This window comes from Lontra canadensis, unplaced genomic scaffold (genome assembly GCF_010015895.1).
Source record: "Lontra canadensis isolate GAN:19392208 unplaced genomic scaffold, GSC_riverotter_1.0 scaffold110, whole genome shotgun sequence".
In the NCBI taxonomy this organism is placed as follows: domain Eukaryota; kingdom Metazoa; phylum Chordata; class Mammalia; order Carnivora; family Mustelidae; genus Lontra; species Lontra canadensis.
This window is the reverse complement of record NW_022631104.1, coordinates 1,203,415-1,256,890: the sequence shown is the minus strand read 5'-3', so window position 1 is coordinate 1,256,890 and position 53,476 is coordinate 1,203,415. Positions and strand designations below refer to the sequence as shown.

Genomic DNA, 53,476 nt, shown 5'->3' with positions numbered 1-53,476 from the left:
TAAGACTCTTGGAGGGTCCTCGTGATGATCCCAGTCAACGTGGGACAGGCGGGACTTAAAACCACACGTGCTAGGATGTCAACGCCATGAAAATGTATTCCTGTAGAGAGATGCCACAACTGGGAAGGTAAAGAGGGTCCTTTTCGCCCTGTCTGGATGGCGAGATCATGGGGTGATGGCTTTCTCCTTTTTCCAGGCTCCGTGTACCATTGTTATGTTATTTTTTTGAGCAGCCAAAACAATTAATAGGTGAGAACCAGAGGCCACTCTCAGGGTCCACAGTGGCCTGTGGCCCATGTTCTCATCAGTGCCCACGCCCACAGAGGGCCTCCCCCAGCTGTCTGGATGGCCCCACGTTGCCTAGCAACCACAAGCTCAGCAGCAGTTGCTAGGAAACCAGGGACAGAGCGAGGACTCATGACTCAAGGACCCTTGAGTCATGCTCCCATCCGGCTTTCCTCCCCCTCCCCTGCTCTCTCTCCCAGTTCCCCACCATGCTGGGGCCCACCCACCCCTGACAATCAGACAGCCCACCACAGCGCTAGGATCATGGGCTTGGGGGGACTCCCTTACTCCACCTGTTCCAAGATTAGGGCCTGGGTTACAGGAAGGGCATGGCTTCAAGCTCAAGTGTGTACTGCTCTCATCATCCGGGCCGGTACTGCCTGCCTTCTAGAAGGGCCCTGAGGCAATGATTCAGAAAAGCCACTGAGCTCAGCCCAGGCCTTACCACCCCAGCAGCACCTTTGCCAATGGGAGCCTTAAATCCCAGATCCACGAATGAATTCTTTGACCGGTTCACACGGGCCTCTCTAAGCAGCTTACTTTAAGGAGAGACAAAAGTCATCTTGGATGGATTCACCGGAACACAGCGATGCTGGAGACCCCCAGTTTTCCACCATTGCTGAGGACGACTCTTAGCACCCCAACCTTCTCACTCCCGGCACCTTCAGCTTGCTCTCCCCTCACGTCTCTCCTAAGGAGGAGGCTACCTTCCTCCTCCACTTGATCCCCCATGGGTGCCCCATTCGAAAGCAAGCCAGAAAGGCCGGACCAGGGTGGGTGGACGGCAGACATGAAACGCGGGCAGCCTCCTAGACGGCTCCGCCCCTGGGACCAGGGATGGCTTCTTGTAAGTGGGAGTGTTGATGTGAGCGGGTGAACCTGCTTGTGCTCAGCGGGGGCCTGGTTCCCTGGTTCCCAGACACCCCCCTGGCATGGGTCCCGGCCTCGTCAGCTTACCTTTTGCAGACCTGCCCCCAAATCCAAGGAATCAGCAATGTTTCCAACGTCTATGATCTGTAGTGACAAATGATCACACATGTCTTCTGAGAACCAAGGATGCTGGGCAGAGAGCCAGATAAGAAGCTGACCCTCTCTTCTAGGTTGGGATGATGCAAGCCTGATTGTGAGTCAGACACCTCTAGGGCAAAGGGTATTAAACTGCTCGAAGGGTGGGATGCATTGTATTTTCCAAAGATGGCTAATCAAAGTCTACCCTACCCGTGTGGGTCTGGTTGTCTTCAAATGTCGCTAATGGAGAGGTGGGGTCCGGTTGCCTCCCCTGGAACTGGGGCGTGTGTGTGTGTGTGTGTGTGTGTGTGTGTGTGTGTGTTTGCTCCAATCATTAGAACACAGTAATGTGTGACTTCTAAGGCTATATCATCAAAGGCTACAGTTCCTACTTATCTCCAGCTAAGATCTGAGCTCCTCTTGATTTTTAGTGTCTTGAGCAAAATACATTGTCACCTTTTAAGCCATAATAGCTGGGAGAGTACGCAGCTAGAATCAAGGGAGAGCATGGTGGCTGGAGAAGCGAGGTAGGAGACGCAGCTGGGCTACCGAGCCCCGGGCACTTTGGCCGTGTGATCCTCCCAACAGAGGACAAAGCCCTCCAGCGCGGTCGAGCTACTTCTCTCTCTCATAGACCAACAGAAGTTCTGTCTACTGATGCCCAGCATGACTGCCGAGAACGCATGTTAGTCACCGCTCTGTGGACTCTGTGGGCTCCGCTGAGCCAGCTCAAAGCTATTGTTGTGCCTGGGGTTCAAAACCGTCACCCCCACAAAAAGAGGACAGAGCTCACCTGCGTGGCCCACGACATTCAAAGTGAGATGAGCCAGCCCGAGGCAGGGAGTGTCTCATCACTGGCAGCGTTCAGGGGTGGAACGGCCCCCGTACCGCATTCCACGGCCTCGGTTCCTGAAGTACACTCTACTTACAATCAACGGTACGCACTTTGGGTGTAAATTTGTCTATACCCACAAACCCACAGCAATTATGAGCATATGTCCTGATGTGGGTAACAGGCAGAGAAACAAATCGTTAAATTTCCCTACTTTCTCTGGCTCGTTGGCAGGTCCTTGAATCAGGCAGAGTGACCCTGCCCTAGGGACTCAGCTGCTTTGATGTTGACGCTTGGCTAAGGGCAAAAGGCCATCCTAGCCCGACCCCCAGGATCCTGTAAGTCCACTTCAACATACAAAAATTCCTTTGGAGACTTCCGAGATGCATGCTGGCAGTCATCCCCCAAGCTGTCCCCCACTGATACATGTCTGCTGGGTCTCAGGACTCGGGTTTGATTGGTCAGTAATAAATGACCTTCTCCCAACAACAGCAGGTCCCCTCAGGGTCCTAAAGCTCTGTTTCCAAAATACCTGGGAGGCTGGCTCTACCATAACCACTTCCCAACTTGAAAGCATACAGTGGGCCACTCCTCATGTCCCCAGAGCAGCTTTCTGCCCACGGGCCCTGTCCCTGTGCTCTGATAAAACCACCTTTTCGCACCAAACATGTCTCAAAAATCCTTTCTTGGCTGTCGTGGCTTCGAACCCTAACATCTTTCCTACACCAAGGGGATGTGGGCCCAAGTGGATGGCAGGGAGAAGGGACTCCGGGAGAGGAGGGTGACCGCGGGGGGAGGGGTACAATCAACTTGTGCTTCTGAATCTTGGGGAGAACTATCTCTCCTGAGTTGAGAACGGTGTAATGTCTTAAATCTAGAATTGGCGTAAACGTCTTAATACAGACGGGTTCTGTTCTAAGGTTGCTGGCTCACTGGGACAGGGGCATGGCCTACCGACTTGGGTATTGTTATGAAGGCGGCCCTGGTTTCCCGTGGATGGTACCGGTGGCCAGGAAGGGAGCTAAGGGATGTATCTGGGGAGGATCCCTTTACCATCTGCCTATTAATACAGCCTGACTTCAGGCCCACTGTGTGCCAGGCTCTGTGCTAGGATCTGGGGATAAAGTGACGAGCAGATCAGTCACAGCTCCTGCCCTCTGAGAGCTTCCCATGTGAGGGGGAGGCCAGTGATGAAGCCGGAGGGACAACCCCGTGTGTCGAGTGCCCTGAGTGCTGTGGGAGCACGGGGCAGGGGGCCTAGGACAGGGGAAAGGTCAGGGAGTCTCTGCGTATAGCGGATGTTGAAGCTAGGATCCGTTTCATTTCCCCCGTGGGGGTGTCCTTCTTCACCCCTCCCAGTTCTAGCGGCCCCTCTGGATTCCAGAAATGACAAAGCGCACTTTGGCCTAACAGAAGAACCCAGCTCAGCAAGAACAAGTGAAAAATAAATCTTTTTTATTGCCCTTATTTCCAAGTCATCAAAACCCCCCAAGGTGTCCACTCCCACCATCTGTCTCTAGCCGGAGGGGCTGGCCCTCTGTCTCCCTGCTCCTTCTGGAATCTGGGAAGGGCTCTAGGCCTGGGCTGCGGTGGTCACCACACCGGGCTCCAGGGTTATGCTTCTAGCAGATTGCCCAGAGGCATCATGGGAGCCCTGTGACCCTGGAGCAAGAGGGCAATCCATCGGACGGGCACTCGCGTCCAGAGGAAGAGGCTGAGGCCCAGTGAGTCCTCTGCGAAGCCAACGTCATGGCAGGGCTGGGTCGGAGCTACTGGGCCAGTGGGGAGGCGCCGCACTCTCTGTCACCACCCCATGTCTCCCAGAGCTCCATGATGAGGTAAGGGTGGGTCTCCTTCAGAGCTTGGTAGACCTGATCCTTGCAGGCCAGGTCCCAGGACCTGCTGAACCTGAACAGCTCCCGCATCTGGTTGGCGGCCGTGGCCTTGGCGCGCACCCGATCATACTGCTCCTCACTCAGCACCGGCCCCAGCAGCTTGTCAAGCACGGGGTCCACCGTTGTCACTCGAGCCACCAGCTGCTCCCGATGTCGGTCCAGAAAGTGCAGCGAGGCCGGGGCGCCGGGGGGCGCGGGCGAGGCTGGCCACGGACACAGAAGAGTTCCCACGGAGGCTCCTACCTCTGACCCCCTCCACACCACACACCCTCTTCACTCACTCCCTCTGCACCCCTGGCTCCTTCTCCCCCTGCAAAGGCATTTGACCACCAGAAGGGCACCTGAGGGTCCAGCATTATTCGGCTGGAGCTGGGGGTGGGGTGGGGCCATGATGGTGCCCCCTCTGAGGCCATCCAGCGGGGAGAGACCCCCTTCTCCTTCTGTGGAGGAGCTTCCAGGGCCCCTCCCGGGCAGGAATAAGAGGACGAGGAGGGTCCCAGGGCCCACGCCACCCTCCAAGGCCTGGTCCCTGTCGGGGATGCAGCGGTTGAATCCCCTCCTCTCCCTCCCCTCCCCTCCGGGACAGACACTACACCCCGGACTGCCCTGGTGCTGGGTCTCCAGCAGCTGTTACTGACCTGTGGGGGCTGGGGGGACCAGAGAAGACGCGAGCTGGAGGTCCCCTGCAGGGAGACAGAGACGGTCTGTGAGGGTCCTTGAAACCCCCGCCCACGCTCTGACATTCTTTGATTCTGACCAGCAGCTACGGACAAGTTCTGGTCATACTCTGGAGTGAGGGCTGCAGGGGTCCTTACGATCGCCCAACTGAGTCCCTTCCTTGTGCATGTGGGGAAACTGAGGCCATGCTCATAGTGGGAGAGACACACACACACCAGAATCCCAGAAAACATGGTTTAGTCCAATCTCGGGCTGAATGGATCCCAGGTCCCTCGCTACATCACATGAACTATTTCAAATGTCCCTGCCTTGAGCGGGAATCCACCTCCTTGTCCTTGTTTGGCCTGGGGTGCACAGACTGAATTTGTCCGTCCTGGATTTCAGTGTCAGAATCAGGAATTAAGCACGACCCAGAAACTCTTAGCACTTGGAAGTAACGGGTGAGTTTCAGCAGGAAGGACACACAGACACCCACCCATGGAGGTCCTGGGGCCCATCCAGACTCATCACCAGCAGGAGGACCGACAGAGGGAGGTGACCGGGACGGCAAAGAATTTAAAGACCGAGAGGGAAGAGGACACTGGGAGAATCTGTAGCTATTAACATGCTGAAGAGCGGGCGGTGGGGAGATCCGGCTCACGGAAGACCCAGATTAGCCTGTCGGACGCGCCCCGGTTGGCCTGATCCTTTGCACCCTGTAACTCTTCTGCTCTTGTTCAGGAGAAACTTTGCCAAAGGCTCTGTGACCCAAATCCACTAGTTCGAGGGCAGCGTGGCACCCCGTGGCCTGTGGTTGAGAGCCTGCGGTGGGACGGCGGGGTAACCCGAGTTTGAATTCTGCTCGTACACGCAGGCCGAATGCCAGCACTGACTGCTTCCCGCCTCTGAGCTCCCCGCCCTTGACTTTACCTGGTTTCACCAAGGCTTCCCACACCACAGCGCCACTTTCCTCTTTCAGCTGCAGCCTGAGACCTGACCCCAAGTCTCCAATGTAGAACTCAGAGTAGAGCTGGGGTTGTCCGGGGCTGCGGTAGCAGAGCTCCAGCTCCTGCGGGGAGAGGCAGCGGGCCAGTGAGCGCGTCCTGGGGCGGCGGGCTCCGCCGCTATCTGCGCTGATAACTCACCGCCACCTTCAGCTACTGCTCTTTTCCTACTTTCCCCGCAAATCCCGAGTCCGGGGGTGGGGGGCAGGGCGGGGAGCACCTCGGGCACCACGTGGATGAGTCACGACACGCCTGTGCATACGCGGTCACACAGCTTAAACCAGGCCTCTCCCTCCGCCGCCCCTATCGTGACCCCGAACCCGCACCTCGCCGGCTGCTGGCCTGTCTTAACAGGTCCTAAACGTGACCCACTATCAGACCCCTCTGTTGGCTCCGCTGGCTGCCCCCCCCCACAGTACAGGGCGGATCGGGGCGTCTTCCCTAATCCCTCCTCTCCCCACCATGCGCTGAGTCCTGCTGGCTCCGCGGCCAATGCAAGCCAGGAGCTGCAGAATCTGGGCAGCCGTGAAGACCGGACTCCACGGATGCACATCTGGGGACCCGACGTCGTCTGTCTCCTGCCCAGACGAGGGGAGCAAGAGGCGGCCGAGGGGAGCAAGAGGCAGCCAGCCCCCTGCAGCGGGGCTCGGGGTTCTCACGCACTGACCTGAGGCTGCCGTCCCCGCTGCCCAGTCCTGGGGGGGACAAGCACAATCTCACTTAATGGCCCCTTCGGACAGGTCACCGTGCGACCACGAAACGCCAAACATGCCCCCTCGCAGAACGCGCCACTTGCTTTCCCAGTTACAGCTTCGTGCCTGCCGCTCGTGGCCCGCCCGGAGATGCGGGGTTCACCAAGGCTCACGGCTTGGCCCTCGCCTCTGGAGCGCGTGTCCACTGTCTTCTGTGCTCGCCGAGACAGTCCCCAGGGCGCAAACCTTCGGACTTGCTCTTGGTAAGCCTCGCCCATCCTGATCAAGCTCCTTCCTGCAACGGGCGTCCTTCTCGGGGCTCTTGGAAGCTCTGCCCCTCGTCGGCCTGCCCGAGCTGCCCGCCCCGGCCCCACCCCACCCCAGCCCCGCCCTGGCGGTTCCGAACGACTGCTGGCCCGCTCACCTTGGGGATTGCTTCTAGCGTCTCCGAGCTGGACACAGCGTATCGGGAGCCCAGGTAGAGCGAGGCCAGTGGAGGCGGCTTGCGGATCTGCACGAACTGGAACGCCTTCTCTTCGTCATCGATGGCCTGCGGGGCGCACAGAGCGGTGGTCAGGGGAGCGGCTGCCGCGGGGCTCAGGGGTCGGTCCACGGAATTCCATCCGCGGAATGCATCTGAGCCTACGGAGGCGGTGCTGCTGCGCGTCTGTGTGGGCGGTGGGGGCCGCTCTGTCCCCCATGGCCTGCTGCCCCCCAGCCCCGCACGGGGCCTCTGCCAGGCCAGGTGGGACTTGGGGCACCGCTGGAAAGGAAGTGGGGGGAGGGGATGGAGGCGGTTTGGGCGGCGATGCCCGGCAAGAGGGTCCCTAAGCTGACTCATGGAAGGTAGCCCAGGGCCCACCTTGTTCCCGCTCAGCCGTTGGTGGGGGGGATCTCTGGCTGCACCCCATGTCTGCCCACAGCCCGCCCTGGCCCCGCCTTCCTGGCTCCCAGGGCCACCTTCCGAACACAGCAGTCGCTGGGGATCAGGTAGAGGTGGAAGACAGTCTCGTCCAGGCGCGTGTGGTGGTAGAGCAGCACCACGGAGGTGACAGGAAGGAAACGCAGGGCAGCGTGGATGGTCCGCAGAAACACTCCTATGGGCGAGAAGCTGGGGTCCTCCAGGACCACGTGGTACAGCTCCACCCTGGTAGGCTTCTCCAGGAGCATCCCCGGCTCTTTAAAGTGGGCCACCTGGAACAGGGAGGTGTCCACGAAGCCCCCTGCCAAAGCACAGCATCAAGACACAAGATTTAGTGCCCTTGTGGGGTCGGGCTGGGCTGGGGCAGTGGGTTTCAGGGATGGGGGCTGAGTGGCCTGTCCGGGGGAGGGGGGGGGAGCTCCACCTTGACCTGGGGCCTTTGGAGGCTGTGGGCCATCCTGTCTCCAGGGCAGGAGCACGGCAGGAACTGTCTGAGCCGGGCCCACACCAACCCCAGCCCCTGGTCCCGGCGCCGGAGGAGGTGGGGGCGGGGGTTGCTGGCCTCCAGTAGCCTCGCTGGCGTGGACCTTGACGGTGAAGGCTGGCAGGGGAGGCCAGCAGGGGCACAAGCAGCAGGAGGGAACGGCGGGGAAACAGAGCCGCTAGTGTGGCATGCGCATTTGTCACACGTGCCCTCTCTGTTTTGGGAAGGACCTCCTCTTCCACTGTCCTGAGGGTCTCGGCGGGATGGAGCAGGGCCTCCCTCGCCAGAAGCCACTGCTCCCTGCAGCTGAGACACCCTCGTTGGCCCCAGACTGGTCCCCTGGGGTGCTCCTGAGGGGCCTGGATCTGGAGGCAGCGGAGCGCACGGGATGAGGCCCGGACTCTTCTGGCAGCCGGCTGCGGTGGAGAGCCTGGGGGCTGCCGCGCTGGCGGGAGGGTCTCGTGCTGTGGGCGGAGGTCCCTCCCTATCTTTCTTGCTGGCACTCGGGTGTCTTGGCTTCTCAGCACTCTCTGCTCATTGTCTTTTCCTTCTTTTTTTAAAAGACTCACTGCCCAGTCTGTCGTTAAACCTATCAGCGACCCTGGAACCATCCTTTCCCGCCGACGGGCGGTGTCTTTGTGCCAGTGGGTTGCAGAGAGAAGGGGAGCGGCGGGGGAGTCCCGGGAGTGAGGAGCTGCCTCTGGCTCAGCATGAGGGGGCACAGATGGCAAATAGGACAAAACAGAGAGCGTCCCGAGTACCATCGGCCTCCTTGTCCAGCCTTGGCCACTGCCGCCCCCACAGTCCAGGACCCCGTAGTTGTTCTGTGGCCGGTCTGGCGGCTCTGCCCTCCCCATGGAGCGTGTCATCGGCACCTTCCAGGCTCAGGTGCACGGCTGAGGAGGAGGAGTAAAGTGACTGTCCTGGTCGAGGAGGGACATGGGAAGGCGGGGTGTGGAGCGCTGTCCCGCAGGGCGGTCAGGGACAGGGGCTGCTGGGGTCTGAGTCCCGGCGAAGCACCACTGGCTATGAGGGGCTGACCAGTTACATGGCCTCCCTGTGCACCAGCAACAGCATGGGGCCCACGAGAGAAGAGGCCACGGTCTCTCATTGCTGGGCAGAGCCTGCTGTCCCCTCTGTCCCTGACAGGGCACCTGGAAGCCTCCGGGCCAGGGTCCCCCTCTGTGGAAGGGGCAGGAGGGTTGTCATGGGTGCCTGCACCCCCCTCCCAGTTTCCCCATGTGGACGGGTCTTGGCACCCGAGGGCCTTCTTGCACCTGCCCTGACCCTGCTTCACTCTGGAATCTTCCCCAGTGACCCTGTCTGTCCATCCAGGTGCCCCTGGGAACCCTGAGTCCCCCCCCGCCTTGCTCCTGGCCCCCATGCTGTCTTCCCGCAGCGTCAGTGGTTCACACCGAGCCTGTGTGGTCTTGACAAATGGCCTCCCGGGTCCCCAGAACTGGCCACGTTTTGTTGGATTTACCCACACATGTCTTCCCATGTCCGTGGTGGGTCCCTGCTGCGCCCCATCCCTTCCCACTGTGCCCAAGGTGCGTCGTCCTTTAGGATTTCCTCCCACCAGGATTTGTTTGCGGAAACCTCTCGGTTTTCGTTTGCGTTAAATATTTCTACCATTGTGCTCTTCTCTTGGAAAATGACTTTTCTGGGTTTGCAATTTCTCTATGGACATTTGTTGTGAGGGAACCGTGGAGACACGTCCAGAGCCGCGTTCAGAAAGCAGTGGTCAGCCTCGGAGCCCCACCCTGCTGGGCGTGTGTCTGTCCTTCCAGCCGCCACCATGACCTTCCCTTAGGCTTCCCTTTTCCATAGTCTCACAACGATGGGTCCAGATTTCTCTCTCTCTCTCTCTCTCCCTCTCTTCTGCTTTCGATTCTTTGGATTTTTTCATTCTGAGAATGAAGTACCGTCTTTCGGCAATGGTTGACATTTCTCAGACATCTCTCTTCTTCGAGTGCTGCTCCTTCTCCGTCCTGTCCGTCCTGTCCTTCTGGGTTCTCACTAGACATGTGTTAGACCTTCTGACGGTCCCTTCCACACAATTGAATCCTCACTCTTCTCACATTTTTAAGTATTTTCTGGAAGTTAGTCTGTTTTGGAATTGGCAAGGAGGCTGTGCGTCTCACGTGTATTCTTCTTTTTTTTTTTTTTTAAAGATTTTATTTATTTATTTGCAAGAGAGGCAGTGAGAGAGAGCATGAGCGAGGAGAAGGTCAGAGGGAGAAGCAGACTCCCCGTGGAGCTGGGAGCCTGATGCGGGACTTGATCCCGGGACTCCGAGATCATGACCTGAGCTGAAAGCAGTCGTCCAACCAACTGAGCCACCCAGGCGTCCCTCTCATGTGTATTTTAAGGACTCCTTCAAGACGTGTGTAACGTCGTGATTTTATGTGCAGTGTCTGGTGATTTCCGTGTTAGACGTGTTTGTGGGGCTGATTCGGGGACCTGCCATTTCCACTGGCTCTCACCCGCAGCACCTCATTCACTGCCTGGAATGTTCCTGGCAGGGCGCTCGTGGTCGTTGGGACTTTACTCGGGGGGAGGCCCTCGGAGGGGAGAGAGGTCGGGGAAGGTACGTTGTTACCCTTCAGGACTCCGTAGCCTCCCGGGAAGCCCCTGTTCCGGGCTTCGGCTCCCAGAGGGCGTCTGGCGACACGGAGTCTCCCCTGCCTGAGGGGATAGTCACGCTCCCCCTTGGGCGCTCGTCCCTGGGAACCCCAACAGCCCCATTCGCTCCTTTGCCCTCACTTTGTACATAGCCTGGTCTCTTCAAAAACTGCCACCGAGCATGCGGCCCGTTTCCTGCTGGGACCATGAGGGACCCGACCTGGGTACGGAGCTCTGAGTATCGAGGAGAATGCTTCCTACGTAGGGAAACTTTTGAGTCGTTTGGGCAAGAAGAATTATGAGGCTGGGAGACCAAATGCTTCAAAAACAGAGGCGCCTGGATCACGGCGTGCCCCCTCCGTCCCTCTGAGGAAGCCATGCGCTCCTCCCCCAGGACGTTGCCCCCCAGATCCCCCCATGCCCCACCCCACTCACCTCGGAGGTCCACGAAGTGGGGGAGGTACATAGTCGCCACGGCCCCTGGCTTGACCTTGATGTTAAACAGAGGCCCGGCCACCATCCAGCTCTGATCCCAGGCCATCTCGTGCAGGAACTTGTCTGAGGCACAGAATTCAATGTCGATGGTCGCAGGCTCTCTCACCACGAAACGGAGACCTGTGCTGGGCCAGCGGTAGGAGCCAGCCATGGGCAAGTGAACTCTGGGGGGAACAGGGAGAGGGGGACACAGAATGACCCTATTCCATTTCACCAGACCCCGTGCGGGGCGCTGAGGGTCCAGGGGAGTGGCATGGACCCAGACGTCGCAGTCCCAAGGCCTGGGCTGGGAGTCCCAGCGCCTTTGCCCTCTGACGACCCTGGGCCCATCTCTGAGCTTCCATGAACCATGTCCTCTGTGGACGGGGATGACAGATGCGCCTATCCCAGAGGCGTGAGTGCTCAGGGACCCGGGGCACGCGGAGATGAGCGCACGCCTGGCGGCAGTGACGTTTCCATCCTGATGATGGTGATGAAACAGGAGAGCATTCTTGTTTGTAAAGGCTCTCTGCCAATGATTCGTGCCGGTCTACACCGTGACACGTGACACGAACGACCCACACCTGGGAATGAAAACAACTCTGCCGGGGCCTCCGGCCACATTCCCAAAGCTCCCCATGCGGCGAGCAGTGGGGCAGCGGGCAGGCGGGGTCCGCAGGGGGAGGGCCGGGGAGCCATCTCTTCCCTGAGAGGCGGTGTGTGGCGCTGTGTCGTAGAGGAGCTCCAGATCGTGATGGCAGACGCCGCGGCTGCCCGTGGTGGGCATTAGTCCACTGGGACATGCGGGCCCCCTGAACATGGCCTGGGTCGGTGAGGACCGTTAGGACTCGCTGTAAACATGACACCTGCTGATGGTTGTCATGGTAACAGAAGAAAAGGTCTTTCTTCACCTTTTCTTTGAAATGCATCACGAAATATTTAGTGGTAGAGTCGCCTGATAGCGTGGATTTATGAAACACTCCACCAGGGGCGCCTGGGGGCTCTGTCTGCAAAGCGCCCGCCTTTGGCTTGGGTCATGGCCTCAGGGTCCCGGGCTCCCTGCTCAGCGGAGGGCCTGCTTCTCCCTCGGCTCCCACCCACCCTCCACTCGCGCTTGCTCTCAAAGAAACAAATAAATAAATTAAATCCTTGAAAGGCTCTAACAACAGAAGATGGGAAAATGGAATAAATTTGGCGAGACGGCTGTCGGACCTGGGTGACGGTAACGCAAGTACCTTGGACCCCATTTCGGCTCACGGTTGAGAATTTTCACAATGGAACCTCCTTTTCCATGATAAAAGCACAGACTGAGGATCTCAGCCTTGTCCATGCCTGAGGGCTTGGAAGGGGAGGGGACCCCAGTGCCATGGGTGTGTCGGGGGGAAAGGTGTGAGGACGGTGACCTGGGAGGCCAGACCCAGACAGCAGGCCTCCCCCACACTCACCGGTGCAGGCTTCTGTCTTTGTCAACCACCTCGATGGCCACAGGCCCCAGGGGGCCCCAGAAGTCATCCTCAGTCCCCAGAGGCCCTGTGAGCAGGTCCTCTGGAGGGGCAGGAGAAGGCAGACTGGCGAGTCCCTCCTGGGCGACTTGAGGGGAGAGTCCCTCTGGAAACAGGCAGGACAGTGGTCAGCTCTAGGTTCTCCTGTCTGGCCGCCCCGGCCCCTCAAGGAGAGACCATGGTGGGGCCCCTCCCAAGGCTGCATTGCCTGGCCCATGGCGGGGAGGGTCTGAAGCCTCTGTCCCTGCTCTTGTGGCTGCCTGCCTGCCTGCTTGCTGCCTGCAGAGGGCCAGCCCTGCTGCCTCAGCCCAGCCCAGCCCAGCCCAGCTCCTGCCCCAGCCCAGCCCCAGCCCCTGCCCTAGCCTAGACCCAGCCCAGCCCAGCCCCACCCACCCATCCAGCAGTGTTCCTCTTCCCCGAATGCTACAGGGGGCAACTGTGAGCCGAACGTGGATCAAAAGATGGATGGTGGGGACGGAGAGGTGACTTTCAGGCCCCAGGCCCCCAGGCTGGGACAGAGGGAGGCAAAAGTCCTGCCAGACTCTAGGACTGGACAGCTTTCCATAGGGTAGGCTCTCCTGGGAGCAGCCCGCCCTGTCCCACGCCAGCGGCAGGGGCTGGAGCCACCCCTCCATGATGCTTCCAGCCTGGACCCCTCTACTACCTGACTCTCGTCTGTCCTGCTGGAGTGAGGACGTGCCGCTCGTTTCTCCCTCGTGTGGGCCCTCGTTAGGCATCGTCTCGTTTGGGCCCTCGTTAGGCATTGTCTCACTCGGCTTCCTAGACAAAGAGGCCTTCATTCTCCCAGGATCTCAGAGGAAGCTGGGCTGTCGCCATGATGTCCTCACTTACATTCTGCTTGTCCCAGTTTGAACATGTGGCCTGAGTCCAGGCTTCTCCGGTAGCCCCTTCCTTGGGAATGACCCCATCTGCTCAGCCCTGCATGGCAGAGCTGGAACTGGGGTGTCCTCCTGACCCCCCATGGCCCCTCTGAGGGCTGACAGGTCACTTGTCATTCACCCCAAAACAGAATTTGCATTTCTAACACATCCCCAGGCGCTGGTCAGACCTGATGGCACCCGGAACAGGGCGCGGCTCCCCGCACCCGGCTGTGCTCTGTTTCTTGAAGGAGCAGAGCTCCGAGCCTTTCCTCTGCCTGGAATCTGCTCCCTTCTGGGCCCAGCAAACTGCTCCCGTCGTTTAGGGCTCAGCCCCGCTCTTCAGGACAGGGTCAAACCAGCCCCGGAATGCACTTCCAGTCCTCCTAGGGACGCCGACTTGGGCTGTGGGGTAACGGGCACGAAGCCCCCGTTCCCTGCGGCGTGCAGAAGCCGTGGCGGGTCTGCAGGGAGTGGACGCCCAGCCTCGCGCCCTTTCCCTCCATACTGTGGGTGAGCACAGCAGCCGCCAGCGCGGGCACCGGCCACAGTCAGGGCCGGCGTACCCCAAACGGGGGGAGCAGGGGGGCTGCAGCGCATTCCCCGTGGGGAAGACGGACTCTGCCCCAGGCTCGCCCCCCAGTCCCCCAGCCCTCCAGACCCCCAGCCCGCATTGGTCTGGTCCCAAGCTTCTCGCTCTTTGTCTTTGCTTCCCCCTCCTTGTTCCTGGCCCCACCCATGTCCCCCATCGTCACCTCCCTGGTCCTCCCCAGGACGGCTTTGAGCCCCACAGCGACTGGTTCTATTTGCATAAACAAATAGGGCTCTGTCTGCCTCTGCCCCATCTCTCGCGCAACCCCAAGCACTCAGCTCAGGCCTGGGCCAGCCCGGTGGGGCTCTGGGTCTCCCCCAACCCCGCTGCCCGTACTGTCTGCTGCGGATGAGCAGCTGCGGCTTCTCGTCCTCCAGGGCTCGGAGCATCTGGGTCACCTCCTCACTCAGCCGGGTCTGGTCCAGCCTACGAGCACACAGGAAGCCTGGTTCTCCCGGGCTGTTGGTCACCCCGTCGGGGTCTCTGGGTGCTTGCCTCTGACACGGGTGGGTTGTCTCCGCGTATGTGAGCCACAGACAAGGCGGCAGGCGAGACGCCCTGCGCTCTGTCCGGGGAGGCGCGTGCCCTAGTCATTGCTGCCGTCGGAGCCATTATCCCCTGGGGGGTAGGAGCCAGCCCCTGGGTCGTCAGGTATCCGTGTCAGCTTTGGGAGGTCCCCGTGTACCCCATCCAGCCCCCAGTGTCTGGCTCCCCAATGTCTAGTCTCCCACTCCCTCTGTCTGAGAGCCCAGGCTCTGTAGACCCCCTCCAAGGGCCGACTGGAGCTGCCAGGGGCCAGGACACGAGGGTCTCTGAGTGAGCCCCCCACACCGTGCTGAGTGCCCCAAGGCCCAGCCGGGGGCTGCAGGGAGGGGTGTCGCCAGAAAGAACCATGGCCTTGTTTTCAGGCTCTGGAGGAAGGAGGCAGAGAGAGCCCATTGGGGACAGGACTCAGGGTGTGAAGGAGGGTCACCAGCTCTGCTCTGTGCCTGTCCTGCCCAGAGGTCCGTTCCCCCTGCCTGGGCCTGGCCGGCTCCTGCTTCTCCTGGGGTCTTGGCCTCTGGGCCCCCCAGTCCACTCCAACCTCCCCGACCCTACAGACTCAGAAGACCTTCGCTCTCCCTTCACAGCCCCCGTGGAGCTCAAACATCCCCATTTGTGCCTTAGCACATGACTAGCGTCCCCTCGTTCCTGCTGGAGTGTGGCGTCAGGAGGGCTGGGCCCGTGAGAGCCCTGTGGGTCCCCTCACGGTCGCCCACCACCTTCCTGATGATCACGCCGCCCTGTCCAATTCTCCGCCCAGACCGTCCGCCCTCTGACCCGCCTCGGACTCCTTGCAGCTCACAAGGCAGACCCATTACACAGACAAGGACCCCAGAGTCTCCGAGGAAGACCTCCCTGCGCCCCGTGGCCCGAGTCAGTGTCGGAGCCGGCGAGGAGCCCCTGCTGACCTACATTTACGGGTCCTTCTCCTTCCCCCGTCCACTGGCGCGGCCTCTACCACCTCGCCACCCTACACGCCTCCCCCTCCCCAGCCCCGCCGCGAGGCCCCCACAGGCCTTACCACAGGAGCCTGAGCTGGCAGGTCGGATGCCTTAGGCCTTCGCAGAGCAGCCGCACGCCGGCGTCCTCCAGCTTGTTCTGCTGCAGGTCCAGCTCCGTCAGGCTGGGGCTGGTGCTGAGCGCCGAGGCCAGGGCCCAGCAGCAGCTGGACGTGAGGCCGCAGCCGACCAGCCTGCGGGGGAGACGCGCCCCGGCCGCCGTCAGCACCCGAGCCTGTCCTGGGGAGACCGTGGGCTCGTTTCCCTTTCTGGTGCCCGTGGCCCTTAGGAGGGTCCGGGGCCTCCCCTTCTCCCGTGAGACTCCCCTGAGCCGCCCGCCTGCCGGGCACGCTCACCCCACTGACGGATCCGCCCCGGGGCCCCTTGCACGGGGGCACCAACCGTGTCGACACGGGAGCCCCGGGGGAGCAAGGGCCTTCCTGCTCTGTACCCCCCAGCGCCCGTCTGCCCCACGGACCTGGGGCAACTCCTGCCCCCTCCCCCGTCCACCCACACAGACGGCCAGTGAGGACAGTCACCGCAGCCCGCGTAGCCGGCAGACCTGCTGTTTCAGCCCGTTGCAGAGGCGCTCGGCCCCCTGGTCCAGGAGCGGGCTGAAGCTCAGCCCCAGCTCGGTCAGGGTCCGACGGGAGCCCAGCACCCAGGCAAGGCCTATGCAGCCCTCAGCGTGAGGCCGCAGCGGGCCAACTTGTGGGAGACACGTGACACCCGCCAATGTGCTTCGCCTCCCGGTGCTCGGCTCCTGCGCAGCCCTGCTCCCTCCCTTCCGTCCCCGAGGCGACCCGAGGCTCATCCCTCCTGCCCTCTGGCCTCTGCTCTTCCCGGCACCCTGTCTTTCAGATCACCAGCTTCTTCTTGCCCAAGTGATGGGCTCCATTCAACATGCCCCACAGCGCAGAATGCGCCAGGACCCTTGACCCTGGCCCATGCACTCTTTTGGGACCGTGCCAGTCTCCGGTCATCCCCCGGGACTTTGCTGGAGCGTCCTAGATGGTCTTGGCTCCAGAGTCAATAAAGTCCTGAGCTCTCCCAGTGTTTCCAGTGAGGGGAACGAGTCACGTCGGCCTGACCTAGCCTTGGTGCTCTTGGGGGAACACGCCTTCTTTCTGTGACATGACCCCAGGGAGCTGGCAAGAGCCAGATTCAGGCTTTCCTGACAGAGGGGTCCTGCTGGTGCCGGCTGTGTCCTCACCGGGTTCCCATCTCAGCTCTCCTGTTTCCTGCTGTGGAAACTGGGGCAAGACTGTTGACCTCTCTGGGCCTCAATTCTTATCGTCTGGGAACCAGAAATGGTTGTCTCTGCTATGCTATGTTCATGGATTCTTTCCTGAAGACCCCAGAGGACACAGAAATTATGAAATTCTACACCCACGTGAGGGGTCCATGGAAGTTGGATGTCTTCCCCCCCAGGGCGTGAGGTTGGGTTTCTGAGTCCCTTGCAGAAGCCTTTCTGCCAGACCCAGGCAACTCTCCTTGGAACGGTTTTGGGAGGGGACCCAGGAAGTCACAACGCAAGGCTACATTTGCCTTCTTACTCTGTTGGTCCCCTTTCTCTCCAGCCCCCCAGCCTCTGGCTTTTCTTCACTTCCCTTGGAATCTAGCTTAGATTCCATGATCCGTCATCGCCAACATCCTAAAGGTGACCTTCCGTCACATCCTTCTGGCTAACCCCAAACTCTGCCATCTTTCTGCTCCCGAACAAACCCCCACCCCCGCCTGAGTCACAGAGCAGGTGTGGCCGTTGGGAACCACGACTAGGAGCCTTGGTGATGGCTGGCAGGTGGAAACCCCCCACTGTACAAAGACCATTTCAGAATGATATCTTTCCCCAACCTCCACAGCCAACCCTCACACTCTCAGCAGACAACTCGACTCCTACCTCACAGAGGAGAACGGAGGCATGAGATGGAAACCCCACAGCACCCCACAGTCCTACTGTGTGCCTCTGTGCTTACCTCCCTGGGTCCCGTCCCTGCCTGCCTTCCTGATACAGTGGAGGAGGCCGTTCCTCCTCTCCAAGGTCAGTCATTCTCTCTTCTTCCCCTCTCAGCTACTTTCTCCTTCTTGTTTCTTTCACCATCAAATTTCAAATTTAGGTCTTTTCCTTCTTCTTAAATGCAAGCAACTGGTCAAACACACACACACACACACACACACACACACACACACCCCTTTAGTTGGCTCCCGTTTCCCTCTGCTTTAACTTGTTTCTCTTTTTTCCCACCCAAGTTTTAGTATTGTGGCCTCATTTTCTACCTGTCTCCCTCTGCTTCCTCCATTCCAGTCTGGATGTTGGCCCTGACATGAGGCTATTCCTGCTAAGACCACCCGACTGCCCTAATGCTAATCCAGTGGTGGACAGTTTTTAGCCCTTGCTTTACTTGGCTTCCCAGCAGCAGTGGCCCCTGCTGGCTACACCGTCCTTGGAACCCTCAGCTCCCTTGGGCTCCATGGAGCACACTCTCCTGGCGTTCTTCCCACCTCCCTGGCCGCTCTTTCTCATTCTGCTTTGTTGGCTTTTCTCTTCCTGAGCAGTAAACATTGCGGGGATTTCCCAACACCTGACATGCAGTCTTGTCCTTGCAAATGAATTTTAGGATCAGTTTGACCACATCTTCAAGAAACACAGCTTTGATTTTGATAGGGATTGAACTGAATCTGTGCAGTAGTTTGGGGAGTGTCGCCATCATAACGATATTAATTTTCTGATCCATGAACATGGGATGCCTTTCCATTATTTAAGTTATCATTTAATTTGTTTTAATCATGTTTTGTAGTTTTCGGTATATAAGCCTTGCTTTTCTTTTGCTAAATTTGCTCCTAAGTATTTCATTCTTTTTGATGCTATTGTAAGTGGACTTGTTTCCTTAATTTTGTTTTTGGGTTGCTCATTGCTAGTGTGCAGAAGTCAGACCGATTTTTACATGTTGACCTTATATCCTAAAATCTTGGTGAACGCGTTCATTAGTTCTGACGGCTATTTCTGTGGATTCTTTATGATTTTCCATATGTAAGATTATGCTGTCTCCAAAGAGAGATTGTTTCACCTCCCTTCCTACCCTGGAAGCATTTGTTCATTTTCTTGCCTAACTGTCCTGGAGAGAGCCTCTGGCAGGATGTTGAACAGAAGAGCCCTCAGCTTCCATCTCAAATCTCCTGCCCATCCCTGTTTCCGAGCAGGACCCAGCTCAGACTCACCGCAGGGTTTCCAGATGGCAGCAAGGGAACCTCAGGGCCTCGCAGAGACTCCATATTGCCATTTTGCTCAGGCAGTTTCCACTTAGGTCCAGCTCCTTCAGGTTTCCAGTGGTCTGGAGAGTGAAAAAGAGAACCTCCCAGCAGACATCTGTGACCAGGACCCCGCTGAGCCTGAGGGAGGGGGAGAGGGACAGGAGCGGCATGAGCTGTGTGGGCAGGGTCTGGGGTGCACAGCCCTGCAAAGCCCTGTTGCGGCTCTGCCCCTCAGAGTGCCAAGCGCAGGACCTACCAAGCAGCTTCCCTGATGGCTCCTCTGTCCCCCACGCCCCTCCTGTGTGCTTCCTAGCTCTGCAATCCTTGCCACATCATCCTCAAGTGTTCATTTTGTGAGTCTGTGTCTGTCCTAGTCTGGAGTTCCTCCAGGGCAGGGGTTTCTCATCTTTTTTTTTTTTTTTTTTTTTTTTTTTTTATCTGCAGTGCCCAGCAGAAGTCCTGATGCAGAGGACGAGCTGGTGGGGCTTTCCTCCCTTCAATGCAGACACACCTGAGTTCTTTTGGTGCTGACGTTCTGGAATCCCGGAGCCCAGAAAGGAAAGGAGGGAGGGGAGGAGGAGCAGGAGCCGGGAGAGGTGGTTTGAGGACGACACTGGGGGGGAATTTTATAGGTGACTGTGTGTACTGCTGTCTGGGTTGGGACCCCCTCCCCTTTCAGGATGGAAAGGGTCCCCGGGAGCAAGCGCCAAAGGAGAGTGTCTCAGGATGGACGATGGCCTTCATCGGAGGGTGTTAGAGCTGACTCTGCCCCACGTAATTTCCCTCATTTAATGTTTCCGTCCTCACACACGCTTCAGCAATCTCACCTATGTCCGAGGCTTCAGCAGCTCAAACTCTGTGCCGGCGGGTTCCAGGCAGGCATCTCCGCCTTCACACCCGGTAGCCCCTTGACTAATGTGTCTCAATGTGCCCCCCACTCAGTTAGTCTTCCCCCCGGGTCTGCAGAGCCACACAGAGGCGAGGACCAGGGGCCCTGATCCCAGGTCCCCCAGCCTCACTCAGCGTCCTCGGCTGCAAAAGGAAGGCCCTCCTGCAGAGGCTTTTGTGAGAGTAGCTTCACAGCTTTAACAGGCCAGGAGGCTCGATGCTACAGACATACCTCCCCCCAAACCGTCATCTGAAATCTTAATTATTTAAATTCCTTTTATGCTTATTTCATTTTGTGGAATTTGAACCATAGATTCGGAACTTTCTCTTTCAGCCAACATTTGGCATCTGTCATCAGAGGGGCTCTCGTAAGGAACAGACACTTATCATTCCAAGCGTGCACTGCTTCATTACCAGCCGAATGCCTGGAAGCTGCCCATTCTGACCACACTGGGTCGCTGGGTCGGTCCTCTGCTCCCTTCCCCCAACCCCCACCAGTCTTCCATTTCTCCCCAGCTGCCCTGTTTGTTCAGAGCGGCCCCTGCTGCTCCCCCTGTCTTGCCTTCCTGGGGCTCAGTCCCCTTCAAATCTGCCGCACACAGCAGCCAGAGCCTCCGACTTCCCAGGGGACTCTCTCCATCAGCCACTGCCGCCGTTCCTTCCAGACCTCCCATCTACAACCACGCACAGGGAGAAGCCACCTACGCCCGGGAATACGCAGACGGTCCAGCCCGTCGTGGCGCCTTCCCCGTGCAACATCGCGTGGTCATTCAGGCATTCACAGAGGCTGTGCTGGGCTCCTGTGCTGCGCGGGGCAGGTGGCCTCGGTACGAAGACCACAACCTGGGCGCCAACCGACTCATTCGGAGGAGGCTGTGACTCTTGATCTTGGGGTGGTGAGTTTGAGTCCCCATGTCAGGGGTAGAGATTATTTAAAAAATAAAGATAGAGACTCTCGAGTAGAACGGACAGCACATGGCTCAGCTCTGCCGGAGAAAGGTGTGTAGAGGAAAGACTGCGGGGCAGACCCTGGTTCTTACATCATCTCTGAGTGACAGAAGTCTGGCTCCTGCTGATTTCATCGGCCTGTCTACCAACGCACCCCAGCCTTCTGCAGTCAGCGCGAACTTTATCGTGAAAAGAAGAAAACGTAAAAAGATCAGAGAATAAAAGCCCCGAGTCCAACATTTCTTCCTCTGAAACCCTTTCTTTATCTGCTCTACTCGTGGGCTCCCTCCCTTCCTCAGGCTCCTGCCGAGCCGTCCCCGTGGGCATCGCTCTCTAGTCTAATTATGGGACAGGCATCCATCTTTTCCCTCAGACTTTGAGTTCCTTGAGGGCAGAACTGTGTTTTATTAGTCTGTGATCTCATAGCATAGAGCCTAGCAAAAAAAATCAGTTCTTAAGTGATTACGGAATGAATCATCCCTGTGCTAAGTGATCCGTAGGGCGACCGTGCTGGGGGGACCCTGTTAGGGACGTTCACGGTGCTGCCAGATTGGAGGGTGATTAGAACAAACTCTCCCTCAGCTCAAACATGGTGGGTTTCAGGCTGAGCAGTAGCGCCTCATGGGCACAAACAAGGAAGCCAGTTTTTCGGGGAAAAACAGAGACTCTCCTGCAGGCACACACATTCTTAGGTGACAGGCGGGACGTTTCAGAACCAGTGGCATTGTCAACAGTCATCGGGGGGGGGGGGTTGCCTGATGCAGCTGAGGGAGTATTTCTCCAAAAGAGAGTGAGAAAGAGAGAGAGAGACAAGTCAGGCTAGCATGGGGTTAGAAATGTGCCCAAGAGAAGGTGGCAGGCGTCACAGACACAGAACGGGGAAACCACAGAGGGCCCCCCAGAGGCAGGCAGGACGCTGCACAGGATCCTAAGGGGACAGGGAACCGGGGTCAGATTTGGCAGTTTGAAGTCACTGGTGACCTCATTCCTCTAGCCCCTGGTGCCAGGCTTAGGGATATGGGACCCGCGGAGGGGCTGGCGGGAGGGGCTGGCAGGAGGGGTGTGGGGTACTCACAGAGCCACATGGAGGGGGCTCCCCGTGTGTCCGTGCTGTCCACGCTCTTTCAGTCGAAGCTCCTTCACGGCGCAGAATTTAATGCAGAACATGAACACCAGGAGCTCCAGGCCGGTGTGGACGCGCACACTCGCCCCGTGGAAGGGGGCCATCATGCGTGTCAGGAAGTCCTTGTCCTGAATCTCGTACAAACAGTGCAGCATCGGCAGGGAGCCCTGCCGCAGAATGGGGAGCTGGTTCCTGACTGCCTCCTCGGCCCAGCACAACAGTCTCCGTTTCCTCTCCACAGGCACCTTGCCCTGGAAGACGGCCTCCATCTCCCACTGCACCTGCTCGCTCAGAAGTCCCAGGATGAAACATGTGGTTGGTGCCCCAAATGGGGCAAGGCCCCCATACGCCTTTAGCAGGTCTTCCAGCCCTCGGATACTGTCGGAGGGATGGCACTCCTTGTCCTCACTCCCCAGCACGCAGGACACGGCTGCAAAGAACTCTTGGAGGTACTGGTGAGCAAAGTCGTAGTCTGGGGAGGAGGGATGCTTCCGAAGAATGCCCATCTCTAAGAGGGCAGAGACAGTGGCCTCCTCTAGCTCATGCTTCCTGAGATCCTCCCAAACGAGCAAGCTCTCTCCCTGCCTGACGCCCTTGGCAGCCAGAGAGCAGAGGCCCCTCAGCTGAGTCCCAAGAGGCTGGGCCGGCAGAGCCTGGGCAAGGTAGTGCAGACAGAGGGCAGTGGTGGTCTGGGAGGGCAGTGAGAGTGACTCTCCCTGTTCCAACTTCTTCTTCATGCAAGTGCAGACCAGCCAGGACACAAAGGGCACGAGACACATCGTCAACAGTGGTTGGTTTAACTCAACCGCGCAAAAGGCTCTGTATGCTTTGCTTTCACTCTTGAAATATTTGTAGAAATATTCCTTCCGGCCGGACTTGGAGAACCCCAGGACCTTCACCCACCGTGGCTGCTCAACAGAGAGAATGAACAGTTGCAGAGCTGTGGTCCGCGCTGTGATCAGCAGAGATGCCCCGGGGAGGATGGTTTTCCTCAGCAACCCGCCCAGCAGTGTCTTTACCAGCTGCGGCTGGTCCCAGTACAGATATACCTCCGACGTCTCCTTCCCCAAGACCCAGTTTAGCTCATCCAAACCATCGAGGATGAGCAGCAGCTGTCCGGGCTGAGACAGGATCTGCTCGCTGGGAGCCGTGGGGGCGGCCCAGTCCTTTTCGATGAGCTCCTTGAGACTCATCGTCTTGGACCGGGCCAGCTGTCTGCAGCTGAAGTAGAAGACGTGTTGGAAACGGTTCCTGTAGAGCCTGCCTTCCTCCCAGGCCCTCCTCACCTGCCTGGCCACCACCGACTTCCCGACCCCAGCAACTCCGTGCAGTACAACTGTTCGACTTTCTTCCTGAGCACCCAGGCCTGGGCCAAATAAGTCTTTGACCTCAATCAACCGACCTCGCTTCTCCACCCTGCTGTGATGCCAGCTCCCCTTGCTCTGGGACTCCTGGAGTCTGTGGTGAGATTGATGGAGAAGCAGCAGCTCTACGAATTCTTCGTGCAAATCCTCGTTTCTCCATGACATTGTGGGGCAGGGCCTCTTTCTCTCCTGGTGCTGGCGTCTTTTTCTGATTCCTACGCCAGGGAGGGAAAGACAGGACATGAAGGCAGAGCACACATCTGGTTCTCTGTTCATTCATTCGCTCATTCACTCGACAGCCATTTTAGGCAGCCCCTCCAAGCCACGTGCCATGCTGGCTGCCAACGCCGGCACGTTCTTGCCACTGCTGTGGAAGGAGCGTGGGCTGCGGGCAGAAAATCCCAGCTTGCCTTGACTTGAGCAAGTCATGCTCCCTGGTGACTTCATGCTGCAGATAGTCACCAAGGGCTTGGTCTGTGCCAGGTGCCACTCTGGAGGCTGAGGGTAAAGAGGGAAGGAAGCATACAATGCAACTGCTCTCATTAAGTCCGTGGCCTGAGACATTTGCCCCACTGGGCCTCAGTTTTCTCGCCTGTAAACTGGGGTTCATGACATCTCCTCGTAGGAGGTCACAGAGAAGTGAAGGAGATAACGTTGACCTCAGCACCCACCATGGAAGCACAGGCCAAGGATGTCCTTCTGCCTGCACCTGTGGTTGTCCGTCTAAGGGTCACGTCCAGGAGGAAGCCTCGACCAACGGCAGATGGTGGTCCCCTGCCCCCAGGAGAGACAATTCCGGATGCGTTCTACACTGTCTCCCACAGATTCCAGAAACATCAGATCTCAGTTTCTCACTGGGCAGGTTACATTGTCTTACGTTGTGTGTGTCGGCCTGAGGTGTCAAGGGAGGCATTAGTTCTTCTTGGCACCATGTTCTCCAGAACATCCTCATTCTCTTGGATCTGTTAATGCTCCCACAAACCTAAATCCTGTATTTTTGGTTATACTCTAAAAATCCTCCCCCTGCCGCCAGTACCTCCAACAATATGCTTTTGAACGGGGGTTAGCAGACACTAGTCCAATCCAGCGGGCCACATGTTGTAAAACCTATAACCTGAGAATGGTCGGTGCATTTCTTAAACAGTTGAAAAAAATAAAAAGAAGAATATTTCACAGTATGTGAAAGTTATACAAAATTCAGAATGTAGTGTCCGTAAATATAGCTTCACTGTCTCCCTGCCAGGCCTCCTGGTTTGGGTATTGCTGATGTCTGCTTTCAGGCTACAGTGTAGAGTACAGTATTTGCCATATGGGCCCTGTGGCCCACAAAGCCTGAAATATTCACTGTCTTCTCCTGTACACAGGAAATCTGCCTACTTTTACTCTTTATATATCAAACTGTGTACCATGCAGATTTTGCACTTGCTATGAAACTGTTGTTGGGATATTATTTTATTCAAGTTTCCCCACTGAGGAAGTCCCTTAGAATTTAGAATTGGGGGGAATTGACATTAGCAAGGTGGGGAGTAGGAGATACTGGTATTTGCCCTCCCCCCCCCAAAAAGTAGATAGCTTTTCATGAATGCAAATAGCTTCAGGAGAACTCAGGACTTTAAGGAAGAACCTACAGCAACACAGTGCCAAAAAAAAAAAAAAACCCCACAGAAAAAGGATTGCTGGGGAGATCAGCCTCCCATAGACATCTGGGGAAGCCTAGGGACAGTGAAGAAGGGTGAAGGCTGCAAGCATCAGCCATGCAACAGGGGCCACTATGGTCTGCACTAGGGAGGAACTAGCAGTCTTTGCTGCTGAAGACCTCAGTGGCCCTACTGTGGGACTCCCAGCAGGTTTCACAGAAGAGGGCCCCATCATGGCTGTTGGTGTGGACTCCAGTGGCCTGCTACAGAGTGGACACCAACAGCTTCTGCCACTGAGGAAACCAATAGCCATCCCCACCATGGACTCCTCAGTGTGGAGATGATACTGTGCCCCCTTCCTGAAAGTGTTGTTGCATTGCCCTGGGGTCAAGGTTGCCAGCCTCCCCAACTGTGTACATGCCCTGGACCCCAGAGCTCTGGATGCTCTGTGCATATCCACACTTTAGACCCCAATTCTGTGGTTACTCTGGACACCTCTGCATCAGATACCAGTACACCACCATGAGGGTGCCTGCAAGCTGGAACCAGTGCCAAAAGGGATCCCCTTGGCCATGATATCCCCAAGGGCAGAATACGAGAGCAGAAGGTCCCCAGCAGCCTTGGCTGCTGACCCTCACCCAGCCTGTGCCCTCACACCCACCCACAGATGAAGAACTTTCCAGACCAAAATCAGTCTATAAAATCTGGAAGATGTGAATGTTCCATCCAATGCACAGATATGAACACAAAGCTGCAAGAAACATGAGATGATAAGGAAACAGGACACCCCAGAGGAACACCACACGTTTCCAGCAATCAACCCTCCCCCGCAAAATGGAAATCTGTGAAGTGCTAAAGAATTCAAACTAGTTCTTTCAAGGAAGCTCAGAAGGCTACATGAAAACACAGGTAGACAACTCAATGAAACTGGGAAAACAATACACAAACAAAGCAAGAAGTTCAACAGGGAGACAGAAATCATAAAAAAGAAACAAGTAGAAATTTGGGAGCTGAAGAATAGTGACTAAAATGAACAAACATGCAATGGAGAGCATCAACAACACAGGGGCTCAAACAGAAGAAAGAACCTATAAACTCCGAGGCAGGTCATTTGTGACCATCCAGTCAGAGGAGAAAAAAGAAAAATGCATGAAAAAGAGTGAAGAAAGCCAATGTGAATTATGGACACCATCAAGCAAAGTATTATTTGCATTATGGGAGGCCCAGAAGGAGAAGAGAAAGAGGAAGGGACGGAAAGCTTCTTAAAGAAATAATGGCTAAAGATTTCCCACAAATGGGGAAAAGATATGGACATCCAGGTACATAAAGCTCATAGCTCTCCATACGGATTAAACCCAAAGAGGATTTCACTTATATAAACTACAATAAAACTGTAAACAAACAAAGAAACAAACAACCTAAAGACAGAAAATTTTGAAAGGAGCAAGGAAAAAGAAAAAAAATTCTCATCATATGCCAGGGAACTCCCAAAAGGCTGTTAGCAGATTTCCCAGAAGTGACACTTTGCAGGCCAGGACCGAGTGGGTAGATATATTTATTCGAAGTGCTGAATAAACACCTTTTGCCAACCAAAAGTACTTGACCTAGCAAAACAGTTCTTCAGAAATGATAGTGAAATACTTTCCTAGATAAACAAAAGCTCATCACCATGAGGCCTGATTTGTAAGAAATGCTAAAGGGGCTTCTTCAAGCTGAAATGAAGGGATGCTAATTAGTAACATGAAAATACATGGAAGTGTAACTCACTGGGAAAGATAAGTGTGGAGTGAAATTCAGAATGCTCTTAATACTGTGATGGTGGTGGGGCACCTGGGTGGCTCAGTGGGTTAAAACCTCTGCCTTCGGCTCAGGTCATGATCTCAGGGTCCTGGGATCGAGCCCCGCATTGGGCTCTCTGCTCTGCAGGGAGCCTGCTTCCCCCCACCCCCCACGCCTGCCTCTGTCTGTCTACTTGTGATCTCTGTCAAATAAATAAACAAAATCTTAAAAAAAACAACTGTGATGGTCATGTGTAAAATGCTGAATGCTAGTACAAAGGCTAGAAAAGTATTAAAAATAATGAGTTACAATAATTTGTTAATGGGTACACAATATAAAAAGATGCAAATTGTGACATCAAAAACATAAAATGTGTGTGTGTGTGTATGGAAGTAAAAGGGTAGCATTTTTGTACGTGATCAAAATTATGTTGTTATCACCTTAAAGTAGAGTGTTATAGCTATCAGATGTTCTATGTAAGCCTCACGGTAGCCACAAAGCAAAAACCTATAGTAGACACACAAAGGATAAAGAGAAAGGAATCAAAGCATGCCTCTATAAGAAATCATCAAATCACAAAGGAAAACAGCAAGAGAATAAGAAAAGAATAAAGGAAGAGCAAAGCAGGCAGAAAACAATAAACAAGATGGCAATACTAAGTCCTTAGCTATAGAAATTACTTTAAATGTAAATGGATTAAATTCTCCCATCAAAAGACAGAATGTCTGAAAGGATTAAAAAAAAAAAAGAAAAAAAAAAAACCCAACACCAAGACCCAATGACATGCTGTCTAAGAGTCTCATTTCAGCTTTCAGGACACACTTAAGCTAAAGTGAAGGGATGGAAAATGATATTCCAAGCAAATGGAAATCAAAAGAGAGAAGTAGCTACACTTCCTCTAGACAAATTAGACTTTAAGTCAAAACACTTAATAAGAGAAAAAGAAGGTAATTAAATAGTAACGAAGGGGTGAATTCATCAGGATGTAATAACACCCAAATTTGCCAAGCAAATATTAACAGATCAGTAGGCAGAAATAGACAGCCGCACAATAATAGTAGGGGACTTCCAATACCCCACTTCCAACAATGGAGAGGTGATCCAGACAGAACATCAGTAAGGAAATGCTGGACTTGAACCACATGTTAGACCAAAAAGAACATTTGTGTTAGACATGCAGACCCTTCCATCCAATAGTATCAGGATTCATGTTCTCAAAAGCACAGAGAATGTTCTCTAGGACAGATCATATAATAAGCCTCAACAGGTCTCAGAAACTGAAACCATGTGAAGTATTTTTTCTAACCACAATGATATGAAACTAGAACTTGCTAACATGAGGAACTGGGAAAATTTATAAATAAGTGGAAATTAAGCAACCCTCTCAAACAATCAATGGTTTAAAAGAACAAATTAAAATTAAAAAAACAAAAAAAATCTTGAGATAAATGAAAGTCGAAACACAGCATACTAAAACATATCCCTGGGGGCAGAATAAGAGATCAGAAAATCTGCAGCAGAAGTTATTCTAAGAGGGAAGTTTATAGTGACACACGCCTACTTAAAAAAGAATGAAAGGTTTCAAACAAACAGCCCAACTTTACACTATAAGGAACTAGAGAAAGGAAAGCAAACTAAGTCCAAAATTAGCAGAAGGAAGAGAATAACAAAGACCAGAGCAGAAATAAACGAGAGGCTAGAAAAGCAAAAGTCAAACCAAACTAAAAGCTGATTTTTTAAAAAAAGATAAACAAAATTGACAAACATTTAGCTTGACTAAGGAAAAAAAAAGAGAGAGAGAGAAGACTCAAATAAATAAAATCAATTACTAATGAAATTGAGAAGACAACGAGTCATAAGGCTGCTTTGAGTAATCAGATGACAACAAACTGGGCAACCTAGAAGAAATGGATAAATCCCTAGAGACATGCAACTTATGACCAGACTTTTAACTAGAAAAGGGATTGAATCAGTAATTAAGAATTTCCCAACAAAGAGCACCCAGAACCAAATGTCTCCCTTGATAAATTATTTAAATATTTTAAAAAATATTTAAATATTTAAAGAATTAAAGCCAATTCTTCTCATACTCTTCCAAAGGAAGAGTAGGTAGCCACTTCTCACGTCACCTTATGAGGCCAGTTTTGCCCTGAGAACAAGGTCAGGCAAGAACTCTACAAAAAGGGAAAATTATAGTCCAATATCCCTGATGAACATACACACAAAAATCCTCAACAAAATGCCAGCATATCAAATTCAACAGCACAAGGATCATATACCATGACCGAGCGGGATTTATATCTGGGATGCAAAGATGGATCAACACAGGCAAATAAATAAATGTGATATACCACATTAATAAAACCAAGTATAAAATTATATGATCATCTCAGTAGATACAGAAAAAGCAGTTATCAAAATTCAACTTTTTGTTTCATGATAAAAGCTTTCAACAAATTGGGTATAGAAGGAACATACTCAGCATGACAGAGGCCATATATAAGAAGCTCATCACACTCAAGGAGAAAAGGCTAAACCTTTTCCTCTGAGATCAACAACAAGACAAGGATGCCCAATCTCACCACTTCTTTCTTTCTTTCTCCTTTCCTCCCTTCCTCTCTTTCTTTCTTTCTTTCTTGACTTATTTATTTTGGGGAGGGAGAGGCAGAGAGAGAATCTCAAGCAGACTCCTTGCTGAGCACAAAGCCTGACATGGGGCTCAATCTCACAACCCTGAGATCTTGACCTGAGCTGAAATTAAAAGTCAGATGCTTGACCGACAGAGCCACCCAGGTGCCCCCTCACCACTTCTCTTTAACATGTTACTGGAAGTCCCAGTCAGAGCAATTAGGCAAGCAGAAAAATAAAAGGGATCCAAATCATTAAGAAGTAAAATGTTTCTGTATACAGGTGGCATGATCTTACAGATAGAAACCCTAAAAGGCTCCACCAAAATGTTCTAGAATTGATAAAAGAATTCAGTAAACTTGCAGGATACAAAGTCAACATAGAAACATCAATTGCATTTTGATACACTAACAATGAACTATCTGAAGCAGACATTTGTCTTGCATCAAAAACAAAATACTCAGGGATAAATTTAACCATGGAGGTGAAAAGCCTGTGCATAGAAAACTATAACATATTGATACATTGAGCAAGACACAAATGAATGGAAAGATATTCTATGTTCCTGGGTTATAGGAATTAATATTGTAAAAATGTTCTTACGACCCAAAGCAATCTACAGATTCAGTTCAAACCCTATCAAAATTCCAGTGGCATTTTTTATGCACATGAAAAAGTGCAATCCTAAAATTCTTATGAAATCACAAAAACCTCACAGCCAAAGCAATTCTGAGAAAAAGGATCAAAGCTGGAGGCATCACACTTCCTGATTTCAAACATTATTACAAAGCTGTCGTAATCAAAACAGTATGGTACTGGCATAAAAACAGACACAATCAATACAACAGAACTGAAAGCCCAGAAATAAACCCGTGCATATATGGTCAGTGATACTTGACAAGGGAGCTGAGATACTCAATGAGGAGAAGATTGTGTCTTCAATGAATGATGTTGGGAAACGTCTGTGTGCAAGAGAATGAAACCAAACTCCCACCTTACAGCACCCACAGATATTAACACTGAATGGATTAAAAACTTAAACGTAAGATGTGAAGGCATAAAACTCTTAGAAGAAAATTTGAGGGGAAAGGTCCTTGACGTTGATCTCGACAATCATTTTTTTGATATGACACCAAAAGAAACAAAAGCAAAAATATGAAACAAAAGCAAACAAAGGAAGAAACAAAAGCAAAATATGACACCAAAAGAAATAAAAGCAAAAATACGAAAGTGGGACTACATCAAACTAGAATGCTTCTGTGCAGCAAACAAAATGATTGATAAAATGAAAAGGCAACCTGTGGAAAGGGGGGACACATATGTAAAGCGCACATCAGGTAAGGGGTTAATATAAAACATATATAAAGAACTCATACAACTCAACAGCAAAACAAAAACAAACACCAACAATGAGCAAAGGACCTGAATAGACATTTTTTTTTTCTAAAGAGGATGTGCAAATGAACACCACTAATCATTAGGGAAATGCACATCCAGTAGCACCTGACATCTGTCTGGAAACTATCGTCAGCCAGACAGGCTATAACAGGTTGGCGAGCATGTGGACAAGAGGGACTACTGCACACTGTCAGTGGGAATGTAAGTTGGTGCTGCCACTGTGGAAAACAGTATAGAGCTTCCTCAAAAAATTAAAAATAGGATTGACATATGATCCAGGAATGCCACATCTGGGTATTTATCCAAAGGAAACAAAGATCGGTATCTTGAAGAGACACCTGCCTCCCCATGTCTGCTGCAGCATTATTCATAGCAGCCAAGACATGGAAACAGCCTAGGTGTCCTCTGGCTGATGAGTGGATAAAGAAAATGTGGCACATATATAGAGTGGAATATAATTCAGCCATAAAAAAGGGAAATTCTGCCATCTGTGACAACACGGATGAACTTGGAGGGTATCATGCTAAGTGACATAAGCCAGAGAGAGAAAGACAGATATAGAGTACCACTCAGATGTGCAATGTAAAACAAAAAAACAAAAAACAAAAAACCAAAATTCAAGCACATAGAAGCAGAGAGCAGAATGTTGGTGGCTAGGGGCTGGGGTTGTGGGAAATGGGGAGACATTTGTTGATGGGTACAAGTTGTAGTTATTAGATGACTAAGTTCTGAGGGTCTAATGTACAGCATGGCGACTGTAGTTAAGACTAGTGTGGTTCATACTGGAAATTCATGGAGCGACTAGATCTCAAGGATTCTATACACACACATTCTATACACACACACACACGCACACACAGAGGTATGGGAGGTGATGCATATGTTCATTAACTTGATCACTCATGGTGATCACATCACAATGCATAGATTTATCATACTGTCACTTTGTACACTTTAAATCTGATTCTATTTGCCAGATATACTCTAATAAAGCTGGAGAAAATGAAGAATTTAGAATCAGGGAAAAAATGTGTTTCTTTTGATTTGATCTTTTCTACTGAGTAAGCAGCATTGTGTAACCCTATTACATTTCCCTTTTCGCCTTGGTTGCTAGGATGCTCAAAATCAATAATTAATTATTTGCAAGTAATTCATCCTCATGGCTTTCATGCTTGCTTCATTTTAAGGTTATTGCATTGGTATGTTTCTATTAAATGTTCTCTAATCCTTCCTTCTTTCTTTCTTTCTCCCCTCCCTCCCTCCTTCCTTCCTTCCTACCTTCCTTCTTTCTCTCCTTCCCTCCCTCCCTCCTTTCTTCCTCCCCTTCTGAATAGAAGGCAGCGTAACTTATCAAGTCAGTCAATACATTCTCAGCCTGGGCCACACACATTTCAGGACCCTGAATTCCACAAGTTCACTCCTACCTGGGCGCAGAAAGTATCCTTTCCCCTTAACATCTCTCAGATTTCAAGAGCGCATCTTTGAGCATTAGGGTCAGTTCTAAAGGTATGTCTTGGCAACGGCTAAGACCCTGGGTGGCATGAGGAGCCTGTGAGCCTAACTGTCCCTGTTGCCCACACGGCAGAGAGAGCGTGATGTGGGGCTTAAAGGTATGGATTCTGGCATCAGGGAGACCACAGAGGCTGAAATCCACCCCTGCCCCCAGGAACCTGCAGTCTTCCCTCTCTGAGTCCTGTGTTTCTCATCTCCACGATGGGCGACAAGGGTCTCGACCCCATGGAGGGAGGGGCTGTGACATTTGAGCAGCTGTGCCCCACACTGGGCACAGAGCCTGATGTGTTTCCTGCACTGGGTAAAGCACCTGCATTGTAATTTCCAAGGGCCGCCTAGAAACGGTGGCTTAGCCCGATGGAGGGACGCCAGCCAGTGGGGTTTTCTGGAGAGGGGTTTCAGATGCACTTGAGATCATCTGTGCTCAGCCTGCCTGTCTGGCCCCACCCATGCCTCAGCCCCACCTGTCCTCTCCAGGAGCTCTGCAGGGGCCTCACCTCTGCTGTGCTTTCCAGACGTTTCAATCAGGGGCCACTCAGCTCTGGGAGCCTCCTGCTTTCTGGGCTTGTGGCTGGACCATGATGGGGGCACCCAGTCCTCCAGGACTGCCGTGGACGTGGGAGCACTTGGTGACTCCTGGAGTGGTGACTTTTGGTCTGGGGAGCTTGAAAGCAGTGGGTAAAAGGGCAAGGAAAGGTCTCCTGCGGGGAAAGACAAGAAGGAAATTGCTAAATACTGATAATCCCCTTTTTGTTAATTTTATTTTTTTTAAATTTTTTTATTTTTTAAAAGATTTTATTTATTTATTTGACAGAGAGAGATCACAAGCAGGCAGAGAGGCAGGCAGAGAGAGAGGAGGAAGCAGGCTCCCCGCTCAGCAGAGAGCCCGATGCGGGGCTCGATCCCAGGACCCTGAGATCATGACCTGAGCTAAAGGCAGAGGCTTAACCCACTGAGCCACCCAGGTGCCCCCTGAGCATCCCTTTATGTCAAGACCCTCTGTTCTGAGCTCTCGATACAGTCCTTTGGGATGGGTGTTGCTAATCTCAGATTTAAAACCATAAAGAGGGGCGCCTGGGTGGCTCAGTAGGTTAAAGCCTCTGCCTTCGGCTCAGGTCATGATCTCAGGGTCCTGGGATCGAGCCCCACATCGGGCTCTCTGCTCAGCGGGGAGCCTCCTTCCTCCTCTCTCTCTGCCTGCCTCTCTGCCTGCTTGTGATCTCTGTCTGTCAAATAAATAAATAAAATCTTAAAAAAAAATAAAACCACAAAGATTAAAAAGAACCCACCTTACCCTTTCAAGGTCGTCTACTGTCTCTCCCATTCCTCCAACCATAGTCAACCACGAACCTACTTTCTACCTCTCTAGATTTGCCCATCCCAGACATCCCATATAAATTGAATTCCGTGCTATATGGTCATTTTTACTGGCTTCTTTGACTTATCAAACATTATTACTATCAAGCATTATTATTTGAGCATTATCTGTGGTGTGGTTAATACTAGCACTTCCTTTTTTCATGGGAACGTAACTTCTGTGTACGTGGAAACTGTATTTTACTGGTCCATTAGAGGATACACATTTGGGTTGTTGATGGTTTTTGCCTTTGTTGAGTAATGGTAAAATGAAAATTCACGGACATGTTTTTGTGTGAAGGTGTTTTTGTTTCTCTTGGGAGTGGGTAGGGTGTTTTTTTGTTTTTTTTTTTTTAGAGGATGTGGGTAAGGTGTTCTTTTAGAGGGTGATGAAAATCTTCTAACATTGATGGCGGCAACCACTGAGTTGGACGCTCTAAATGGGTGAGTTCTGTCTCAATAAAACTATTGCCAAAAAGAATCATAAAGATAGAGACACGGCTTTATCCTCTTAGTAAATGGCCTGGAACTTCCTTCCGGCATTAGGCAGAGAGAAGCTGAGAAGCCACTTGGTGGGGTCAGGAGCCTCATTTCTAGTACAAGTAGTTAGCAAGCAGCATCAAAACACAGGGCTAGCAAGTTGGGACAGGAGGCCGGTCATCAGGAGAGAAACAGTGGAACCAGGTGCTGCATGGGACGGGTCAGGGAGACGGATGCTGGTGGGGGCACCAGAAGGCCTTTGTGGGGGGACATGGGACTGGTCTAACCCCCCCAACACCATTTGCCAGTAGAGCTGCACTGAAGGCTTAGAGGGGAAAGCGGAAACACGGTGGGGATGAAGTGACTTGCTTTGGTCACACATAAAGCAGGAAAAAAAAAAAAAGAAAGCAGGTGTCAAGGGAAAGGAGGGCATTGGAGATCGAGCTCGGGAGAGGAGCGGGATGCTGGGCACCAGCGGGAGGGAGAGCAGAGGCACTGCAAGATCAACAATGGGGCCTTCCACAGAGCGGCAGCTGGTTCCAGGTTCCAGCCCTGGGTCTGTCTGCAAGCGCTGCGTGAGTGTGGACCAGCGCTTCCACACTGGGTAGAGGGGCCTCTCCGAGCCCTGATGTGGTTACGATCTGAAGCCTGGGCAGGAGTTCCCGGATGGAGCTGTCGGGTGAGCGTGACTCTGAGTCTGGCTCAGGTCGTGATCTCAGGGTTGTCTGCTTGAGCCTGGTGCTGGGCTCCTTGCTCAGTGCAGAGCCTGCTCGAGATTCTTCCCTTCTGCTCCTGCCCCCCGGTCCCCTTCCTAAAATAAATAAATCTTAAAAAGAAAAAAAAAGATCTTTGGCTTGGGTGACTCAGGATGGTGGAAGTCGAAATACGAGACGTCAGGAGAGGGGACTACGGGGGCTGAGGAATGAGCCTGGCCTCCTCTGGGGCTCATCTGCAGAGCAGGGTCCACCGTGGAACCTTCTAGACCACGGTGGCCCTGAGGATCTTCGGTTCCAAGACAACCTGCTAAGCTCTGCCTGGGGAAGGGCCGTGTTGCCCATGAAGCTCCGGCCCGGTAATACGCCGGCCACCCCGCCTGGCTCTCCTGTCCCCATCTCTCACTTGGAACGGGCTGTCACCTCAGCGCTGGAACCTTCCAGAAGATCACTTCCAGGCCGCCTGCCTCCGCCACCCCAGCCTGGCCCCCCACCCTGCTGCTTTCCCCTTTGCCCCACCCAGAGCCCCGTGCAGCCTTAGGCTCATCTGGGTGGAACCAGCAGGAGATCCCGGGCCAGGCTTACGGTTCTGAAGGCTGCGTCTGAATTTGCCCCGCAGCTGTCTCCAACTCCTAGTCGGTGGGTCCTGGACAAATGACAGCACCTTGGTGGAGGTGGGCCCGCTGGGTGACTGCATGCTGGGTGCGCTCGGGGAGCAGGGCAACCAGGAATACTCAGCTGCGGGCAGCAGACAGAGGTGGGGGCTTGTCGCCGGGCGGGCCAGGACTTGGGGACCGAGGCTCTGGGCATGGAGCTGCTCTGCTGTCTCCACCGGGAGAAGCCCGGAGAGGCCAGGGACCCGTGAGCCGTGGAGACCAGATTTCTGGGGCACTCACGAGGTGTCAGGCTCTGTGCTAAATGTTTCCCGCGGACGACTCCATGATCGCTCTCACAGTCCGAACAGGTAGAGGCGGGATGGGGCTTGCGGGGTTAACACCTGTGCAGCTCTGGGGTCTACACCACCAGCGCAGCGGAGCGTGTGCACCTAGGAGCGCACCTGGGAGCCGGCGCCAAGCCCCTGTGTGGGCCTCCCTCCCCCGCCTCTGGACGTCAGCCTCTCCCCCCAGGCGCCCTGGGGAACCCATGTGGGCCTAGAAATGCACTTGGCCAGGAGAAGGGTCAGAGTCGCTGCCCAGAGGAAGGCCTGGAGGGGGCTCCAGGGTGGGGGTCCCCCGGGGGGTCAGGGGCCAGGCCCGCGGACAGAGGGGGATTTTGCACTCACCTGGCATCAAGGCCACCTCTCCCCGGGCCTGGGTGCAGAGCTGGCTCAGGCCCATCTGCTCCCAGGTGTGGAGGGCCAGGTCCCAGGCCTGCTGCTCCCCGTACTGAGCCACCAGCTGCGAGGCCACCTCCAGGCCCCCTGGCTGCTTCCCACAAGCCGGGGTGAGGTGGAGTGGGGGCCTGCCAAGGGGCTTCTCAGGCAGCCGAAGCTGGAACTCCTTCAGCATCTCCTTTTCCAACACATCCAGGTACCGGGCCAGCCGCCACTCGACTCCGCTGGCCATCTCTGCCCTGCGGACGCCCTTCGGGTTGTCCACGGGGGCGGGGCTGGGGGTGCAGGGGGGCGTCAGGCAGAGGGAGGACAGTGGCATCCCTTCCTCTTTGTCCCTCCCCTGTCCCCCACTGCGACCATTCCTCTGCACCTGGCAGACTCCTACGCAGCACTCAGAACCCCGTTGTGTGAACCCCAGAGCCTCTGCGGAGAGCGAGGGGGTGGGGGTGGGGGTGGGGGGGAGAGCGAGGAAAGGCCCCGGGAAGAAGGAGCTCTGTGCTCTGTCAGGGCGCTGGAGTGGGGTGCGGCCGGCCAGCAGAGTGGACGGATGTGCCAGAGACGCTCACCCTCTCTGCTCCTGGCGGTCCTCAAATGACTGAGCTCAGAGCCAAGCGCTCCCAGGCCCCCTGCAGGCCCCTCTCGGCCCTGGGGCACTGTCCACGGAGAAGAGCCAGAGTGAGAACGGAAGCCACGAACCCCCGCAGAGGAAACCAGGCTGGGTGTGCCTGGGGCAGGGGAGGGGCCACCTCCTCGGGCGGTTCTGGGCCCAGACAAGCCGCCCTGGGGTGGGGCGGGGCCAAGAATCACATGGCACCGGTGCCTTTCTGGCCGGCAGCCAGGGTGTGGACTCTCAGGATGGGTGGGGGCCCGTGAGTCACCAGGGGAACTCCTTCCCAAGCCACTCCGGCCCGGCCAGGGAGCCTGTCCCCAGTCTCGCCGGGGTGGCCAGCCTGCCTGAGCCCCACGGCCCATCCTGCTAGCCACGAGGGCACCCAGGTGGGCGTTTCAGCCAGGGCGGGCTGCTTGCTGGCGCTCAGCCAGGAGACACTGCCGCCAGAAAGCAAAACGGTCCCTGCCCCATGGCCACAGAACCGGGCCTCGGGGAAGACAGGCACAGGCTTTCTTCCTCTTTTGTCAGTTGGCAGAAATTAGGGTCTCTCCATGGCGGGGAGGCGTGAGCAGCGGATCCCTGTTGCCTGGCAGTTTCTGGAGACCCCGTGGTTTGACACAGCAACCGCCCTTCTGCACACCGCCACCTCCGGCACTTGCTTCCTCCCAGCCTCGGTTTGCTCCTGTTGGGGGATCAGAGCCCTCCACGAGGGACCCCGGGGCCCTGGATGGTGGGAGGTAAGCTGGGGTTAGCTCAGGCTCTGAGGGTTTAAGGCTCAGCTCCACAAGACTGACCGCCCTCTGGCTGTCACCTGCCCCTCTGCCCAATTCGACGACAAATTCAGCGGTACCCCCCCGCCCCGACCCCTTTTCAGGTTTATTTGTGATTATTTGCTAGGAGCTGTGTGCCGGGAACTGGGGACAGAACCCAGATATTTACCTTTTAATACAACACATCTCTTTCCCTCAGACCCCATGTCCAGAACCTGACTCCTCACTGTGCCCATGGGTCCCGCCCTGGAGCAGCTGCCCTCATCTTGTACCCGGACCATTGCAGTAGCCTCCTAACTGCCCTCCAAGCTTTGATGTTGTCCCTTGGCTATCTGTCTCCTGTCTGTCTGGCAGGCAGAATTACCCTCTTAAAACATCAACCAGGCCAGGTCACATCTCTGCTCAAAACCTTGCAATACTCCCCATTTCTCTTGGAGTAAAAGCCAAAGTCCCACCAGTGGCCCGTATGATCTGACACCTGACACCTCTCTGACTTTCTCTCCTACTTCTGTCCCTGCTGGTCTCCTTTCTATTCCTTGAACACATGAAGAATGCTCTGACCTCAGGGCCTTTGCACAGGTGCCCCCATCCTCTTGGGATGATTGCCCCGGATAGCAGAAGGCTTGATTCCTCACCCCCTGTAGAGCTGCCCTGTTCACTCCCTGAGACCCCTGACCTGCTTTCTGTTTCTCCACCGTCTGGCCTCAGAGGTGTACTTGTTGGCTTCGTGTTACCCTCACCTGCCAATAGGACATTAGCTCCCTGAACACGGGGCACTGAGACCACTTTGCTCACCAGGAGCACCTGTGCCTCCAACGGTACTGGCCGCGGAGCAGCTCTGTCCATGCCTAACTTCAGGCTTCCTCATCCCTCTGAAGAGCACTCACCCTGGCCACTGGATGGCACTGGCGGCCTTTCTGTGCCTGGAAACCAGGTCCTTCCCCTGGGGCTGGAAGACCCGAAGGTGAGCTCCCTCTGGGTCTGAATGGTTCTGGTGCCTTTTGGGAGCACATTAACCATATTTTATTTCATTTATTTTATTCTATTAAATAATGTTAGTTCCTATTAAAAATTAACATGGCTGGCGTCCTTCCGACTAGTCCCATCACCCCCAGGCCCAGGATTCCCCAGCCCCTCCCCGTGTCTGAGGCGGGGCAGTACGGCCCCAGACCCCCAGGAAGAGAGCAGGCTTCCCCCATGCCCCCCCAGCCCCCAGCGCAGGCCCGGCGTCCATTCCTTCCTGAACTCCCCGTGTGGCGTGTGGTCCGTCCTGCGGACCCAGCAGGGGATCCTGGCCGTGAGCCACATTGTGATTTATGTGCTCTGTCCGCTGGGGCGAGGGTTCAGCTAGTTTTCCTCTGCATCCTGCTGGGATTGAACGAACGCCGTGGCACGTACGGGTGTCCTCCAGCACACCTCTGAGCTCCTCTGAGAAGAGAAGCTTCTGGATTGAAGAGAACACACATTTGAAATTTTGGTCCAGAAACGTGTGTTTCTTGGGAAACACGCCCTTGGGCTTCCCTTTGGAGCACCTGGTGGTGTGACGTTGTGCGTCTTGGGTTTGTCCCCGGGCACGTTTTCAAGTCACACATTCTGCCCGTGTCTTAGAAATGCCGCACGTACCCCTGACGTCTAGTTTGCTCTTACTGTAACTGTGCCTGCTTCATGCGGCGACGTCACGGAGTTTTAATTTCACTTGACGTCTTCACGTGGGTGTGTGTGTGCCTATCAGTCCTCCCAGAACGAGACGGGCCGTTAGGATGGGAAATGTAGAGCTGGTGTTTCTGGCGGGGGTCCTGGGGGTGTGAGGGCCGGGTGGGGGTATCTATCTAAAGGGACCTGCTTCAGTCAGAGGTTTGCTGAGCCGCTCGCTTTATCTTCCCATATTTTTCTGAGCTGGGGGGGGGGGTCCTCGTTCTCATTGTGCAGCTGAGACCAGAGCCTCTGAAGCCCCGTGTGTCCCCTGCTGTGTCTCCCGCCACCTCCGGGATGCCACACATATGTCCTCAGGTGATGAGCCATGCCTGCCTCCAACAGATTTATTATCCTCCTGTCTGTCTGGCAGGCAGAATTACCCCATAAAACATCAACCAGGCCGGGTCACATCTCCGCTCAAACCTTGCAATACTCCCCATTTCTCTCGGCGTAAAAGCTGAAGTCCTACAGTGCCCCGTATGATCTGACGCCTGATGACTCTCTTTCTCTCCTACCTCTGAACCCGCTGGTCTCCTGTTCCTTGAACACACAAAGAATGCTCTGACCCCAGGGCCTTTGCACAGGTGCTCCCATCCTCTTGGGATGATTGCCCCGAATAGCAGAAGGCTTGATTCCTCATCCTTTGTAGAGCTGCCCTCCTCCCTCCCTGAGACCCCCGACCTGCTTTCTGTGTCTGCACCATCAGCTTTCTGCTTCTGCAAGGTGGCTTCCTGAGCTGGGGGGGCACTGGCTGCTCGCTCTGGCCCTCACGCTGGGGGAGGCCCGAGCCTTCCTGAGGCACACCTGAGTCCCTTACACTAAATCAATGCCCCTCCCCTCCTCCGCCCCCTACAAGTGGAGCTTTGAGCTGGAGCATACAGAGGGGAGGCGGTGACCTGTGAGTGTCTCCAGACCTGCCGCTGTCCATCAGAGCAGGGGCGCTCTAGCAGCAGCGGGATCTGGGATTAGCTCTGGGGTTGGACTTCCGCCCAGTCCGAGGTGTCGAGTGCGGCTGTAGTTCCGGGAGGTGAGCAGCCTGCGAGAACAGGCCAAATCCTCCGCCGTCTGGGGCTCAGCCTGGAGAATTAATGAGGCCCCTCGCGGCAGCCCCGCTAAGCCTCCTTACAGCAGCACAAATCTCTGTGCCAACTGGTCATGAGACTCCATCGCTCAGGCTCTCTTCCTGCCGACATCTTCTTCTTTGGCCAGCAGGTGGTGACAGATCAGGAGAATAAGACCGCGGGCTTCTCCCAGCCGCCTGGGAGGGCTCTGCGACCACCAGGAGGCCCTTCTGGGAGCCCAGAGCTGGCCCCGGGGATGACTGCGCTGCGAGGACCAGGTCGGTCCTCTCCTGATTCCTGTCTCGGTCCCGGAGCGCGGAGGAAGGAGCTGTCCACTCTCAAGTGTCTCCTGGGCCCCCGCGCCGGCCCCTCGGGGTCAGACCGCAGGACAGGGCCCCCCACCCCGTGGATCCTGCATGTGAGCTGGGTCCGCCCTTTCAACGACGCATGGCCCCGAGCCTTCAGGCCAAGGCCCTCTGACCCAGTGTTCCTGGCACGGCTGCTGGGCACAGCCCGCGGAGAGGACCCACCCCTGTCCTCCCGTCTTGCCTCTCTGCTTCCCGGGCTGTCACTGCACCCAGGGCAGAGTTTCCGTCTCTCCTGCCCAGAGCCCTGGCCCAGCACCTGCTGCAGAGAGGTGGTGGCAAGGGCCAGAAGCTCACACTACCTGTCCGTTGAACAAAGGGATGAATGAATGGTAGGGCAAGGAGCCAGCCTCCCGGAGCTGCCTCGGTTCCCCACCGGCACGCAGCTGCCTTCAGCCACAAGTGGACAAGAGATGGCCCTGAGGAGCCAGCCGGGCATTCGTGGGGGCTCGAGGCAAGAACTGGGCGTTGGGGGACATGCTTCGCCGGCCCCTGAGGGCTCGCGGTGGCCCACACGGTTCCAGGCACAGAGGAGGCCGTCTGTCCAAGAGGCGTCATTTCCAGTTGTGCATGACTGTGCAGAGGACGTGGGAAATGCAGATGTGGTTCTCAGCCCCCAGGGTGGCTCAGTGAAGGCTCCCTGAGGAGAAGGAGGGGAGGGACCCCTCTGTGCTTATGTCTGCATTGATGAGAGGGGCCCACCTCCGTCTTGTTTCCACCGTCTGGGACCGTCGTGGGATACTAGGTGAAGACAGTGAGGGAGGAGGCTCGGATACGGAGCAAAAGGTATGTCCGGGGGAGCAAACCTCAGACCGGAGAGGGCAGTTTGGCAGGTGGGTCCTGGAGAAAGTTCAGATGCCACCTTCTCCAGGAAGCCTTCTCCGATCTGCCACGCTCCTATTGCTTTTTTTTTTTTTTTAAGGTCTCATTTATTTATTCGACAAACAGAGAGAGATCACAAGTAGGCAGAGAGACAGGCGGTGCGGGGGAAGCAGGCTCCCTGCTGAGCAGAGAGCCCAATGCGGGGCTCGATCCCAGGACCCTGGGATCATGACCTGAGCTGAAGGCAGAGGTTTTAACCCACTGAGCCCCCCAGGCGCCCTGTTTCTTATTTGTCTCCCCATTCCCCTCCTCTCCTGTCCTGCAGAGTGCTGGCGTGTGCTGGTGCATAGGAAATACTTACAGGGTTGCAGAGTTAATTGAACAGACACAGAGACTACTTTGGCGGGGGTGGATGCTAGAAGGACGGAGGCAGAGAAATGTCACACCAGAGGCTCTGAAACTCTAAGGAGAGTGGAGCAGAGTGAGGGTAAGTGTGTCCCTTGGTCCCTGAACTGGCCAGTGTCACTCACCCTTCTCCCGTAAGCTGTGTCCCCTGGCTCTTGGCCGCTGGTCTCTGTCTGGCAGGAGACTAGAGGGAAACAGCCAAGGGAGAGTGAGGGAAAGAGGCCTGGGGACTACTTGTTGGGAGAAGAGGGAGCAGTGGGGGATGGGAGCACTGAAGGCCTGGAGGGAGGGGGACGGCGGGGCCTGCAGTGGGAGCTGGAGCGGGCGGGTGGTCCTGAGGGGCAACAGGACGGGCTGCAGAGGTCTGGAGCTGGTGGAGACATCCTGAGAGGCTGGATCTGCTCCACTCTGGGGGGACCGTCCTCCTGAGGGCGGGGGGATGCTGAGAGAGGAACGTGGCAGAGTCAGACAGGCAGCCTTGGAGGACGGCCCTGTCCGCCAAGGGGAGGCGGGACATCGGGGCTCAGGGGGAGGCCGGCCCTGGTGATGGTTCCTCCGACAATCCGCACAATCTGGCTGAGGAACTGGGCGGATGGACGGGCCGTGCTCCTGACCAGGATGCTGGGGGCTCCCTGGGGCTCCCCCTGATTGGGCAATGGGGGCCCCGGGGAGCTGTGTTGGGCGCAGAAGTGGGAGGAGGTTCCGGGCTGGCTCTGAGCGGTGTGTTTGCGCTGGGCCAAGGGCTCCGTCCCCCACAGCGATGGTGGCTGTGGCTTGGGGACTCTGTGGGCCATCGGGCTGCAGATGGACGCTGCTGTGGAGCTGGGGGCATGCGGGGCGTCCGGGAACGCACGTGAGGGTGGCGTCTCTATACAGCTAAGTTCCTTTTTAACTGAACGAGTCTGGCTGCTTTCCTGGAACTCCTAGTGCCATCCGGTGCCCCTGCGGCTCCCTCTGAAAGGTGTCATCGAAGCTGGAGGAGTGGTGAAGGCACACTGGGCTGTCGGAGCTCGCAGAGCCTGGGGCAGCTCCGAGCCTCAGGCAGAGTCTCAATGATGGAACCCTCGGTGCTCGGAGGGCGTCCTGCAGGGCGGGGCGGAGGGTGCGGCGGTGGAATCTGAGGCATTAGCTGGGTATCCTCATCTGGGGGACTAACACTCGTGCCGTGCTAAGGTCGAGGCAGAGACGGCAAAGGGGCCCAAATGCTTCCTAGCCCTTCCGCCTGTGGCTCACGGAGGCGACCTCCGGTCTGGGTTTTCTTTTCTCTTTTAATTTAGAGTGTGAGCAGGGGGAGCGGCAGAGGGAGAAGCAGGCTTCCGGCCGAGCAGGGAGCCCGATGCGGGGCTCGATCCCAGGACCCTGAGATCATGACCTGAGCCAAAGGCAGAGGCTTCACCTACTGAGCCACCCAGGCACCCCCTTGTCTGGGTTTCTGAAGTCCAACCCCTCAGTCTCTGCCCTTTCCACACCCCCGGGTTTGCATTCCGCTGTCCTGGAGGTCCCCAGACACACTGAGAGGGAACCTTGAGGCAAACTGCTTCTTTCAAGCACGGGCGAGACTCAGAACAGCAGTCGCGGAGTACAGGGCACCGGGCGCGCTGGGAACAGACAGACCTCGTCCGACTCCTCTTGTTCCTGGCCACAAGATAGGGCGCGGAGTCCAGGGAAGTCACCAGGCTTCCGATTCCCTAACAGCATTGTGAAAGCCCCCGCTCGGAATCAAGTTTGGACCCGAGAGCTGGATGTGGACCCCACAGGATGGGTAAACCTTCCCCGACAAGGTCAGCCAAGAGACCGTGGGATGCCAGGTCCCCTGGCGCATGGGCGAGCATGGGACAGAGCTATGGCCTCCGACCCTGGCCCCTCAGTGAGCCCGCAGTGAGGACGTCAAAGCTCCTTTGGAGGGAAATGGCGGCACAGAGAGGTCCAGTGTCTTGGCAGAGCCACCCAGCGGGGCGGGACTCAGACCGTCTCGGGCTGACGGTGGTCCCTCCCCTGGCATGGCCCCTTGTGGACGAGGAAGGTGGGTGTCGGGGGACCCACGTGGTCGGCTTTGAGCGCAGCCCAGCCCGAGGACAGCATCTGCGGTCCCCTCCACCCCTCCTGGCTCCCGTCCCAGGGAAGGATTCCACTTGGCTGGGTGCTTTTACAAAATTTTTATTTTTCAATTACATGCTCATTGTAACAAACCCAAACAACATGAACGTGGGTGACGTGGGTGGAGAAAGGCCCCTCCTCCTCCTGGAGTGAGACCTTCTTCTTGCTTGGGAGACGTGGAGCTGTGGCTGCGGACGGCGGCTCGGGGACCGGCGTCCGCGCTCCATCCAGGCTCTGGCCCTCTAACCTTACAGCCCTGGATGGTCGCCAAACTCTGTGCCTCAGTTTCCTCTTCTGACACACGGGACGATGGTGCTCGCCTTGTGAGCTTGCTGTGGAGGAAATACTTAGGCACGTGCCCAGCAAGGGATACGTACTCAGCAAATCATTAGCTGGGTTTTATTACATGTGGCTTCTAAAATAAAAAACGAGTATTAACACTACACATATTGCGGCCAACTTCCCTTTTCAATTTACAGTATGTTGGAGACATCTTTCCAAGTCTGCCCATATGGCAGTTTTGAGAAAATGGTTGTGTAAAACTTTATTTGTAGGGAAGCACGATAATTGATGCCTTCCGATAGGGACAGACGTTTACATTATTTCCAAAAGACACATTGCAACATTGTGATTTTTTGCTCTGAAGGTCTGATCGCTGGATTTCAGGGTGTGTGTAAATATATATCTGAAATCTGATTATAAATTTACGCATTTTTGCCAAAATATGGGGCCGGTTATATTCTTACTGACAGAGTAACTGGAAAGCCCGCTCGCCCCACCTCCCCTGACACTCGAGTTACTGACCTTCTCAGTGCAGAGGAAAGAAACGTCCAGCTAACATTGTGTATGACGACGGCGTCTCTACAAAGGTAAGTCCCCGCATCACACCACTGATAGGCACAAAGAACGTGAAAGAGACCGACGGTCCCAGACAAAGAGGGCAAGAGGCTCCCAGCCCCCTCGTGCATGATCCGAGCCAAAGACAAGTGCGTCCAGGAGCCTTGCAGAGCCTTCTCTTGTCCCACGACACCTGCTCCTTACTGACCCCATGTTAGAGGCGAGAAACTGAGGCTGAAGACTGGAGGCTTCTCTGACCCTGGGGGCCCCGCTGCTGCCACAGAAGGGGGTCCGTACTCATGAAGAGTCTGGATTTGAAGAAACCAGCAAGGCCTCAAGGGAGGGGAAACCCGGCTTGGGTCCTGTGGGTGCACCAGGCTAGCTTCCCGCGTGGCGGGGGCAGGGCTCCCATCCAGGAGGCCAAGGGGCCCTTCTGTCCCTCTCTGCCGCTCAGGATGGGGCTTGGGGAGCAGGCAGCCGGGGGCTTCTCTCGGGTTGGGCCGCGTGGGCATCCTATGCGTTCATCCCCGATCGCCCATGGGGCGCCTGTCGAGTGAGTATCCCCGGTGCTCCTGCTGGCTTCCTCCTTATTTTATTTCTTTAAAAAGGAGAATCAGAGCCTTTTGTGTTTGAATGCCGTGTCCATAAATCAGTGCTCCTGGAGTGAGAAGTCGTGTGCGGGGTCCTGAAGATGGGGCTTTGAGTTATTTACCCAAAACGGACGCTACCTGGAGCCTGAGGCACACTTGGCCGGAAGATAAAACTGGGTGGCTTCTCCACATGTTTTGGGGTCCCGATAACCACATATTTGGTTATTGGTGGCCCCTGCCCACCTTTCCAGCCCCCGTGGGCCCCAAGCGGCAGCCGCACCCCTATGCTCCCGTGTTCCCGGACTCTCATGCTCTACCCAGGCTACTGTGTTCGGGGCTCCCTTCCACAGATCCACCCTGAAAACTCCTACTTGTCCGCTACGAGCCAGCCTGAATGGCCCCTTCTTTCGGAAACATTCCCCTCCCTCCCGGGTGGGGTTGGTCGCTACCTCTGTGGGTCTGGCTGGGTACAGAACTCATCAAGGGCAGAGTTCGTCCTGTCTGCATATGCCGCCAGAGCCAACGTCAGGCATGTAGTCCGGGTTCGGTTGCGGTGGGTGAGGGAGAGGTTTGAGGCCAAGGCAGGCCCTCCTGGGCTCAGATGAAGACTCCAGGGGGCAGCCCTGTCTCCTGCCGCAGGTAACACTCGCCTGAGTGGGATGGCAAATGCACTGTGCGATCGTTCCTATCTGGAAGGATCTCGGAAGGTCGGTGAATCTCCCTAGATGAGCAACGTGAGGGCGAGCGTGGATGAATTTGAAATGTTACCGACATACAGGCCGGTGGATCAGTGTGTCCCTGTGGCTGGCACAAGGGACAGGGACGATTCATGGGTCGCTAAGGTGTTAAGGTGGTTCTCATCCCCCCAGAGGAGGCGGAGCTCACAGCCTTGTCTGGAAAGGGGCATGATTGTGCAGGACTGTGTCCCCCATTCTCTGGGCTCATAAGGACACCTGGAACATGGCAGGGGCTCGACAGGCATTCGATGAACTACGAGTAACACTCGTGTGACTCTGCACGGGTCACACTTTGTCTCCAGGTTCTCGTTAACTCTGCAAGCCTGAACTCGGGTGTCGGCCACTCTGCAGCATGTTGTCTGGGGGGTGCTTCTCCGTGGGCTCTTATGACACCCTGGTTTGGAGGGCAGGACTCCCTGTACTGAGCTGACGTTGTTTGCTTACGGTGTGGCTCCCGCCAGATAGGGAGTGCGGGAGCAACAGGAGCCGGGGGGGACAAGGTGCCGATCGACTGGAGCTCTCTGTGAGCGCCCGTGGTGAGTGACGGGGTGTTCAGTTCCGGCAAAGCTTGGGGGTCTGCAACGAGATGAGGGTCAGCGGGCAAGGTCCTGGACTGCGCAGGGCGGGACCGGGAGGCTGTGTCTGGGAGCTGGGGCTGGAGGACTGCAGTGTAGAGACTTGGTCCCAAGAGTGCAGGGAACCAAGGACATTCTCTGGCTCTGTCCCCCTGCTTTGCCTCTCGGGCATATCTGCTCCGTCTGCCGTTTCCTCGATGGGCAACTTTCTTTAAGTGGTGGGACACTGTGGAGTCTCACTTCTGATCGCTTTAAACACCAAAGAGACTGACTCCTTGTCATGCGACTCAAAGCATTCTCAGGGAAGAGATGCACTGGCTTGGGAGGGAGGCACTTACCCCTTGACCAGGGCCCTCGACTGGCTGTTGGGTGGGACAGGAGGAGTGCTCTTGGAGCGCAGAAGCTTGGGTGGGATGCACAGTCGTTAGGGGGACGTCCATTCCTCGCCCTGGAGGAGGAGATGCACCAGGGGGGTTGCCTTTTGGCTGTAGGGTTGGCACAACCAGGCTCAGAAAGCTTGAACAGTAAAGACCAGCTCACAGAGCGTGAGGTCCGGTGGCGTGGAGGGTCGGAGCTCTGCAGTGGCGCCAGCATCCGATTTTCCATGTTCTCCTCTTGCTTCGTCTTTGTCTGGCTTTCAGACCACTTCGCTTACTAAGGCAAAAAAGAAGCAGCAGTTTCTGGCTTCATGTCTGCCCGTTGGACACCCCAGAGGAAGAGACGGCTCCTGACAAATGATTCGTAAGCACAGGGGGCTCACGCCTGCCCGTCACCCAGCCCCCGGCGAGGACCTTGGGACGGGGCTGGTGGAGTCAGACTCCTCAGAGCCCTCCCACACTCCCAAGTGCTACACGGAGACTGTGTTGCTGTTGTGGCAAAGCCCGAAAACGTCATCGTTGTTTAGTTCCTGTGGGTTTTGTGGGTCCACTGTGCAGGCTGTGCTCAGCAGGAGGGCCCTGGTCAGCCGCTGGGCCACTGGGGATGAGCGGTTTCTGATGTCTTTGCTGCGGTGGCTGGGGTGACAGGGGACCCTCCCTTCCCACGGGCTGGGCGGGGCTGGCTGCCCGGCTGTCCCAGGTCCCAAGAGCAGAAAGAGAAGACGGGCGCCAGCACACACAACACTTCCAAATGTCTTCCCCTTCGCCTGTGCTGTGGTCCCAGGGGTCAGAGTGAGTTGCACGGGCAGCCGGGGAAGGAAAGTCAGCGGAGCCTTCCCACGCCGAAGGGAAGCAGCAAACAAATTTGCAGCCGTCAGTGCGACCGGTGAGCACAGCGAGGAGATGGGAGGCAGGGAACTGGCCGTTTCCACGCGGCCGTACAAGAGACGGCACTTCCCGAGAAGGTGCCGGATGTGAGACGCTTTGATTTCATTACAACAGGGGATGACGAGGGCAGATTGGAGGAGAGGCTCTGTCGGGAGAGCAGAAGGGCTAACGGAGCCCATATTGGACCGGAGAAAGGGGGTCTGCGCTGAGGACAGCAAGTGAGGGAAATTTCACATCTGAGTGACCCTTAAACAGTGCTGGGCTCTGGACCAGGCGTGTTGCATCGTCTCACTTAATCCTTAGAATTGTAGGTGGTTACACAGGCTCAGAGAGGCCCAGCAACTTGCCCACAGTCACACAGTAAGTAAGCATGGGTGTGAGCTCTGGTTTCTCTGGCCTGAAGGTGCCCGGGATTTGGTGGAGGCAGGACCACAGGGAAGGAGAAGGGGGATGGAGTAAGGGCTTGTGATATGCAGGGATTTGTACCATCAGCTCCCCTCAGCCTGGGGCCCAGATGAAGATGCTTCCCACCTTCGATGTTCTGCCCTCCAGCACCCGGCAGGGGGAGGACACTGCGGTGGGAGGGGCCGCGCCCGTGCCGGTGTGCCCTCGGGACTTGGCCGTGGGGGGAGTCCTAGAGCAGTGTCTCTGCAGGCGGGGCTCCGGGGGAGGCGTCCACCTCCCCGTCCTAGGAGCACAGCGGCTGCGAATGTGGACGAACCAGGTCGGGTCTGCAGGTGCCCGGTGCTTCCCTGCTTCTCGTGCCAGCGCCGAGGCCCCCCGGGCTAGGCCAGCCAGGCGGGCAGGAGCTGAGCTGCCTGGAATCCGACATTTCCCGCACACACCTTTGTCTCCCCAAAGCCATCAAAAACGACCCGCATCCCCGCGGCGTCTGCTAACGATTTATTATTACACGGGTGGTGTGACGTTTTCATACACACCGCATTTCTCATCCTGGGCTGAGTTAATTACCGCTGACTCGCAAGCAAGTGCGTTTCCGCCCGCAGCCGCTGCAGACAATGGTGCGGAGCCCTCCCTCCACCCGAAGCAGGAACGTGCCACCTTCCTCCGCTCCTGCACGTGCCCCTCATCCATCACCACTGCTCTGAATGAGTCGCACACACACACAGACACACACACACAGACACACACACGGATGGAAAAGCCTCGGAAACTTTGGGCCCAGTAGCTTCTCCCTCTGGAAACGGGTTCCCAAGACCTCTGGGTCCTTCTTGAAGATCGTGTGCTGGGGTTTTCCGGAGCAGACTGAGCACACGTCCTTAGGGTCCCTTCCTGCCTCCTGGGTTTATCCGCTGTGCCCAATGCCATGGCGTCCTCGCCGCGGGGCAGGGGCAGGGCTGCGTGGAGTACAGCTCTCCAAATTGGTGCCCTTCCCCTCGTTTTAAGGGAATACAGTAATCATAGGCAACAGCTAATGTTTATAGGGTCCTACTACGGGCTGGACATGGCTCTGAGTCACACACTTTGTAAAACATGGCATTCTCATAGCCGTTCCGAAATGCTTACTACTGGTGTTCCCGTTTTGCAGATGGGGAAACCGAGGCACATGTGGTTTAGTGGCCTGTGGCTTGCCCCATGTGATGTGGCCAGAAGGGGCTGCAGCTGGGACTCAGATCCAGGGGCGTCCGGGCTTCTGCCCGCTCGGCTGTGCAGCCTTCCACACGCGGCACCGCGGGGAGTGATTCTGAGCTCTAGTGAAGGCCTGGCGGTGTGGGGGTCCTCAAGGGTCAGCTGCAGGCCCCGGTGGGGCGACCGCTGCTCCGGCATGTGGCTTTCTGGTCCCGGCAGAGGTGGACTCTTCAGACAAGGACTCCTGGAGAGGTTAAGGGATTTTCTAAGGCCTCACTGTGAAGGGCTGATGGAGGCGTGGCCCGTGCACAGTTTAACCGTCGCGTGGTGGGAGCTGGTGTGGTTGCTATGGACACTGAGAACTCACGACTGCCTGTGGCAGATGGCACTATGGTCCGGCCAGTGCTTCCTTGCTGCTCCGTCTCCAGCCCAGATGGGAGTGAGGGAGACCACGTGCCTGTCACTGCACGGCCCTGAGGTCTTGTGTTTATTCCGCAGCAGAAGCTCGCTGGTGCACTGAGGCCAAGAGCTCCCCCAGCAGGAACCAGAGGCGTGTGCATCGGCCTTGAGCCTGGGTGGGCGCGGCAGGGCCAGTGTTCAGCGGCGTTCAACGGCTTTCAGAACTCATGTTCTGCAGTGGGGAGACACACGGTACAAAAGTGCACTCAGAGCACCTGTCCCGTTGGGGGAAGAGATTTTGAGACGAGGCGTTGAAAGAGCGGGCTGGCGGAGGCTAAGTGCATGTGAAAGACATAAACTCCGGGAGGGGTTGGCCAGTTGGCAGGCAGAGTTTCAAACCCAGAAGTTGCCAGGTTGGAAAACTGAAGGCTTCCTCACCAACGGAAGGTGTGGCCGTTACGACACAGCGTCAGGGAGAAGACCAAGTTCAAGGCTCCCCAAGATTTTGTGGGTGGCTTCCCAGCGATAGCTGACTGGTGGTTGGGCATTCGACCGATCATTTGGCCTGTACCATCCCACTGAAACCTTGCGACAGTCTCATAATATAATTCTCCCATAAAATGTAGCTTTGTGGGGCCCCTAGGTGGCTCAGTGGGTTAAGCCTCTGCCTTCAGCTCAGGTCATGATCTCAGGGTCCTGGGATCGAGCCCCGCATCGGGCTCTCTGCTCAGCGGGGAGCCTGCTTCTCCCTCTCTCTCTGCCTGCCTCTCTGCCTGCTTGTGATCTCTGTGTGTCAAATAAGTAAATAAAATCTTTAAAAAAATGTAGCTCTGTTATTGTTCAGGTCAGGCCAACCAACAGACGAGGAGATGATTACTATTGAAAAGATAGTCTGTTGCTCACGGTTCTGAAGAGGAGGGGCTGTGCCCTGCCATGCAGGGCCACCTGGGTAAGCACGGGGAGATGTGGACAAGATCCTTTGCTGGGCTCTCCATGGTGAGGAAAGGTGAGGCAGAGCAGTCAGGTCTGGGATTGGCAAGTTCGAATACTTTCCGCCACCTCTGGGGTCCAGGGGCAGGGGAGGCTTGGCCCTGGGTGTGGGAGCCTCACAGAGCAGGTGGCGGGGTGCATGGGCCCTGGGGGGTGGTCCGTTTGCACATGGAAACCTCTGTCGCAGGCAAGCGCTTACCTGTCCCTGGGAACGGGCTGGTCGTGGGAGGCCCCAGATGTCGGGCATTGGAGTAAAAAGACACGCTTTTAATGCAGAAGGTTGTCGCATTTTCCAGATGACAAAACCATGGCTGAGACAGGGCTTGAAAGGAGCCCCAGGTCACGCAGCCCCAGGAGGCAGAGCCAGGGTTGGCAGTTGGTGGGACCCCCAACGGGAAAGCCCGCAGTCTTGATCAGGAAAGTCTCCGGCTCTTGCTGTGGATACGTGTGTGTGAGAGACGGAGCTGTAGCCTCTCAGAGACGCGGGGTCCTGATCCCCAGAACCCGGGAGCGTGTGAGCATGCCTGGTGAGATTGTGCCTCCTTGGAACCTGAGATGCGAGATGGTCCCGCTTTGCATGGGAGGGCCGGGTGGCAGCACGGGTCCTCGGGAGTGCAGGAGGCAGGGAGGGCGTCAGAGCTGTGGGGACTGGCTAGGATCCCTCAGCCTCCAGCGGCTGGGAGCGGGCAACGCCGCCCTGCCCCCACTTGGATTTTAGCCCATTTCAACCCATTTTGGACTTCCCACCCCCAGCACCGTGACCTGATACGTTTGTGTCTTTCTGAGCCACGAAGTTTGTGGGCATTTGTTGCGGCAGAAGTACGAAGCCAGCGCAGTAGATATCCCCAGGTGGGTAGAGAGGGTTTCCTAAGTGTGTGTGTGTCCGCAGGCGTTTAAGCGGCCTCGAGGGAGCGGAGCCCCCAGGGGAGCCGGACAAGGTTGCAGACCTCGGAGCTCGGCAGACTTCCCATCCGTCTGGTCCTTCGTCAGCCGGCCACACACCAGCACAGCCCTGTGGCCGAATTCCACAAGCTCCTCACGCCGGGCGTCTATAGGTGGTGGGGGCCCATGTGAATGAGCGGCACAGGCGTCTGTGCTCAGGTGCTTACACGCGCGTGTGCTCACGCGGATGGACAGGCGAGGAGATGTGCCTGCGTTCCCTCGGGGCCTCATTGTCTGTGCAGAGGGCACCTTCCCTAGCTGGGCCCCGTGGGGCGTAGGGAGGGAGCACTGGGTCCCCGACAGGAACCATTCATTTGCTCTTTTGTCCCCGGGGCTGGAGGAAAACAAAGCTTGTTTTCCGTTTCTACCTGATGAGAAACGGCAGATCGATCTTTCCTCCCTTCTCACCGTTCACACTGGAGACTTCTTTCTGGGCCGTGGACGTCCAGGCCGTCCGTGCTCAGTGCACAAACTTTTCACGGACTGCTTTCCCCTTTGAGACGCCGTCCTGGGCGGGACCGAGACAGGTCCCTTTGGTAGACTTCCACTTCCCTGCATGGAGATTATCCCTCGAAGAGTGAGCTCAGCTGGTCTGGTGGTCGCTCTCTGTGGTTCATTTGTTCACCTGTGAATTTGTCCAAAAAACCCTGTTGAGTGCTGGGGACGTGCAGGCAGTTTCCGGAGGGCAGGCGCCGGCCACGGTCATGGGCACTGGCAGCCCTCGCCCGTGGAGCTGTCAGTCTGGGGATGATGCCTGAGCTGGGGGAGGCATCTCTGCCATCTTCCTGCGGAGCAGGGACAGGAAGGAAATTCAGGGCAGGGGGAAAAGGAGGAGGAGGAAGAGGGCGGGACAAGCCCCAGCCCAGTGGGTCCCTTCTCCCAGCGTTGCTCGCCCCATGCTGACCTGTCAAAGGATGCTGTGCCTGATGTACACGGCTATGTAGTCGTGATTCTACCCAGAAAAGCCAGGTACGTAGAGCCTCAGGGGTTCCACGCACACGTTATCTACCGAATCTTGTAAAATTCTATTACTAGCCCCCAACCGTGCCCTCTGATTTCCAGCGGAGCATGGGATCTGAATTTAGACGGGCTCATCACAATGGCGCAGCAGCTCCCTCTTAATTTAAGGCTCATGGGCGTCTCCCGAGATTGGGGATAGTCGGGTGAGCCAAGAGAGAAATCCGTAATAAGGCCTCCCCGATGCCTCCTACAGTCGGCGTCCGGCTTTGGCTCCTCACCTTCCACGGGGGGCCGCCGCTCTGAAACCTCTCACCACCCATCAGGTTTGCCGGTTCTCGAACTCCGAGCCAGGATCACGCCCTGTGCACGGTCGTTCACGCTGTGTGTGTCTGTGTGTGTGTGTGTGTGTGTGTGGCGGGGGGCGGTTAGCACTCCCTTGTGATGGGGCCACCACCCTCCCGGGGAATGTGTCCCCTCCCGCTTCTCCGTTCACCCGTGCACGGATGCCGTGAGCATTCATTCTTGCCTTCCTGCCTTCCTGCCGTTGGTGCCTCGCTCCTTTAAGAGGACCTCGAGGGTTTTTCTGGCTCGGACGCTGTTCCTCCCACAGCCTGGGATGTCCTGGGTCTGGCTCTGAAGGCAAATGCTTAGCGGAGCCCGTCTCTCTGGGAGAGGCGAGGACAATGGAGTGTGAGGCTGGGTGATGCCTGGGGTGTTGCTTTTGAAGAAATTATTTGTTGGGGTGTCAGTGTGAGATTGCGGGCTTTTCTGCACGGACAAGAGGGGAACCATGGCTTCCCAGGGGGTACTTGGGAACCAAGCGTGGGTCCCTGGATGTCAGTGACGGGTACTGGAAGCAAAGGGTCTGCTGTTACCCTGTCTCGGATACTAGCTGTAGGACTCTGTGTTTGATTTCCCGGGGGGGCTGTTGGAGTCCTCTCGCTGAGCCCCACCCTGCCGAGAC

At 55.7% G+C, this 53,476-nt stretch overlaps 2 protein-coding genes across 3 annotated transcripts; both read right to left on the bottom strand.

Moving 5' to 3' along the window:
* Window positions 1–3,883: 3,883 nt before the first annotated feature.
* LOC116856443 (NACHT, LRR and PYD domains-containing protein 1-like) lies at window positions 3,884–32,587 on the bottom strand. Its single transcript, XM_032839828.1, has 13 exons — window positions 32,418–32,587; window positions 21,555–23,181; window positions 18,611–18,781; window positions 15,415–15,585; window positions 14,187–14,276; window positions 13,045–13,160; window positions 12,324–12,486; window positions 10,840–11,063; window positions 7,334–7,596; window positions 6,798–6,923; window positions 5,608–5,746; window positions 4,659–4,703; window positions 3,884–4,223 (listed from the first exon to the last, which is right to left on the bottom strand). The coding sequence occupies exons 2-13, from the start codon at window positions 23,129–23,131 to the stop codon at window positions 3,895–3,897; spliced, it is 3,414 nt and encodes a 1,137-aa protein (XP_032695719.1). The 5' UTR covers window positions 23,132–23,181; window positions 32,418–32,587; the 3' UTR covers window positions 3,884–3,894.
* Window positions 32,588–34,808: 2,221 nt separating this feature from the next.
* Window positions 34,809–36,465, bottom strand: LOC116856444 (NACHT, LRR and PYD domains-containing protein 1-like). 2 transcript variants are annotated; one of them, XM_032839831.1, is made up of 3 exons: window positions 36,173–36,252; window positions 35,752–36,077; window positions 34,809–35,207 (listed from the first exon to the last, which is right to left on the bottom strand). In XM_032839831.1, exons 2-3 carry the CDS (start codon window positions 36,032–36,034, stop codon window positions 34,918–34,920), a joined length of 573 nt encoding a protein of 190 aa, XP_032695722.1. In that variant the 5' UTR covers window positions 36,035–36,077; window positions 36,173–36,252; the 3' UTR covers window positions 34,809–34,917. The 2 variants fall into 2 exon arrangements, with proteins under 2 accessions (XP_032695722.1, XP_032695720.1); XM_032839829.1 differs by lacking the exon at window positions 36,173–36,252 and adding an exon at window positions 36,369–36,465 and having other exon boundaries at window positions 34,814–35,207.
* Between the last annotated feature and the right edge of the window lie 17,011 nt (window positions 36,466–53,476).

Coding starts and splice junctions, on each gene's coding strand:
- LOC116856444 (XM_032839829.1), bottom strand. CDS start 36,034: ATGGCCAGCGGAGTCGAGTGGCGGCTGGCCCGGTACCTGGATGTGTTG. Junction 35,208..35,751: donor AGAGGTGGCCTTGATGCCAG/GTGAGTGCAAAA, acceptor TGCTGCCCGCAG/CTGAGTATTCCTGGTTGCCC.
- LOC116856443 (XM_032839828.1), bottom strand. CDS start 23,131: ATGTCATGGAGAAACGAGGATTTGCACGAAGAATTCGTAGAGCTGCTG. Junction 12,487..13,044: donor GCAGGACAGACGAGAGTCAG/GTAGTAGAGGGG, acceptor GCCTGTTTCCAG/AGGGACTCTCCCCTCAAGTC. Junction 7,597..10,839: donor CCACTTCGTGGACCTCCGAG/GTGAGTGGGGTG, acceptor GTGCTTTGGCAG/GGGGCTTCGTGGACACCTCC.